General features: G+C 39.9%; 3 protein-coding genes and 1 pseudogene across 3 annotated transcripts; 2 read left to right on the top strand and 2 right to left on the bottom strand.

Annotated features, from left to right (window-relative positions):
- Positions 1 to 28,265: 28,265 nt before the first annotated feature.
- Positions 28,266 to 29,423, bottom strand: LOC115951787. Its single transcript, XM_031068934.1, has one exon. The coding sequence runs from the start codon at positions 29,421 to 29,423 to the stop codon at positions 28,266 to 28,268; it is 1,158 nt and encodes a 385-aa protein (XP_030924794.1).
- Positions 29,424 to 31,144: 1,721 nt separating this feature from the next.
- LOC115954287 lies at positions 31,145 to 31,836 on the top strand (annotated as a pseudogene).
- A 5,856-nt stretch (positions 31,837 to 37,692) lies between these two features.
- Positions 37,693 to 38,385, top strand: LOC115954282 (dirigent protein 22-like). The gene has a single exon (XM_031072196.1). The coding sequence runs from the start codon at positions 37,746 to 37,748 to the stop codon at positions 38,319 to 38,321; it is 576 nt and encodes a 191-aa protein (XP_030928056.1). The 5' UTR covers positions 37,693 to 37,745; the 3' UTR covers positions 38,322 to 38,385.
- Positions 38,386 to 49,027: 10,642 nt separating this feature from the next.
- LOC115951786 lies at positions 49,028 to 49,519 on the bottom strand. The gene has a single exon (XM_031068933.1). It carries the CDS (start codon positions 49,517 to 49,519, stop codon positions 49,028 to 49,030), a length of 492 nt encoding a protein of 163 aa, XP_030924793.1.
- Positions 49,520 to 72,089: the final 22,570 nt, after the last annotated feature.

Here is a 72,089-nt window from a genome sequence, read left to right as displayed (position 1 = left end):
ATGGGTGTCCTTCCAGGACTGCCCACTAGTCTGTCGGCTACCTAGCCACCACCACTACACCATGTTGGCCATGCCATGCCTTATTCCCAGACAAAAGTAGTTTTTATTTTTTTTTTCTACTTCCTTTTGCACTCACATCCAGATAAGGGCTAGGTTTCTCTCTTGCCAATCCCTATAGCATGCACCTAGTGATTCCAGCTCATGTTTGCCTCTTTTGGGTGGTATGTCATCCCAATAGGACATTTCCCCCAAAAGAACTTGAGCAGGAACCCCAAAATAGGCTCCCCCCTTCTCCCTACCACCATACCACACCCTCTCTTACCTCAGACCCGTGGCCCACCTCCCCTGTATTGGCTAGGTACAAGTAGGTGGTGCCTGAGCCTTGTGTGCGTGCTCCACTTCCATGTGAGTCCATTGCTTTTTTGGCGTTCTTGTGTTTGCCATTGCCTATAGGTTTGTCTGACTCTGCTGCACGCTCTACTACTCGTTTAACTCTTGTGGCATGGATGAGTTCTTGGGTCTTCATTCTTTGCATCTCATTTCTTCTTTGAGTTGAGCACTGCTTGGGTGTGGGCCTTCTCTTCTTTGATTTGGCCCATGTCTCCTTTCATCCCTTGTCCATGGGCTAGCTAGTGCTCCTGCCATGCCACTGCATTATTCCTGTTATGATATCCTTTACCCTCGTTTGCTTTACTACTTCTGGGCTTGCAAGCTGAAGTGTCTACCATGCCAGTTTCACACGTTATTCCTTCCTAACATTCCTACTGGGTCAGTTCATATAACATCTCAAGCTTCCCCGGCCCATTTCATTCTTTGCGAATCCTTGGCTCATTTCATTATTTCCTACTTCTTACATTCCTATGGACTCTTGCTAAATCTTTGGGGCTTCCCTTGCCCAATTATCACATCCTTTACCTTTGGGTTTAATAGCCTTTAAACCAATCTCATTTACCAATTTCTTTCTTTGGGCTACTCTAACACCTTTTTGCTTTCTTTCTATTTCTTATGATTCCAATGGGCTTACTACTTCATTTTTTGGGGCTTCTTTGGCTCGTTTGTTTTCTTTGGGGCCATTTTACTATTTTGTAGGTCTGTGGACCATTATTCCTACCATTCTAGCCCAATGGTCTTTACTTTGTTGTTTTCTTTCTCTATATTTTTCATATTGTTGGGCTTCTTCTACCATTGCGCCCTTTTGCCAAAAAATGGGCATCAACATTCAGCCCCCTAAGCGTATGAACTGCTCCTACGGTTCATATGCGAATAAAACCAAAAGTCTCTCTTTCTTTTTTTCTATTCTTTTTTTGGAATAGTGAGCCCTGCCTTATTTTCTTTCTTGTTATGAACAGTGTTGTCTCTTCGAATTCCCCAGTTTAGCAGTTATTCTTGGTGATGTAGTCAAAGGAATTACATCCTGCCTTATTCCCCAGTTTAGCACTATTGTTGCCCATTCTTGGTGATGTAGACCCAAGCAATATTGAACTTTCTACCAAGGAGGAGGCCGTGGAGGCCGAGTTGAAGAAAGGGATGAGTGGCAACGCGAAGTTGTCGCATTGGATTAGGGCTTTCTCCAAAGCTTCTAATGTAGTTCGCGTGTGGCCTTCGTTATATTTTGGCTCTGTAAGTTCATTTTTGGCTCTCACCCTCATTATGCTGTAAAACCTCTCTACTTCCGATTGGCCATAAAGATTTCTACTAGGGTGAGTTTGCCATTGGTCCCTGTGTTTCTAGGTCACCTGTATGTGCAGTTAGATATTATGAAGAGTGATGAAAGGCAAGCAAGCTCTTGCCACATAGTTACTATTTCTGCCTACAGTACGATTTTGCAGCATTTGTTGTGGGAGTGTTGTGCTAGGCACTTGGCTAAGTGCAAGTTTGTCCTTTTTGCCAAAGAGAAGTACTGTTCATGTTTGAAGGTTATTACTAATTTTTGTGGTCGTTTTGTATCTGATTTTTTGTTGGCTTACCGTTGGGTTGAGTTGAAGCTATTTGGGCATTCTGTTTTTGAGCTTTCTTATAAAGGAGTCAGCTTTTGTTGGAGGGCATACAGGAATTTGGGCACTGGCTTCACATGTGCTAATTCAGTTATGGGACCCTTTACTAACACTACTGGGACCACCACCCCGTTGACTACCTTTGATGAGAGGGGGATTACATATTTGGCAACCACTAATGCTGGGTGGCTGCCTTATTGATGAGGGTGTTCGCTTTGTTCACTATTCTGTCAATAGAATGAGGAGGTAGTTTCGGTTGGGTTAGGACATATCTGATGATTTCTCTACTATTCCAGAGTCCACTGCTTCCATCCAGCCATTTCTACGGCCTAATGATTTTGAGTTTTAGAGTAAGCATTTCACAGCAGTCACCATTCTGGGTTCACAAAGAAAGGGTCTTTGCATAGTTGCAATGCATGGGTATTGGCAGACTGTGATGACCTCATTTGGGCAGGAGTTATTGGGTAGCTGTGAGTTTTCTCTCATTCCTCCTGATGGTTTTTATGCCATCATTTCTACCAACCTGTGGTTGTTGCTTCCCACCAAATCCGTGGTGGCATATGTTAGGAAACAAAGTAGGTTTGCCATATTTGAGTGGCAAACAAAGGAGAAGGGGTGGTATTTATATGCTGGTGAGTATCCTACGGGTTGGGAGAAGAAAGTAAAGGTGGTGAACCGTTCTACTCCTGCGAAGAAGGGTTCGGTGTCTCAGTCCGCTAAGCCCAAGTCTACCAAGAAAGGGGATGATTCTTCTGAGACTAGTTCTGACATCATTCCTTATGAGGGTGGCCTTCCTCCCATTGGTAACATAGTCCTCAAGGGTTCTCCTCCCTTTGCTCATACCCATTATAGCAAGCACTCTACTACAAGCAAGCCCAAGCCATGGATGCTCCTTCTAGCAGGACCCACAGCAGTAAGAGAAAGATATCTCCACCAACTCCATATGCCACTACCAAGAGGAGAGTATGTTATCTGTAAACTTTGCCTTTTCTTTCTTTTACTTATTCATAGGGCTTTCCTGCGGCTAACTCCACATGCATACTTATTCATCTCTCTCCTCCTTTTTTTTTTTTTTTTTGGTAGTCTAAGTTTTAGGAGGACACTTCTATCATTCGCCTCATATTACCTAATAAGCTCAAGTTGGAGGTACATTCCTTCTCTTTGCATTCATTTTCTTTGCCACGTGTTGCTATGTGTTTTCACTCTCTCTCTTCTTTTTTTTTTTTTGCATGTTTATTTATTTCTTCTTCCTGCCTTAACATCCACCATCCTTCTTTCTCTTCCCCTTTTTTTCTTTTAGGCTAATCCTGAGCCTCTTTCTGTTTATCACCCCACGAGTGGGGAAGTTCCTACCGTTATGGGCATGCCCATGGAGGGCTTCTTTGATGGGGCAGATATTGTGGCTGAGGTCATGGCCTCCGCTTTTGCTGCTACACAGGGAGCTCCTATCGGGGCTCCAATTCCTCCACCCAAGCCTGTTTCTGTTGAAGAGAGTACCCAGACAGAGAGGGTTGGTGAGTCTGTTCTTATTCCTGTTGAGGTTCCTACTCCCCAAAAAGAAGTCACTCCTACAGTTGCATCTCAAATTGGGAGCGCTTCTCCTGTTACTTCTCCTGTCATCTCCGCCAATGATCCCTTTCGTTGCCCTCTCCTAAGCTGTGAAAGATGGCTCCTCGTTGGTGGTCACTCCTTCATCCATTCCTAGTTTTGCCACCCGAAGGCCTAATGTAGATTTATCTTCTGATGAGGGATCTAAAGACGTCCTTGAGGATTTTGAGGATAAACCTATTATAAGGATGAGGGTTTCTAATTTTGATGAGGACGGTGGTGGCGGTGAGCGTGAGACCGAGGCTATGGGTATGTGTCTCTTGTCCTTAACAAATCTTCTCCTTCTTTTCTTCATGTAATTTCCTAGTACAATCCTCTAAATATTCCTTACTTCAATTTTCTTAGCCACAGACATTCCTGCGAAGCCTAAGACTGCAGTAGACATGGCAATGCCTACAGCCCCTACTTCTGCCACACTTGTCGCCCCTATTCCTACAGGTCCTCTTGGTAATTTTCTTTCTCTTGCATCTTCTTTACTCTTCACTATTGGATTCATCCCTTCACTTTGCCTTTCCCTTGTGAACTCATTCCCTACCTTATATTTCTTCCTAGGTCCAACTCCTGTTAAGGTGGCTTTGTCCTCTCGGTTTAAGGCTAGTAGCAGTTCTGCCATTATTCCTGATCTAGCAAGTGAAGCTGCTACCTTCTTCATCTGATTCGACCAACTTAAGAGCAATGATCTTGATCCCTCGGACTTCTAGGGTGTTGGAGCTCCTTATGTTGACTTTCATGGTTTTCGAGTTCATGGGGAGTGCATCTCCCCCTTAGAGGCAATCTATAACAGTCGTGGGGACTTCATGCAGGGGTTTCTTTTTGGCCGATCCACAAGGGAGCACTTCCTTAAGCTATTGGGGAGCATGGTGAACAACATTGAGCATAACTTTGTCGATACTATATCTGTTGAGAGGATTTTGTAGTGGAGGGCCGCGGTTCTGGAGTTGATCAAAGTTGGATTTGCAGTGGAGTTTATGTTGGATCACCTGCGAGAGATTGCTCGAGCCTTCTTTAAGAAGAAGGTTCAGCCTGTTGTAGACGCCATAAATGCTCGCATTGAGGCTTTGAAGAAGGAGGTGGCAGACCTAGAAGCACGTTGTGAGCATCTCCTTTATGGTGTTGTTGGCCCTAGCCGCTTTGGAAATCAGACCCTTTTTTTTTTCTTTTTCTTTTTTTGTTTCCTTCCCCTATGTTTATTTTCTTTTTCTTTTCGCCCTACCCAGTACACTTCCTTATTTCTCTAGCATTTATTTGATAAGTCTAACATAACTTATATATTTTGTGTTTGTAATCTATTATGCTACATCTACTATAGCTATTACTATGATTATGATATAGTGTGTTTTACTAATACTCCAAAGTCTTCATTACTTTTTACAAACGAGAACATACTACAATACTTTCTTGTCACATTATCCCTTGCAAGGGTGGTCACTTGGAGGAAAGAAAACTAAACAAGAGAAAGGAATAACTACATAATGTTTCCTAAGCATAATAACGCTTTAACCATTTGCCGTTACTGGGGTCCATTAGATCTTTTCTGTTCATTTGGGCCAAACGGTAATACCCACTTGCATGCGCTTCCCTTACTATGAAGGGTCCCTCCCATTTTGGTGAAAATTTAGATGGTCCTGCCATACCTCACCTAACATGGTCTACCGTCTTCAATACAAGTTGTCCTTTTGCGAACACCCTCTCTTTAGTCGTCCTGTCATAAGCTTCGGTGATCTTTTGTCTGTATTTGTGGCTGCGCTCTTGGGCCTTCTCCATTTTCTCATCTAATCCTTCCAGGTCCACGCATCTTTCTACCGCGAAGACTTCTTTCTTTTTTTTCTTTCTTTTGTGCTTGCATGACCTTTAAGGAAGGAATCATTACTTTTGCTGGGCTCATTACCTCCATTCTGTAGACTAAAGAGAAAGGAGAAAATCCCGTGACAGACTTGGGTGAACTTCGGTAGGCCCAAAAGGCATCTGGCAAATGCGTTACCCATCCTCTAGTGTATTCCTGACTCATTTTGCTGATAATCTTGATAAGGGTTTTTTTTTTTTTTTTTTTTTTTTTTTTTGTTGCTTTTGCTTGCCTATTCCCTTGGGGGTAATAAGGCGATGACCGGTGGTATTTAATCTAATAAAATTTCAGCATCTTTCTTACCTCACTATTGATAAATGGAGTGCTAGTACCACCTATGATCCTATGAGGTACCCCAAATCTGAAAATTATGTTCTCCTTGCTAAAATTTGTTATGGCTCTTCGTGTGGCCTTACGAAGTGGTATGACTTTTGCCCATTTGGTAAAGTATTTCATAGCTACAAGGATCCATATGTACCCATGAGAGGGTGGGTTAACTGGTCCCACTAAGTCAAGCCCCTAGGTATGGAAGGGCCATGAGGTGACCATGCTATGTAAACTTTGTGGGTGGGTGTGAATTAGGTTAGCCTGCACTTGGCAGCTATGGCATTTCTTCACAAATTCTGCCAATAATAAGCCATCTACAGCATACACTAGTATAGCTTTTTCTTCCTTTGGTACTATTCGCATTCCCCTGTGTGCACTTCCTTTATCATTTCCTTGACTTCTTCAAGACCCAAACATCGTAATGGTTCCCCATCATATCCTCTCTTAAAAAGGATTTCCTCGTGTAAAAAGTAGCGAACTGCCAGCTTCTTGAGCTTATATCTTTCACTATGCTTTTGCAACAGGACACCTTTTGCAAGGTATTGCATGAATGGGCTTCTCCAATCCTTACTGACAAACACAACATGACTTTCTTCTCTATCCGTAGCCAAATGGCAGGCCTAACACTGGTTTTGGACTAGATCTGCATCCTTACCCATGCTGGGCCAATAAAAACTCGCTCCTTGGAGCCGCGATAAAGCTAATCTCACCACAGAACCTGCAAGTTCTGCCATGCACCTCCGTTAGTTTTCTTTGGGTCTCTTCATGCCCTGCACATCTTGACAAAATCCCTCCTAGCATTTTGCAATACAATTCCCCTTTCATCAGGACATAGTCTTTTAATGTTTTTAAGTTAGCGAGGTCTCTTTCTTTTAACAATGCTTCCTTAATGGGAACCCTTCAGTCCTCTTCACACTCTTGCTTTTCATGAAACCTTTCCTGCAGTATTTCAACAATAGACTCCCTTCATTTGTTGACTTCGACTCTAGTACTACTTCCTTTGAAGGCTATTTGTGAGCCCAAAGCGGCCAACACGTCTATGTACCGATTTTCACTTCTTTTGAGTGTACTCTATCTCAAACATAGAAAACCCTTCTTCCATTTTCTGAGCTAGCGTCCTGTATAAAGCCAAACTTGGTTCCTTTAAAGAGAAACTCCCCTTGGCCTGGCAAACCACTAGATTGGAATTGCCTATCACTTTCAAATGTTTGATCCCCATCTTAAGGGTTGTGGCTAACCCAGGAAGATAGGCCTCGTATTCCACGATATTGTTTGAACAAGGAAACTCCAACTTGAATGAGAGTGCCACGGTCTCTTCTCCTTCATGATAGAGGACCACTCCTGTGCCCTCTGAGTTTGCTGTAGAAGAGCCGTTGAATTTCATGACCCATTGCTCTTTGATTATTTCTGCCATGGCCACTTCCTGTGGAACTTTATCGTCTAGTGGGAATTCCTCTTCTCTTGGAAATTACGCTAGCAAGTTTGCTATGGCCTGACTCTTTACTGCCTTGGGTGTTCTTACCTTTAAGTCATATTGCGACAATTGTAACAACCATTGAGATGTCCTTCTAGAGAGGAGAGGTTGCAAGACAAGGGCTTTGATTGTGTGGGACTTTGTCATCAGGTGTATCTCGTAGGCCAAGAAGTAATGACGCGACCTTTGTGATGCATAGACTATTGCTAGGCATGCCCTTTCTGCTCTAGGGTAGCGGGTCTCTACATCCCTTAGAGCGTGACTTACATAACAAACTGGTTATTCAATATCGCCCCCATCTTCTTGAGCTATCAAAGCACCTATGGCCGATGAGCTTAAGGCCAAATAAAGCAGTAGTGGCTCTTTGTGGACTAGGGCTTGCACCATATGGAGATTTGCCATGATTTACTGTAGCCTTCGAAAGGCTGCATGTTGCACTTCTCCCCACTTGAAGCCTTGTCCTTTCTTGAGCAATTTGGTAAAAGCTGAGGTGATCGATGTCAAACTAGGGATAAACCTTCGGATGTAGGAAACTTTTCCTAGGAAACTCTTTAACTCCTTCACTGTTGCTAGTGGCTTCATGGTTGCTATGGCCATGGCTTTGGCTGGGTCCACGTTTATTCCCTTGCTATGGGCCAAGAATCCCAAAAATTTCCTGGTTGACACTCCGAAAGCACATTTTAGTGGATTCATTCTCAACCTGAAAAGTCTGCATCTTTCAAAAACCTTTCTTAACAACTTATCGTGGTCTTCTTGCCTTCTTGACTTCATGACTATGTCATCCACATAGTCTTCTACCTTGTGGTGCATCATGTCATGGAATATGGCAGTCATCGTGCACTAGGTGTTCTGAAAGCAATTTTCTCCCTGTCTTTTGGCGCCATTCGAATCTGGTTGTACCCGCTGAACCCATTCATGAAGGAAAACATGGCATTCCTGCTACGGAATCTATCAACAGATCCATGTTGGGTAGCGGGAATTCATCTTTGAGGCATACCCAATTCAAGTTCCTGAAGTCCACACAACATCTTATCTACCCGTTTTTCTTCTTCACTAGTACAATGTTGGACAACCATCGCGGGTGCTGAATGGGTTTGATGAAGCCAGCCGCTAATAACTTTTGCACTTCCTTCACTATCTGTTCTTCAATTTCGATGTGAAATACTCTGGCAAGCTGAGCCATCAGTTTAGCCTAGGGATCTACATTAAGCATGTGTCCCAGTGTCCTAGGTCTAACTTAGGCATTTCATTGTAGTCCCATGAAAAAACATCTCTGAACTCTTTTAGCAGTAGGATTAACTCTGCCTTTTCACCTTATGACAATTTTGAACTTATTGAAATAGGTCTGGGCTTCTACGAGTTTGTACCTAAATCAACTTCTTTTAACTTCTCTTCTGTCGTTACTTGTGTCCTTTTCTATTGTAACCTCTTCTTCGCTTTTCGTGTTGCTTTCTTCTTCTGCATTTTCTTGGGCTACACAGGACACTAAACTTTTATGTTGTGACCCTTGTCCAGGACCCCCTCACATACTGCAGGTGGGCGTCACACCTTCATAACTTGTAGACTATCCTGCCGTCAGGTGTTCGTACCCTAACGCATCATGGCATGTCACTTGACTCCGAAGTGGGCGCTTCTTTCCTCTTCTTTCTCCACATTAGAAGCTCTCTTAGGTTAGGCTCTGGGTTATCTTGAATATTATCCCATCTGGGGACAAAGGTGCCTTGTGGTTTGGACACCAAAATTTCACCGAATGGTGTCCATTCGTCATAGAACATGGTTTCTGAAAGTTCAATTAGTGTGTAAAACACCTATGAACGTTTAGACTCCCAATTTACAAATTACGAACACAAGCTTATAATCAAACAACGTATGTGCGGAATATGAGAATAAGCTAAAACGAAATTGGTAAAACAATCTAAACCGAAATTAATCACAACCACAGTAGTAATTAAAAGGCAAAGATTAAGGGAAGAGAGATACAAACACAAAGACAACAAAGTGATGTGTTATCGAAGAGGAAACCGAAGTCCTTGGCAAAAAACCTCTCTGCCGCCCTTCAAACGCTCAATAATCCACTAGAGAATAAAGCTGAGATACACAAATAGCAGAAGATCCTCAAAGCCTAATCTACCCAGTGCACCTAAGCCTTCCAAACTTCTTGCTACAACAGGGTTACATCGAACCTTGTCTTCTCTAGCTTACCGAATCCTGCAATCGCCCATTGCATCAACCAAAATGAATTGGTCCCTTCCGAACTACTTCCAAAGTACCAAAATACCTTCTTATAAATATGGGTATGGTGAGATAAGGATTTGACTAATGTACCTCTCAAGGATATATCAATGGAGAGGGTGAGAGTAGAGGAATTTGGAGAATCAAAGGATGAAGGTTGTGGATGAGTCAATCTTGTTTTTCTTTAGGGTTTCTCTCTCAAAATCATCTCTGAAAGCTCTCTACATTTTGTGGGTATAAGAGTATTTATAGTAGGGTGAGTGAGGAATGCGAACAATCAGTTTTCATCAAACAGGGCATTCTGGCGACAACAGCTCACGACTGGAACGAGTCGCGAGTTTAAGCTGTGAGCTAACTGCCTGGCCAGTCTAGAAGTTTTGTCCTGTAGTGCTCCAACTGGCGTGACCCTTCAACTCCCCTGCATGCTTTACACATATGCCACCTTTAGTGACTTACCAGTCGCGAGATCCAGTTGCGAGGCTCTTCTTGAGTGCACACTCTTGAGCTTTTCATCACACTCTCTCACACACTACACTTACATGATTCTCACCTAAATACAAGGTTTCTAAATGCTGAATTACAAGCAAATTTTGCACAGAATAAAGCCAAAAAAATGATTGAATAAATTCAACCTTACAGTTTCTACTTAATAGGCTTCTACTTGTTCAAAGGGTGACAGGTTTACCACTATCCGTATCATCCTGCCATTCAATCTTCCTTTCACGCATTGATGATAGGTAGACGGGACTAACCGATATTTGTGCAACCACGGTCTTTCCAATAATATGTGGTATGAAACTTTTGTTTTGACTACATAGAAGCATGTCAAGGAGGCTATTGGCCCCACTTTCAACCATAGCTGAATGTGTCCCACAGTGTACTCACCTCTTCCTCCGAATCCCATCACTTCCATTAGACATCCCTAGATTTTTCCTTCTCAAATTCTTGCTACTTGCAGTGTGCTAAGTGGGATGAGATTTATTAAGGTGCTTGTATCTACTAAGGCTCTCTTAATGGGGATTTGGTTTATGGAGGCCGCCAAGTAGAGAGGTCTCCTGTGGTCTAAATAGCCTACCTCCGTGTCTTCATCGCTAAAAGTAATCTCGTTAGTGTCTTGTAGGAAGGCTTTATCAGCTTTGATTTCTGCCGCCAAACATTCCATTCTTGCCTCTGAGGCAATGCTTACTAAAGCCTCTATGGCAATTCTTCGTTCGCTGGCTATGTGTTCCAACTGATTAAACTAGTTCTTAAACCTAGAAATTCTCTTTAGGGTGGTAATGGTTGTGGCAAGCAGGGCTGGCCTCTCTTTTTCATCTTCTCCTGAATCTGAGCAAATAACAACTACTACTACCCCTTTTCCCTTATGGTTCAGAAGTGGGTTTCTTTGAACTTCTAGCTGAGACAATTCGAGAGTTCCCTCTCTGATTCTATGGTGCACTAATCTACAAAGTGCCCAACATTCTACGGTATGAAGTTGCACATAATTGTGCAAATGGCAAAAGTGTGGGTCCCTTCGCTCTTCTTCAGTGGGTTCTCTAGAAACTTGATTGGGCTTGAAGACCCTATCTGAAATCCATTTATCCAAGAGCACATCTAGCTCCTTTGGTGTACACGATAATGGTGGGGGAGTCTCATACTCCCTCCCATTTGATTTTCTCTTCTTTTTACCGGTAGATACTGCCATAGCCTGTAGTGTGGATTTTCGGTCTTTGGGCCTGTCAGAATTTGGCCTTACTGATTGGGCGGTCTTCCTAGATTTTTGCAATAGCAGCGCGAACTGGGAGATCTCCAGGTTCTCCAAGACAACTCTATACTTCATGATCATGTTACCCACACACATTTCCACCAATGTCTTTTCTTCATAGTGATCATAGTAGTCGAAGGCTATGTCCCTAAACCTCTTAATGTATTCCATCAGGTCTTCACAGCTCCTTTGCTTGGTTGCTTGCAAAGTTGCAAGTGTTACAGTTTCTTCTCCATGAAAATACTTGGTGCAAAATACATCCACCATATCATCCCACATCGGGATTGATCCTGGTTTCAAACTAATGTACTAGGTGTAGCTCGGTCACATAGGGATTTGGAAAACTCTCGAAGACACAAATCCTTGTCTGCTGCGTAGGGATCGAGAGTGTCAATAAAGTTACTCACGTGCTCGACAGCAATTCCCCTTCTGTTATCGTATTGTGCAAAAGTTTGTGGCTCATATCTATCAGGATACGTCTTGCTGAGTATTTTTAGTGAATAAGGAGACCTTCATGCATAGAATCTTTCCTTGGGCACCTTGGCCCTCTCCTATTCTAAAAGCGCTCCAACTTCAACCATGGTAATAAAATGCTATTCTATGTTCTGTGGGCCACCCACAACAGAGGTTTCTTCCTTGTCTGCCGCATACTCTAGGTCATGCTAGCTTCCTTTCTCTTTCGTCTTGTCTGCCTTCATCTGACGAATCTCTTCCATCAGCTATTGTTAGGAATGCTACACAGATTACAGCACTTCAATAAAAAATATGGTATTGTTAGCAGGAGTTCTTTGTTGTTGCTGTGGCCCAGCCCCGCTCCTTTAATACCTTCTGCTTGATTGAGCTGGTGCTAGTGGGGCGTGGCTGGCTTTGACTCCGCTTGTGAGAGCACGACACTCATGTTTCACGTCATTTTTTACCTAGGGGGCATAACTTGTGAGGGTTTTATTTTTTTTTCCCTGTCTTTTTCCCAACTCCCCAGTTGAGTTACCAATTTAAATGTGGTGGGCCTTTTTTGCATCTTGGGCTGGATTGCTCCTGCTGTACTATAGCCCTATGATTCTGGGAAGGAGAGTCAAGATTAGCCTAATTGAAACACTCCCTGGGCTAGCTTGTGCTCAAGTTAAAGCCCTAGTAGCAATCTTGGGTGCGTCACATGCCTATGGCAGGAAATATTATTACAAAACATTATAGCAGGAAAAACATACTATAATAGGATAACTAAAATACTTTAACTAAAATGTTTTTCTACTGAAAACAATAATACTTGAACAATTCCACAAAGAAAGTTATTTTAGTCCCTAATCAACCATGACAAAAGAAAGGAAGAGTAATATGCTAAAGGAACAGATTTGGCCCCTTGGCAGGTTCAAGTCCAAAAAGGGAACCAATCTCCAATGTAGGTAACCTCAGAGGAGAATCCTGTCATAGAAGTTACTCACTTTGGAAAAATGGACCTAAGTGACTTGATCTCAGATCCTTAACTTGCTAGAGAGTGGGCTATTAAGGGAGAGAGACGTGGGTAGTCTATTGGTGCATGTTTTTACCCCTATCACTCATATTTTCTACCTCACTCTCGATTTCCTTGCTTTCTCTGTTTCCTTACTTCTTCTTCATTTTTTTTTCTGTGTTCCGTAGTTGTTGTTTACTACGCATGTCCATGGCCTTTGATACTGCCTGCTGTGACAAGATTTACCATTTTTACCCCTTAATCACTTTTGGCTTGTTGTGGGTGTCCTTCCAGGACTGCTTACTGGTCTGCTGACTACCCAGCCACCACCACTACATTGTGTTAGCAGTGCCATGCCTCATTCCCAAACTAAGAGTAGTTTTTATTTTGTTTTCTACTTCCTTTTGCACTCCCATCTAGATAAGGGATGGGTTTCTCTCTTGCCAATCCCTATAGTATGCATCTAGTGATTCTGGCTCATGTTTGCATTTTTTGGGTGGTATGTCATCCCAGCAGGACATTTCCTCCAAAAAAGCTTTAGCAGGAACCCCAAAATATTCTCCCCCCTTTTCCCCACCGTCAAACCACACCCTCTCTTACCTCAGACCCGTGGCCTACCTCCCCTGTATTGGCTAGGTACAAGTAGGTGGTGCCTGAGCCTTGTGTGCAAGCTCCACTTCCATGTGAGTCCATTACTTTTATGGCATTCATGTGTTTGCCATTGCCTATAGGTTTGTCTAAATCTGCTGCATGCTTTGGTACTTGTTTAACTTTTGTGGGGTGGATGAGTTCTTGGGTCTTCATTCTTTGCATCTCATTTCTTCTTTGGGCTGAGCACGGCTTGGGTGTGGGCCTTCTCTTCTTTGATTTGGCCCATGTCTCCTTTCATTCCTTGTTTGTGGGCTGGCTAGTGCTCCTGCCATGCCACTATATTGTTCCTACTATGATATCCCTTATCCTTATTTGCTTTACTGCTTCTAGGCTTGTGGGCTAAAGTGCCCACCATTACAGTTTCACACATTATTCCTTTCCAGCATTCCTGCTGGGTTAGTTCATATAACATCTTAGGCTTCCTCGGCCCATTTCATTTTTTCCTACTTCTTACATTCCCATAGGCTCTTGCTAAATCTTTTGGGCTTCCCTAGCCCAATTACCACATCCTTTACCTTTGAGTTTATTGACCTTCGAACCAAATTCCATTTACCAATTTCTTTCTTTGGGCTACTCCGGCCTGTTTTTACTTTCTTTCTATTTCTTACGACTCTCATGGGCTTACTACTTCATTCTTTGGGGCTTCCTTGGCCCGTTTGCTTTCTTTGGGGCCACTTTACTATTTGTATGCCTATGGACGGCAAAAATGGCCCATTACCATCAATTTTGGAAATAATTTGCTCAGAAACACTGTTTCCGAACTATATAGCAATCTACCACTTTTTCGGGCCTATAGCGGTGTTTTCCTGAAAAAATTTTTTATAAGTCCCATAACAGGTTCAAGGGGCCCTATAGTGGCGTTTTTAAGCCCTATAGTGACGTTTTTGGGCCCTATAGTGACGTTTTTGGGCCCTATAGCGGTGTTTTCCTGCAAAATTTTTTTGTAAGTCCCATAACAGTTTCAAGGGGCCCTATAGTGGCCTTTTTTAAGCCCTATAGTGACGTTTTCGGGCCCTATAGCGGCGTTTTCGGAAAAAGTGGTATTTCTCTAATTATTTCCGAAACAGTGCTCTGTTGCTAAATATTTCAAAAATTAATGCTAATGGGCCATTTTTGCCCCTATGGACCATTATTCCTGCCATTCCAACCCAATGGTATTTACTTTGCTGTTTTATTTCTCTACCTTTTTCATATTATTGGGCTTCTTTTGCCATTGGGCCCTTTTGCCAAAAAATGGGCATCAACATTGATAAATATTTTACATATTAATGAACTTTATTTGAGGCCGAATGATGGATTCTAATTCAAGTGGGCTGAACCCAAATTAAACTTAAAGCCTAATCAGAAGTGGAAGGCAAAGAAAAGAAAGAAGAAGCTATTCACGTGACCTTGTGGAACTCCGATTGTTAAAGGCTAAGTGCCAAACTTGAAGAAATCCAGGATGAAGGTGTGAATTGTGAAGTAAAAGCAAGAAGCAAAGAAAAAATATAATTGAAAGGTGGTGGAGACATCTATTTGTGGGCTTAAGACCTTGAATATCTTTTAGTGGGCTTCTTTCTTACTAAACGGCAATACAAATTAGAGAAGAAGAGAGACTTTTGGGCCATTTGGGTTTTGCTTGTGAAACTCTTGAAGTCCGCATGTGGGACTACAAGTATTAAAATCCTAGTTTCACTTGTATTGGGACTATGTCATAGCGTCAGGTAGTGCGCAGATATATATAAATAGAGAGCAAACAAAAAATAAGGGGGGATTGGAGGGCAGAAGTTTAGAGAGGCTGAGGAGCCACCGATGGCCGCTACATCTGTGGCTTTCCTCCACGACAGTTTTATTTGTTTAATTTAATGTTTACTATTTTATTTTTATTTTTTCTTTCAATTACTATGAGTAGCTAAATTTTCAATTAAGTTTGAGGATGAAACCTTATTAAGGATTATCAGTTTTATTTATGTGATTTGATTTTTCTCACAACGGTTGCTCTTTAATATGATTTAAATTGTTCTTACTTCATCTCAATTGACTAAAGTAGGATTCTTAATATGAGTTCAATCATGTGTTTCTCATATTTTGGATTTATCTTAATTGATTGAATGCTTGGTTTATTATTTCTTGATTTTAAAATTGGATATCTCTTGAGATTTGTTTGTCAACTTATACAATTGAAGATTTGATTTTTAAAATTGGATATCTCTTGTAATTTGTTTTTCAACAAATACAATTGATGATTTGATTTTATACATAGGAAGCAAAGAAGAGCATACTTCAGATTTTTGAACATAGGGCTTTCAATGATAATATTTTCCATGATAGTAAGATTGAATTATAGATTATCATGTAGTAGGTTGAGAAAAATTAATGATCATGAATATATGTTAATATGAATTAACAAGGCGGATTCCAAAGCCTTAATTCCTTTCTCTTAATTGTTTACATCTTTTTACTACTTTAATAATATCTTTGCTTAGCTTTATTTAATTTCAAACAACCAATTTTTATTAAACTAGATTAGAATTAATTTGGTTAAGTTTTGATTAATTTTCCTTCAAGTCTCTATGGGTTCAACCTTGTTCTTGTCAAACTATACTTTAGTATAGTTCGTGCACTTGCAAGTACTTTTTAAAATTTCACAACCTAATGATAAATAATGAAGACCAGCTATGATTGGGTGATCTACGGTGCCTAACCTCTTCTCGAGATCGTACCCTAACTCACCTTCATCATGGAGTTAATAAATTGTTCATGAACCTATAACCAAATGGAGACTTCATTGTGTATCTATTTTAGAGACATGTGTGTATTCTAAAGCCCGTGCTAACTTTGATTCCAAACCACATCAAGAAAGATTAAGTAGCACGAGAGATGCATGATAAGTACATGTCCACTATATGCATATGGGACAGTATCGGCTCCAGGATATATTTTTAAGGGGGTCAGCAAGAAGATGCATTTTGGGTATTAAAAAAAAAAAAAAGTGGTAATCTTGCGGTCTACCTGATTTCTTTATTACAAAATTTTTCATAGTATGTACTAGCAAGAGAATACAAGATGAAAAGTGTTACATTTACAACATTTTCACAACACTTTTCCAACAAATTTTAGGTTATAGGTTTTTATTAGTTCTAATTTAAACTCACTACTGAAATTACTTTTTTCCTCATCAATAATAGCTAATAACAATCTACCACTTAGGCTTTATTATGAGCATATTATGAATATATCTAGACATTGCATTTTGTACCCCTTACAACTCGAGCTCCCGTTCCCTAATAATACTCAAACTCTAAGGCCCAAGGCTAGTTTAGAGCCCAATTAGATATCAAATTGACTTGAGGAGTGTTAAAATGGAAAATATAACCTTTTAAATGAGCAAAAACTTATTTTTGGAAATAAAAGACCAAAGTGGCCCTCGACCCACGTATGTGGGCCATAGTATGCATACGCAAGCATAAACCTAGATCACATAGTGAGGGTTTCAAAACCATAAAAGAGGCAAGTTTTCTGTAATAATGGCTGAGGTTTGGAATGAATCCCATATCGTCTGGGAGTTATTCCAAACCCCTTTTTTCCACTATATAAATCCTTACATGGTACATTTTCAAAACACACAAAAATCCCAAGGGAAAAAACCTAAGATTCACTAGAAAATAGTGAATCAAAATGGAGTTTTCACAAAACACCCTCAAGTCATATTTTATTTGATTGGGACCTCTTTTGGCCCTAATACTTTGAGTTTAAGATTACTAATCACTTGTTTAATGACTTGTGATAGGTTTGACTGAGGGAAACGGTCAAAATCAAGCTTGTAAAGCTTCTCATTTGAGGTATTGAGTCCAACCCTTTCTTTTTATTTTTTTTTCTTTTTTGCTTTTCTTTTTGCGTTTTAATCTTGTTTTTTTGCTTAGTTTATGTTTGTGTATGTCTATTTAGGTTAGTTTAAGGGTTCTTTTCATGTTAAATGCATGTATGTTGTTAGAATTTTCATTACAAAGTTCTACTCTATTTTCTGTGTTTTTAGCATAATCTTGCCTGTGCACACAGGCTTGTTCTTGCGTGCGCAAGCCGCAGCCTAGAAACCCTAATTTTATTTGTTTGTTGCTTCTGTTTTCACATGTTTGTTCTATTTAGCTTCTTTTCATATGTTATATGCTCCATAAGTTTCTGTTTGCTTTGTTCACATGCTTGTTTTTCTTTAACATGCCTAGATTAGGGTTTTATGCTTGTTACTTGCCTTGATGCCATTCCATTCATTCACATGTCCATGCATTAATGTCATAGGTGCTATGTTGGTGAAAGGTAAGTAAAGGTAAGTCATGCATTGGTATGAACATGCATTTGATGATGTATGTCATTTTAATGTTTGTTTTATATCCCAATTGTATGCTTTATGTAGTGTTTGTGATTGCCATGATACCTTGCTGCCATTATTAAGTTGCTGCTTTGTTTGATATGTATAATAGGGTTTCACATGCTACATGTATGCTATGGATTTTTATTTGGGTATGGGTTTGGCTCTTTATTGCTTTATGGATAGATATGTATGCGTTTTGGGATGATGATGCCATGTTGTATGTTTAGATGTATGCTAATGTGTGTGTGAGTATGGATACAAGTGTTGAACATTTTTTTTAATGAGGTTAAGACGTAAAACACAATGATGGGAGGCCAACCTTAGGGTTGGGCGATCTTAGGTGCCTAACACCTACCCAAAAGCGTACCTAAACCCCGAACCCATATCTCTGGTAGTAAGATCAAAAGGTCCTTCCTCAAGAGGATGCTATATATATGGTTCCTAAACTATTGCAAAAATTAGGTGGTGACTCCAAAAACCCCTTGTGCCCACAACATAGCGTTTCCCATATAAGATAAACTATAAGTTCATTGCATATTGTTTATTAATATGATGAAGATACTAATTATTTTTGCTAAGATTAAATCTTGGAAATCATCTTTTAAAAAAAAAATATACAATCAATATATGAATTATTGATAAGAATCAACAAGCACCATTAAAGGATCCATTGCATGTTTCAGTTGGGCCTATTACTAGAGCAAGATCCAAGAAGATCAAAGAAGCACTTAATGGGCTGATTCAAGAGATTTGGGCTTAGTCTAAAACTGGGCATTCCAAACTTAGCCTAAAAGAAGATGAAGGCATAATGAATTTAATCCAAGCTATTGATAGGGCTGATTTTGCTTAATTGGGCTTAATTTCCAACAATGGTGTGCATTAATAGCTGATTGACTTTTCTTCCTTAGGTGTGATTTCCTTGCCCATTTCAGTCTATTTTTTGGCATGGATGAGCTACTAATTTCAAACCAAATCAACCTAAATTTTAGGCTTCTATTATTTAGTCCTTTTTTATCTACTTCCTTTTTTTTTTTACTTTCAGACCAAATCATCCTTAATTTTAGGCTTCTATTATTTTGTCCTTTTTAGCTATGTTTTATAAATAGCATGCACTCATTGTAATCAAGGGAGGAATTATTGAATAAAAATCATAGAAAAACGTGAGGGTTGCTTCTTCTCTTGGTTCTTCACTGAACTTGTGAACTTATCAAGGATTCTTCCTTTTGGCGTTCAAATTTTATATCTTCGGTTCGTGATTCAATTATAATCACTGGGTCAAGGTTTGTTACTTTATACCTTTGGTTCACATTTCATTTATAGACATTGGGTCGGGTTTTCTATCAAAAATATGAATTTTAGCATTTTGTGGCAAGTATTCCAATATTGTTTGTTAGGTCTCAAAGCGTGTCAATTGACGTTCACATCAATTATTGTTGTTAAGTGAACTCCAAGTGAGATCTAAATACAATAAAATTTTATGTATTAGTTTATTTCAAATTTGTTAAGATCTATATAAATGATTTTTCTTTTAGATTTAAGATGAACAAATTTATACTTTTGTTGTTAGGCTTACTATTTTCCCCCCATATTTTAAATCAAATTGGTTTGGTATTGGGGTTTTTTTTTTTGTGTTTGAAAAGACTAAGATATTATCAAGATGATCATATTCAAATTCATTTAAATTGGGTTTAAAAAAATTTAGGTCTAGGGGGTTCAAAATTTATTTTAGGAGGGTCAAATAAAAAAACAAAAAAAATTATATATATATATATATATATATATAGGCTCGGCTCAATGGGTTCATTTGAACCCCTGAACTATACCTAGAGCCACCCATGATATGGAGAAATTATAAGGTCCACATGATGGATAAGTGATGTGGTCCACCATTTTACTAAAAGACTCTTATCTGTTTAAAATTGTTGAGTTAGAAAATTTTTTTAAACAAAAACTAGAGGATTGTATAATTTCTCTATGATATGGGAGATGTGATAAACCCATCTTGGCCCAATTAGGTTTCCCATTTGTGAGCCCGACACAACTACCCACATTGATCATTTAATTAATTTGTAACATTAAGAAAAATTAAAGTGATTAATTACAGGAACAACTCCTTACATGCCCCACATGCACTTCTTCCTCTCTTACTTTCTACCAATTCTCTTTTTGTGAGTGAGTGAAAAAATAACAGCTAATATTGCACTATCTTTCTCAATTTCCATCTTCTCTAATGATATCTAGGCTACCGATTAAGTATGACTTGATCTTGTACTATGCATGTAGCCAACAATTTTTGCTTAGGGACGAAAAATTTTAATATAAATATATATATATATATATATATATATATGATGATGCCGTAATATCACCAGTGAGCAACACAATCCACGCTCGCTCTCGCTAACAACCTGCAAGAAGAAAAAGTGATCTCGCCGTGGGCACCGGTGTGGTGTCGACCAAATACCCTCCGACGGTCAAATTAGAACTGTTCTCAACTCTAGAGTGTTAGAGAGGGTAAATTATGCGTACCTTGATTTGCGAGGGTATTGAAGCTTTTATAGTAGAAGAAAATCGGCTTCCCTTCCTTGGACTAGAAGTCTTTTCCTTATGGGACTCTTCCTTTAACAATCCCAAGCGTGATGGACAAGTATTTCCTTGTAGAGTGGGTTTTTTCATTAAAGCGGATGTTCTAGAATTATCTTTGTGCGAACATCCTGATTTTCCTAGGGTTCCCTCGGATTCCAAACGTGTACACCAAGTATTTTAAGTGACGCTAAGTCCTCGGCCCACGCTTAATATTGGCCCATGAGTCCGAATCCGTCAAGCCCAATGTTCCGCAATTTCTGACCCCTTCAGTTGCCCCCTTCACCCTATGGTCCGTCATGTTTTTAAGTGGTCGGATCATTAAGATGACGGTTAAATGTAACTGGGCATGACGATCAAGGATTGCTAATGGTGACGGTTAAAAACTTTGACGTTCCCAGATGGAACATATTGACGGATGAAGATTCATGAAGTTGATGGCTCCTTCAAGGGTACGATCCGTGGACGCGTGTTGCCAGGTTGTCACATTAATGAGGCTTGCCACGTGTCCTTCTTGGATTGGATGGTGTATCGGATCGAAGCGTCGCTTCGTCTTCCGTGCATTTCTCATATATATAGCGCACCTCTCTTCCCTCATTTCTAACATTTTCAGCAAGAAATCGTTGTCAGAGCGAAGTCGTCAGCCTTGTCAGAGCATTCCGTTGAGAATCTATACCCGTCAGCTATTTCATCTGTCAACTACTCTTTACACAGTGTTGTAAGTACTTCATTCTCATTTTTCATCATCATTTTTTTTTTAATGTTACATTTTGTGTCTACATTTTTGTTAGACCTACACACCCGTCAACAATTTTAGACCCGTCAGTCTTAGGTTTTATCGTCAATTTGTAGGAAATGTCTAGTGCATCAAGTAACCAGTCAGTGGTCCGTGATGGGACGGAATACGAGGAGGTATACCCGTCCGGTCATAAAGACCAAGAGAGTCCCGGCGAAGATAGGAGTCCGTCTGCTTCTTCTTCATCCTCAGCAGATGAGGATATGGAGATGGTTGAAGAAGAAGGTTCATCTAATGACGACGGGGATCAAGCACTGGGACCCGTCGATGGTGTTGGTGGACTTAGGGAGTTCATCATGCTACCAGAGTGGACGGTGCATAGAGTCACATCCATCATCAAGGAGAGACACTTCAGCACTTTTAGGACAAACTTCCAAATTCCAGATAACATTTCCATCCGTCTACCATACGTGTTGGAGAAGTGTTACTACGAAGGCGTAGAAGGTGTCGGAGTGTACGAGCAGATGCTGAAGGCAGGACTTCGGTTTCCGCTAAGTACACTTCATAGAGAACTCTTATATTATCTGGGACTGTCCGTCACCCAGATATCTCCAAACGCCTAGAGGGTCTTCATAGCGATGGAAATCCTCTATGGAGCAATGTCAGACGGACGTAGGAAGTTGACGGTTCGTGAATTCCTTCATTACTACCATCCAGATGAGATCGATAGATCAAGGGGGATGTACAGTTTTGCTAGTAGAAGCCCTTTGTTGAAGGTCATCTTTGAGACTCCCGACTCAAATAGAGACTGGAAGAGTCGTTACTTTTTTCTAGAGGGTAACACGTGGATGAACCGTTCTGGGGAGACGGAGTACATGCCTGTTGACACAACTTGGGGAGTAATACACCCTTCACGTATGCACCCGTCCGAATTTTATAATCCTTTTCATACCATCCATTATAATTTTTATAACTGTCTATTTCTCTACAGGTAGACGGCGCCCACAAGTTAGTCTTGAGGAATTTGGTTTTCTTGAAAGATTTTCCAGAAGACTAAGCCGGAAGAAAGGACTTGGGCCAAGTTAGTGAACCCAAAAACAAAACATTGGTATTGTGACGGTCCCGAACCTACCCGTGAAGCCATTATATACAACGAAAGAGTCCACAGACGTAAGTCCGTCAACTTTTACTTTTCGAAAGTAGTTTTTAATTTATGTAGATAGCTTTATCCATCCTGTATTACAGAAATGGACGACGCAAAGAGAGGGGCACTGATAAAATCGCTGGCCGTCAAACAAAAGGAGACGAGCGAAGTTGTGGTTCCCAAGGGGTTGGGGTCATCGGCGAAGAGGAAGCAGCCGCCCAAGTCTGACCGTCCACATAAGCAGCAGAAGGTTCCTCTGGAACCCATTGTGGGCTTGATGGCTGAGGGAGCGAAGACCGTCACCCCAACAAAACATGGGTCCGGCAAGGGCTTAATGAAGGCCCCGTCCACCAGCCAGGAGAAACCTCCACCTCTTCTCCGTGATGACTCAAAATTCTCCTTGGAGAAACTTTCGTCCATAATTTCCACGGAGGATTACGAGGACCTGGGTAATCATTCGACGGAGGCAATGGGGGAGACGGGTCTGTTTGCTGTTGCACAGGTAACTTTTATCCGTCCCTTTATGTCCGTCCACATTTTTTAGCCTTCTGTTTAACACTTTTAACTTGTTTATTCCAGTCCTTGGTTATGATGAAGGGCCTAATGGACCGGTGCCTAAACCGTGAGGTGACTCTGGACCGTGTACGAGCAAAAGCAGAGCAGACGAAGGACGAACTCGGTTAACTTCATAAGTGGAAGTCTACTATGGAGAAGAAGTTCGACCTGTCAGAGAAGACTAGGAAGGAGCTTGAGAAGAGGACGGAGGAAGCTGGGAAGGCCTTGGAGGCAAAAGACGAGGAGATAAAGGACTTGAAGGAAAAGCTCCGTCAAGCCAAAAAGGATGCTGCCAGTGAATACCGAGACTCCGAGGCTTTGTTGAAAGAGCTGGGGGTTCGTTCCTTCAAGGCTTCGACGATGCACTCCGTCAGCTTAAAAAAGCCTACCCTGACCTGGATTTGTCAACGATAAACGTCAATGATCAAGATCAGACGTCTGTTCTGCCCGCCGCTTCAGAGAATACGGACGACCTTTTTGGCGATGATGCGGTTCAGGGTGACGGAGAATCAGTCCCGTCGAAGGATGCCCAAGTTGCCGACCCAAATAAAGTAGCCTGATATTACTTGTCTTTTTGTAATTTATTTTAAGAACAATCCGTCCTCTTTTTTTGTATTAAACTCTTGCCCCCTGGGCTTTTTATTCGCTTATTAATGTTATACTTTATTTTTATGCTTTCTATTTTTGTTTGGAACTTGATTAAAAATCCGTCCTCCTCATGAAGGAGAGATTCTGAGAAAATACTCGTCTATCCTAGTGTACTTCTAGCCAACGTTCACTTCGTCCACAGTGAGGAGTTTATTATTTTAGTGTTGATTGATCCGTCCATTTGGATGATCTGTCTACCTTGAAGACAGGTATGATCCGTCAACTTTCCAAAATCTTGGTAGTCCGTCCACTTTTGGACTTTGTAATTTTGTTCACCGTTTTGGTGATCCGTCCACTTTGTGGACAGTTTTTCCATCACGTTAGTGATCCGTCCACTTTAAGGATAGTTTTTCATCACCTTAGTGATCCGTCCACTTTGTGGACTTGTAATTATGTTCACCGTTTTGGTGATCCGTCCACTTTGAGGACAGTTATTCGTCACCTTAGTGACCCGTCCACTTTGTGGACTTGTAATTATGTTCACCATTTTGGTGATCCGTTCACTTTGAGGACAGTTATTCGTCACCTTAGTGACCCGTCCACTTTGTGGACTTGTAATTTCACCGTTTTGGTGATCCGTCCACTTTGAGGACAGTTTTTCATCACCTTAGTGATCCGTCCATTTTGTGGACTTGTAATTATGTTCACTGTTTTGGTGATCCGTCCACTTTGAGGACAGTTTTTCATCACCTTAGTGATCCGTCCATTTTGTGGATTTTGTTGCCTGTATTATACATTCGTAATAAACATCCATGTGAAAAATCAAAGTCGTGTCTGAATATTCTTCTTTAAAGAAAATGCGTTTGTAGAAAAAGTACCTGCCTCCTTGGGCTTAAAAAGGCACAAAAAGATTGTAGCAAAAGTAAAAAGGAAAAACTAATAAATTGTAGCTAATAGAATAGAATAAAATAAATTTTGGAAATCGCCGGATCCCCATATTTTCCTCTACTGGTAGTATTTTCGAAGATGCTCCGTGTTTCAAGGGTGCTGTAGCTTTCGTCCGTCCATCGTTTCGAGGTGATAGGTTCCCTTCCTTCGCCATGATGCGATCCTGTAGGGTCCTTCCCAGTTGGGGCCGAGTTTTCCTTGCGAAGGATCTCTTGCGGTACCCATTACTTTCCGTAATACGAGGTCCCCGACTTGGAAATCCCTGTGCCTCACTTTGTTGTTGTAGTATTTCGCCATGAGATCCTGATAGCGCGCCAACCTCTGTTCTGCTGTTGCCCTAACTTCGTCCAGCAGATCAAGCTGGAGGCGCATACCCATTTTGTTCGTATCCTCGTCGTAGCTCTCCACCCGGTAACTCGTGAGCCCCACTTCTGCGGGAATGACAGCTTCGGTTCCATATGCGAGTCGGAATGGGGTTTCTCCAGTAAGTGTTCTTACTGTGGTCCGGTATGCCCATAGGACGCTTGGTAGTTCTTCTGGCCAGATACCCTTTGCCCCCTCGAGACAGGTCTTGATTATTTTGAGCAGGGACCTGTTCGTGACCTCAACTTGCCCGTTTGCCTGTGGGTGTGCGGGTGATGAGTAGTGGTTCTTGATCCCTAACTCCGCGCAGAAGTCTCTGAACATGCTGTTGTCGAACTGCTTTCCGTTATCAGAGACCAGTACCTTGGGTATCTTGTACCTGCGTATGATATTTCTCCAGACAAAGCTTCGGATGTTTTTCTCCATGATGGTGGCTAAAGCTTCTGCCTCGACCCACTTAGTGAAGTAGTCTATGCCAACGACCAAGAATTTCAGCTGCCGGATAGCCGTCAGAAACGGACCCATAATATCAAGTCCCCATTGTGCGAACGGTCACGGAGCCGTCATAGGTGTCAGCTCTTCGGACGGCTGCCGTATGAGATTGCTGAACCTTTGGCATTTGTCGCAAGACTGGACATAAACTTGCGCATCCTTCATCATTGTAGGCCAGTAGTATCTTGCTCAGATCAGCTTGTGTACCAGTGATCGTGCGCCTGAGTGGTTTCCACAGATACCCTCGTGTACTTCTTTCATCACATAGTCTACTTCTTCTTGGCACAAACACCTTAGGTACGGTCGAGAGAAACCCCTTTTGTATAGGACATCCTTCATCAGCACAAACTGTGACGCTTGGACCTTCAGCTTCCTTGCGGCGCCCTTTTCCTCTGGTAACACCCCGTCCCTTAGGTAGGAGATCAATGGCGTGGTCCAGTTATGTTCAGAGTTCACCACCTGCATATTTGTCCCGTCATCGATAAGTGAAGATATTTGGACGAATGATAATACCTGTTCGGGAACCAACATGAATTCGGCTGATACAGCTTTTGCTAGTTGGTCAGCCCATTCGTTTTCTTCTCTTGGGACCTGAATGAATTCGACTTCGAGGCTGTTGATTTGGTACCTCACTTCTTCCAGATATCTCTTCATTCTATCGTTCTTGCACTCGTAGTTGCCATTGATCTGACTTGTGACCACTTGTGAATCGCAGTGGACAATTATGCTTTTTGCACCCGCGGCCCTCGCAAGGTCTAGCCCCGCGACCAGGGCTTCATACTCTGCCTCGTTGTTGGTTGTTGGGAAATCCAGTCAGATCATGCACTGTATCGTGTCCCCCTGCGGAGTTTTTATCACTACTCCGGCTCCTCCGGCTCGTCTGTTTGAGGATCCGTCTGTGTGGATACTCCACTGTTCCTTCTCTTTTACCAACTGGTCCTCCCCGAGTGTGAACTCAGCGATGAAGTCAGCTACTGCCTGTCCTTTTATGGCCGTCCGCGTGCGGTACTGGATGTCGAATTCGCTTAGCTCTATCGCCCACAAGGCCATCCTTCCTACTACTTCTAGGCTATGCATGGCTTTTCTTAGCGGCTTGTCCGTTAAGACAATGATTGTATGCGCCTGGAAGTATGGCTTAAGTCTCCGCGTAACAATTACTAACACGAAAGCCAACTTCTCCAACTGAGGGTACCTCTCTTCTGCTCCTCGGAGCGCACGGCTGGTAAAGTAGACGGGTTTTTGTATACCGTCATCTTCCCTCACCAAGGCTGCGCTTACAGCGGCACTCGAGACTGCCAAATAAAGGTAGAGTTCCTCTCCGTGTATGGACGGACTGAGCAGTGGTGGAGACGATAAATACGTCTTCAAGTCGTTGAAAGCCGTTTGGCATTCATCCGTCCACTCAAATGACTTTCTCAGAGTTCGGAAGAATGGCAAACACCTATCCGTCGCCCTTGAGACGAACCTGTTTAGTGTTGCGATCTTCCCATTTAAACTTTGGACCTCCTTGACCGTCCTTGGTGGTTCCAACTCCATTATCGCCCGTACTTTCTCCGAGTTGACCTCTATTCCTCTTTGGGATACCATGTAACCCAAGAATTTTCCCGCAGTTACTCCGAACGCACACTTGTTCGGATTCAGCTTCATATTGAACGATCGAAGCGTATCGAATGTTTCTCTGAGGTCGTCTAGGTGATCTTCTTCGTGCACGCTTTTAACCAACATGTCGTTAACATAAACCTGAACGTTCCTGCCAATCTGATGTGCAAACATCTTGTTCATTAGCCTTTGGTATGTTGCTCCAGCATTTTTGAGTCCAAACGGCATCACCTTGTAGCAGAATAATCCCTGGCTTGTGATGAAAGAGGTCTTCTCCTGATCAGATTCGTCCATCCTGATCTGGTTGTAGCCAGAGAAAGCGTCCATGAAGCTGAGAGCTGGTGTCTTGCAGTCGAATCCACAAGGGTATCTATCCGTGGGAGTGGGTAGTTGTCTTTGGGACAAGCCTTGTTGAGGTCTGTGAAATCTACGCACATCCTCCAGCTTCCGTTGGCTTTCTTAACCATAACTACATTCCCCAGCTAGTCGGGATAATATACTTCCCGGATGAAACCTGCCTCCAGTAACTTCTGAACTTCCTCGGCTATGGCCCTATCCCGTTCCCGGGCGAAGACTCGTTTCTTTTGCCGGACTGGAGGGAAGGAGGGCGACACATTCAACTTGTGGACCATGACCGATGGGTCAATTCCCGGCATGTCTTCATGATTCCAGGCGAATACGTCTTGGTTATTTCTTAGGAAAGTTGTGATCGTCTGGCGTACGAGCCAACTGGCTAGTGTGCCAATCTTAGTCATTCGTTCAGGCCGTGTGTCGTCAAGTCTTACTTCTTCTAACTCTTCAACCGGCTCTGCTAATGCTCGCTGTTTCCCGATGCACATTGTCTGCTACTGATCCTCCATCTCTAACATGGCGATGTAGAATTCTCGTGCTGCTACTTGATTCCCCCGCAGTTCTCTTACCCCATATTCCGTCGGGAATTTGATCATTAGGTGGTATGTAGAGGTTACCGCCTTCCAGGAATTGAGAGTGGGTCGCCCGAGGATGGCGTTGTAAGCGGACGAGCAGTCGACTACGAGGAACGTTATCTCCTTAGTGATCTGCTAAGGATAGTCACATGCCGTCACAGCTAGCGTTATCGCACCCAAAGGGAAGACCTTCGTACCCCCAAATCCTACGAGTGGGGCGTTCGTTGGGGACAATCGTTCCTTGTCAATCCTCATCTACTGGAATGCTGGATAGTACAAGATGTCTGCTGAGCTGCCGTTGTCGACGAGGACCCGGTGCATATTATAATCTCCAATCTGCAAGCTGACTACTAGCGCGTCGTCATGAGGATGGTGAAGTCTCCGAGCGTCATCCTCTGAAAAGTTTATGACGGGGTTATCTATCCGCGGCATCTTTGGTACTGATCCTGTGAGTTGGACGTTATGGACCATCCTGAGGTAGGTCTTGCGGGCTTTCTTGGAAGATCCGGCTGCAGTTGTGCCCCCTACGATCATTCGTATGTCTCCTATGGGTGGTCTAGGGCGGTCGTTCTCCCTTCGTGGAGCCTGTTCTTCTGGCGTATCGGTTCTTTCCCTGCTGACGAACCTCTGTAGTTTCCCCTGCCTAATTAGGGCCTCAATCTGCTACTTCAGGTCGTAGCAGTTAGCTGTGTCGTGACCGTGGTCCCGGTGAAAGCGGCAATACTTGTCTCTTGGTCTTTTGTTGGGGTCTCCCTTCAACTTTCCAGGGAAAGTCAATGCTCCTTCATCTTTGATTTGCATCAATACTTGGTCGATTGGGGCGGTTAACGGAGTGAAATTGGTGAACCTTCCAGTGGGTGGTCTGGAGCGCTTTTCATCACGTTGATCCCCGGTTTTAGCGACCTTTCGCCCCCTGTCTTGTCTCGTGTCTTCCTGCCTTTCCCTCTTCTTAGGCCTTTCCTCGCGGGCCACCAGCGCAACTTCTGCATTCATGTACTTGGTAGCCCTGTAGAGGACGTCCGTCATGGTTTTCGGGTCATTCTTGTATAGGGAAAACAAGAACTTACCCTTCCGTAGCCCGCTAGTGAACGCGGCTACGAGTATTTTATCGTCAGCTTCATCAATCGAAAGGGCTTCTTTGTTGAAACGAGTTATATAGGCTCGCAGCGTCTCGTCTTCTCGCTGCTTGATGTTCATTAAGCAAGCGGTGGACTTTTTGTATCGATGTCCGCCTATAAAGTGTGAGGTGAACAGGGTGCTCAACTCCTTGAAAGTATTGATGGAGTTTGGTGTCAACCTACTGAACCAAACCCTCGCAGGCCCCTTCAGTGTGGTCGGGAACGCCCTGCACATGATCTCGTCTGGTACGCCCTGAAGGTGCATCAAGGTCTTGAAGGTCTCTAGATGATCGAGTGGATCCTTGACCCCGTCATAACTTTCAATCTGCGGCATCCGGAACTTTTGTGGCAGAGGGAATGAGTTGACGGACGTGGTGAATGGTGAGTCGGTCCTGTTCACCAAATTGTCGAGATCAGAAGATACTCGCCCCTTGAGGGCGTTCATCATGACCTCCATCTGCTCCTTCATCGCTTGCATCTCTGCGACGATAGGCGAGGGGGCAAAATCCATGAAAGATGGAAGGCTCACGTTTTGCCACTCTGGTCGGCTTAGGGCATTGCTGCCTTCAGGCTTCTCCTGCTCCCTTCGCTCGGCACTGTTACCTTCCTGGTTTTGCTCCTGAAGGTTGGGTCCTACATCCCTTTGTCGTAGCTGCTCCTCCAGATCGTGGTTCTGCTTTGTGAGTCGTTCTACTGCTGTCATGAGTGTCTGGACCTGCCTTTCTAATGCAGTAGATCTCGGTGGTTCATCTTCTTAAGCGTTGTTGGTGGTAGCCATCGAGCGAGTGAGTACCATGCGACTCTTATGTCCGAGAGGCGATGATCTGGCTTAAACTTTTCGCTTTCCCACAGACGGTGCCAGCTGATGATGCTGTAATATCACCAATGAGCAATACAATCCACGCTCACTCCCGCTGACAACCTGCAAGAAGAAAAAGTGATCTCGCCGTGGGCACCGGTGTGGTGTCGACCAAATACCCTCCGACGGTCAAATTAGAACTGTTCTCAACTCTAGAGTGCTAGAGAGGGTAAATTATGCGTACCTTGATTTGCGAGGGTATTGAAGCTTTTATAGTAGAAGAAAATCGGCTTCCCTTCCTTGGACTAGAAGTCTTTTCCTTATGGGACTCTTCCTTTAACAATCCCAAGCGTGATGGACAAGTATTTCCTTGTAGAGTGGGTTTTTTCATTAAAGCGGATGTTCTAGAATTATCTTTGTGCGAACATCCTGATTTTCCTAGGGTTCCCTCGGATTCCAAACGTGTACACCAAGTATTTTAAGTGACGCTAAGTCCTCGGCCCACGCTTAATATTGGCCCATGAGTCTGAATCCGTCAAGCCCAATGTTCCGCAATTTCTTACCCCTTCAATATATATATAGACACACGTGTGTACGCATTTTCTTAAAAAAGTGTTTTAATGAAAAATACTATGCTTTCTGAGAAAGGACAAAACTAACATCATATAAAAGTTATTGATTATGGACTTCTTAATATTATACTCCTATTTTCTATTTGATAAGTAAATCTTTAACATTTAAGACTTTTAACTAGATATTATTTTCCTTTTTCTTTTTTTGAGGAGATACTAGATATCATTCTTTCATATAAGATTGTATGAAACCAAAAATAAAATTCTCATACAAGATTGAGAATTTAAAAGTCTTAAATTCTATAACAAAAAAATGAATGAAAATTTAAAATTTGTATCATCACTATAATATGCTTATATCTTTATTCTGATTTATGAGATAATATTTGTTTTATTAAAATTTTGAAATTAAAATTTTTTTTTCTTTTGAGATGAAGAAAGAAAGGGTTAATTATTTTCCTTTAAGGTATAAGTATAATTGCATTTTTCAAAATTTTGGGGTGATGGCCCCTCGCACGTCAATAAGATAGCTATGCCCTAGTAAGCATCACCCTCGGGCAATGCTAAGTTCAGCTTGTTGGAGGCTTGCTTGTAATCTTTAATGTGGACTCTTTGACGATGGAGGCAAAGGCTACCAAATACATAAAATATTTCTCTGTTATTAGTTCAACTTGCTCGCGCTTACAATATGATCGTATCAATAATTCAATACTAATTTCTTACTGCTACTTAAGTACTAGTTTTTAATTCTTGAATAGTGTACGCCTATTCAGCAAAAAAAAAAAAAAAAAAGAATAGTGTACGCCTGAGGCCATTGAATTCTATCATTAAATTGGTTCCCTGGTTGGTAGTTCATCTTGACTTGGAAATTATTACTGTTATTATTGGTAATGGCCAATGGGAAACCAAGCATATCAATCATTGTGTATTACATATTTTATTTTGCCAAAAAATACATATTTCTCGGTCAGTTGTGTATGTTATTAGTTGTTGGAACTGCAACATTAATCTTTTCACGCTTCTCTGTTATATAAACAAACGATTTAAACCCATAATAACATTGACATGATTATGTGTAAAGGTTCAGACACAAAACTTGACACAGATTAAACTTTTGATTCTTCTACAAAACTCTACGCAAGTTAATTACTCACCACCATGGCCAAAACCTTCTCAAAACGCACATCCATTTTATTCATGCTCTTCACCATTTTCTTCTTCTCAACCTACGTCATCGCAGATGAAGCACCCGTTTTCTCTAAAAATTTACCTCCTTCATCACTTGACTTAAGCAACAGAAGTTAAGCCACCTCCACTTCTACTTCCATGACATTGTCAGTGGCCCCAAACCTACTGCTATACGAGTTGCACAAGCTGCCACGACAAACACATCCCCAACGGGGTTTGGAGCCATGGCGGTGATTGATGACCCACTGACTCTCCTCCCAGAAAATACCTCCAAAGTTGTTGGACAAGCACAAGGAATTTATACCTTGGCGTCGCAGAGTGAAGCAGCGTTGTTAATGGTGATGAACTTTGCTTTCACAGAGGGACAGTATAATGGTAGCACTCTTAGTGTGTTAGGGAGAAACACTGTATTCTCGACTGTCAGGGAGATGCCGATCGTTGGTGGGAGTGATGTTTTCCGGTTTGCTCGTGGGTATGCTCAGGCCAAGACTTACACGTTTGATACCAAATCTGGGGATGCAGTTGTGGAGTACAATGTCTATGTCTTACATCATTGATTGGGAAAAATATATTGCACACAATGTGTTCTATACACTGCAAAAATGTTGAAAATGTGACTTTAAGTCACAATTTTTGTGTATTTGTACACTATGTGCAATAAACACCACCCTTATTGATTTGAGCGAGAACATGTTTATTGAGCCTTCCACATGTTATATGGCTACTCATGGTTTTCTTCCTTTTTTTGTGAAAAATAAAATACCGTTGACTGAATGTATTGTCAGATAATTGGGAATGTTTGATTTTGTGAAAGATATGTCATATGTATATGAAAAGCATGTTTGTCTCATTTGAAAATCCAATATGAACATTACAGAACCAAATTTTGGAAGATGCTTTAATTTATAACATATTTTGGATGCCACAATGGTTTTAATTTTTGATTTGTCTGTTGAATTTTGTGTTACTCACGTTTAAATTATCATATAGAAAACATAATAATGATCTATAGAAAATTTTGAGATATATACTTTTATTTTCTTTCAATCAGGTTCAACGTTTCTGATTATAAATTTAGGTTCATTCAACATGGTTGACCATTGGGCGCCCATTGCTTTGTTCTTCTCACGTACTATCAATATCTATTGCAACAGTTTAAATTCCTCCACTTTCCCTCACTTAGTTAGATTGAAATATAGAATTTCTAGCTTTAATGAATTTAAATGAGATGAATAGTGAAAACATTATTGATGGGTAATTAAAACTATACATGTCCATAAGACTCGTTCAAGAGCACCACGTCCAGGATAGTCGTTCAGACAGAAAAGAGGAAAACAGTAACACCAATGAGCAAGTTCGTCTAAGGGCAAGATAGATCTTCTAAAGAAAAGAGATTGTAGATGACCAATGGACATTTAGTAAATTCTAATATGTTCTCTGCAAACCAAGAACAGTTGCAACACTATCCATTATTCTGAGATATGGGGTGAATTTCCCGAAATTCACTCCATTTTCTCCCACTAAGTCCATTTATCTCCCATGATGATAATGACACCTAACAAGTAGACTCACTCCAAACTCTTTATAAAAAGGACTAAACCTCACCAATCCAAGGAATGTACAACTATTCATCAACTATTCACCCTGGTTACCTTCGGTAGTCCTGTTTTCTTTTTTAGGTTGTTGATCCACCATTGAGTTTGGAGCATACGACCTACTAATTTCATACTTCATCAATTATTATTATTTTCTTTTGATGGGATGAAAACATAATTTAAGTTGACCATCTAATTTGTTATTCCATGAGAATTATACTTATTCCAAATTTTAAGGAAAGCTTAATTCGGTAAAGATTTTTACATGTTATATCTTAAGTTTCTCAGTTAAATTCAATCATGTGTTATATGAGATAATAGAGTTTTTTAAATATTGTACCCCTAGCCCCTAGGACATAGATATGAGTGCGTGTTAACATAGACCCATTAGGTAGGCCCCATTTGACCACAACTAATGATAAATAATGAAGACCATCTCCGACAAGGTGATTCGGGGTGCCTAACATCTTCTCGAGATCTTACCCTAACTTTGAAGTTAGCTTGGTTGTATAGACCTTCATCATGGAGTTAATAAATTGTTCCTAACCTCCTTTATGTATCTATTTTAGAGACACGTGTGTATTCTCAAGCTTGTGTTGACTTTGATTCCAAACCACATAAAGAGAGATTGAGTAGCACGAGAGATGCATGTCAAGTACATGTCCACTATATGCAAATGGGAGATGTGACAAATTAGACCCATTTGGCCCAATTAGGTTTCCCATTTGTGAGCACAACCCAACTATCCACATTGATCATTTAATTGTTTTGTAACATTAAGAAAAATTGAAGTGATTACAGGAACAACTCTTTACATGCCCCACATGCACTTCTTCCTCTTATTTCCTCCCCGCCCTCTTTGTGAGTGAGTGGAGAAATAGCAGCCAGAATTGCATTGTCTTTCTCAATTGCCATCTTCTCTAATGATATCTAGGTTGTTGATTATGTATGACTTAATCTTGTACTATGCATGTAGCCAACAAATTTTTCTTAATTAGGTTTCCCAAATTTATATATATAGAGAGAGAGAGAGTACTTTGATGTTGTTTTTTTGGTTTCTCTTTTAAAATTCATCCATGTGGTTGTGCTTAACTAAAAATACACTTCTATTCATGAGAAAAAAAAAGCCGTATAACTGAATTTTAAGATTGAAAACCTAAGAAATAATACTTAAAGTATTGTATTTAAGTTTTGTCTTATATATACATACACACATGTGTACGCATTTTCTTAAAAAGTGTTTTAGTGAAAAATATTATGATTTTTGAGAAAGGACAAAACTATAATCATATAAAATTTATTGATTATGGACTTCTTAATATTATATTTTCATCTTGATAAGTAATTCTTTAACATTTAAGCCTTTTTAACTAGATATTATTCTCCTTTTTCTTTTTTTAGGAAATAATAGATATCATTCTTTCATATAAGATTGTATGAAACCAAATACAAAATTCTAATACAAAATTGAGAATTTTAAAGTCTTAAATTTAAACAAAAAAAAATGAATGAAAATTTAAAATTTGTATCGTCAATATATATAATATGCTTATATCTTTATTCTCATTTATGAGATATTTTTTGTTTTATTAAAATTTTGAAATTTAAAACTTTTTTTTATTTCTTTTGAGATGAAGAAAAAAAGGATTTTTTTTTTTTTTTTTTCCTTCAAGGTATAAGTATAATTGCATTTTTCAAAATTTTGGGGCGATGGCCCCTCGCCTCGCACCCCCAATAAGATAGCCATGCCCTAGTAATCTTTCATGTGGACTCTTTGACGGTGGAGGCAACAAAATACATAAAGTATATCTCTGTTATTGGTTCAACTTGTGCTTACAATATGTTCGTATCAATAATTAAACACTAGGGTCTGTTTGGATAGAACTTATTTTCCTGAAACTGAAAACTGAAAACTGAAAACACTGTAGCAAAATAATTTTTAAATATGTAAATAGTATCGTGGGACCCATTTTTAATGAAAAAGTTGATAAAAAGTGGAGTTTGTGGGACCCGTAAACAGTACATAAGTCACTGTTCATGGCTGAAAAGTCAACAATATGCGGCTGAAGAAAAAAAAAAAAAAGAAAATAAAAAGAAAAAAAGAAGAAAAACGCGGACGCAGACGTAAAATGCACTATCCAAACATACACTAATTTCTTACAGGTTACAGCTACGTAAGTACTATTGTTTTTAATTCTTGAATAGTGTACGCCTGAGGCCATTGATCAATTCTATCATTAAATTGGTTGCCTGGTGCTGGTTGGTAGTTCACCTTTGACTTGGAAATTTCATATCATTTGCTCTGTTATCTAATCCTGTATTAAGTTATTAATTGCCTTTTTTTTTTATTAAACCGCTTTTTTTAGGTGGTTTGGTTAGTGATTCCTTTTGTGTTCTAAGATGGTTTCTTTTGGTGCAGGCGTCATTGGAAAACAAGTACATTATTACTACTATTATTTTCAATAATTAGAGCATTCATATCAGTCTCAAATATTTAGTTAAATTAATCTAAAGAACTTTACTTTTGCTAGTTTAGCTATCTATTATTTTCATGCACATACATCAGCCTCAATACTTTATCAACATTGAAATTTGTTGGAGCATTTTAATATAAAATAATTAAAATGAATAAATGTTACAACATAAATATAAAGATGTGGGGGTGAATATGGAAAATGACAAGTTAATGAATATGTTTAATCCCACATTAAAACGGAGAAAGATTATTTTATTTTTTTTAATTGTGGTGATTAATGGGCTAACATGAATTGTCTCAAATATTGGGCTAGATATGTGCGCAAGAGGGAGGTGAACGATGGAGGTTCTTGGTAAGGAAGGATGTTCTTTTTGGTAGAGTTTTGGGCTTGAACACTTTGTGCAGAGGTTATTCTAACCATACGACACTTGTTAGGCTATTGTATCCTGGGGAAGACCTCAGTCCAAATAGTGTTGTATAATTTCTCTCTTTAAATTAATAAAATTTAGAAGTATTATTCAATTTCTCTTTGTGTTATTTCCATTATTATTGTGTTTGCACCAACAAAATTTAATGTAGTGAGGATAAGTGCTCACTACATGTAGCGATAAGACTATCATTTTTAAAAACTTTAATTAATTTAGTAAGGCTGATGCACACTTGATTCGGTTGAGTTTAAATAAATTTTTGCTGAAATATTAAATTGGTAAGATTGATGTGAATGCTCTTACAAATTTATAATGGAAGAAAGGAGGATTATATCTTTTAGAAAGACTAAGGGTGTCGATCAATTCAATTACAAATCTTTTGGCATCAAATCCATTATTTTAAAAATAAGAGACTTTAGCAACTGATTAATTTAAAGAAAATTATTCTCTTTCATTATAAATAGACATGGCAAAACAAGTCAAAATTTTCTAACCTAACCCGACCTGACCTGAAAAAAACCTGACCCAACTCAATTTTTTGACCAAAGCAAAAACGGGTTGACCCGTGACCTAACCTGTGTTTTTTACGAGTTAACCCGACCTGACCCGCGACCCGACCCGAACCCGAACCATTTTTTAAAACTTTTTTTTTTTTTTTTGTAAAAAATAAAATAAAATAAAGACAATATTGCTTTAATTGTTTGTTGTGAGTTTTAAGGAAATAATTAAGACATTTACATAACTGTATGCAAATTAATTAAAAGATGAATGATTGAACATTCTGTAATGAGTAAAGATTTTTAGATATCAAATAGTAAAGTGCATGTCAAGATAATCTGGTTACAATACAGTTAAAAACATAGATTTAAAATTGTATACATGTGTGAAAAATATTCACAAGTGTGAAAATAGTGAACTCAAAGTATCAAATTAACATAAATTATGAATGCATAGACCTATTTTTTAACAATTTATGTCCAAAATAAACAGCTTTTCAAAATAAATTTTGATATTTCCTAGAATGTGTGTTGCTTAACAATGATATAATATTCATAATAAAGACCACGTATAAATAAGTAAACAATCAAATTTTAATATATATCTCAAATTGAAATAGAGTGTCAACTACAATTGACAATGGATTATAAAATTAATTTTCAAGATTGTAAATTTCTTATATGTTTTTATTCTTTATCAAATGAATTATCCAATAAGTTATTTGTAATTTTATTTTATATTTTGAGATGTTGATATTGTGTAGAAATAAAACTTATGTATTTGTTTTATTTATCTTTGTGTTATTTTGTTTTAGATAGTAATGTTAGGATTTGTATAATTTTAAAATTATTGAATAAGTATTGATAAGTGTAATTCATTCTTGATATAAGTGGATAATTTAAAGTAATGCATTTTACATCAATAATTTGTTGCATGACTTTTTAAATGGAAAATACATGTTTTTTTTTTTTTTAATTCATGTGAAAAATATGGGTCAACCCGATTGACCTAAACTTATTTTTAACCCGCTTAAAATGACCCAATTTTACCCCACAATCCGTTTGACCCATAACCCAATTGAACCAACCCGAACCACCCATTTTGCAATGTCTAATTATAGACACAAAAAGTAACAGATGTACAAATTTGCAACGATAAATTTACATTAAAAGTACAACCCATTTCAACGATTGAGCATTATATATTTTATTGCATGGTAAGTACACCTATTACTATTTGATTACAATATCTTTTTAGGTGTGATTGTTGGAAATGCTATATAAATTTTGTCAACGCTTCTCTATTTTATATATATATAATTTATTTTTATTTTTTTGAGGAAAAACTTCTATATTATATAAAGAAACGATTTAAACCATAATAATGATAAGAAGATTATGTTTGAGTCACAAAACTCTACAATTTAACCCTTGTTTCTTCTCCAAAACACTAATCTCTTTCTTCCCACCATGGCCAAAATTTTCCCTTCCACTTTACTCATATCCTTTGCTATTTTCTTCTTCTCAACCTACATCAAAGCAGAAACACCCGTTTTCTCTCGAAATTTATCTCCTTCATCACTAGGACTTAAGAGAGAAAAGCTAAGCCACCTCCACTTCTACTTCCATGACATTCTTAGTGGCCCCAAACCTAATGCAGTACGAGTTGCCCAGGCTGCCATGACAAACACATCCTCAACGTCCTTTGGAGCCGTGTCGGTGATCGATGACGCGTTGACTATGCTGCCGGATAATAGCTCGAAAGTGGTAGGAAGAGCACAAGGTATTTATGCCTCAGCATCGCAGAGTGAATTCGGGTTGTTAATGGTGTTGAACTTTGCTTTCATAGAAGGAGAGTATAACGGTAGCACTCTTAGCGTGTTAGGTAGAAACACTATCTTGTCCACCGTCAGGGAGTTGCCAATCGTTGGTGGGAGTGGTGTTTTCCGGTTTGCACGTGGGTATGCTCACGCCAAAACTTACACCTTTGATACAAAAACTGGGGATGCTGTTGTGGAGTATAATGTCTATGCCTTACATTATTGAGCCACACACGTATATTGAGCCAATTACTTGGCTATTCATGTTTTGTTTTGTTTTGTGTTTATTTTAACGAAAAATAAAATACTGTTGGCTCTCGTATGGGTTTGACATCAGTATGCTAGTTGTACTTTTAAAAAATAAGGGAAAAAAAAAGTTTTAACAAAACCGTAAGCAAACGGACATGGTGTCCGTATTATACTTATTTGAAATTTGGGATTTTGATTTTGTGACAACTGACAAGTATGTATTATTATTATATCGTGCTTGTCTAATTTAACAATCCAATCAGAACAGTACAGAACAAAAAGAAAGATGCTTCATTAGATATACCGGAGGCCACAATGGTTTTAATTTGAAAACTTTCCATGCAACTTTGTGTTACTCTTACGTACTCTAGTCTAAATTATAATTAGATTTAAAACAAAATAATTCTATAGAAAATGTTTAGATATGTATTTTTATTTTATTTCAATCAGGTTCAACCTTTTTGATTCTAAATTTAGGTTCATTCAACATGGTAGACCATTGTGCTGTTCTTCTCACACATTATCAATATTTATTGCAAAAATTCGAATTCCTCCATTTTCCCTAAATAAGAAGATCTCTTCTTGTTTCAATAGAAAGCCTTATGTGAAAATATTTTTTCCCATTTTTTGGTGTTTACTTGCATAAAAAAAATGGATCAATAGAAAACTCAAGACTTAATTTTAAGAAGTAAATATTCATGTTATTAAGAGATGATAGACATTTAAGATTTAATGACTCACTCCTAAGAATGATAGAAACAAGTTTACATAATAGACCAGTATACTTTAATTGTTATCCTAATTTTGCTTTAAGTCTATCTGACAGAAATATTATGGATGCTTTAACTTTGAATATAAAGATAGATGGTTATTATATCAAAGAAGACTTAGAACCTTTAGCTATTATTTATAGGATTTATTATAAACTTATGAAAACCACCCTAGACCCTCAATCCATGGTTGAACCTTCCCCCAAAGGACATACTCTCCTTCTTCAAGCCTCAACCCCAAATAGTAGACTTCGTGTACCCCAACAAATACAATGGAAAGACATAACCTTCCTGAACGATGGCAACTAGAGGCCATTGCTCCCACACCAAAGACAGAAAACATAGAACCAGATTTCATAGCCCAAAAGGCAAACGGTACAATTATTATTTCTTTCAATAATAATGACAGACAAACTGATAGCCTTATTAGACCTAGTAGTTCCTCATACAGAAAGACCCCCCTATGATGTTTACCCCTAGAAGCTCCTTCTCCTCTAGGACATCTTTCTTTGATTCCAAACCTTTACCTCAGAATCTTCCTCCAGTTGTACACATTCCTCCTATAAACACCAAAAGAACCCTAGTCTAGACAAAGACAACCTATTATCCGGCAGAAACCACACAACCGACCCCTAATGTTCACCAAACCCTTTATGAGCCCCAACCTTAACCTGATTCTCCTACTCAAACAGATATATTAGGATTTATAGATCATGGTAGACAAATTAATGTTTTATCTAAGGAATTTGTTTTAGATAAAGAATTACTAAAACATGACTACTTAAAACCTAAAAACACTAATAGATAAAACCAATTTTTTGAAGGATATATTGAATAAGAAAGGAATAATTTAAGAACCAAATATTATGAAATTGTGACAAACTTGCAGACGCACTTTAGTTTCATTGACTTTTTGAACTATCATAATAAAAAGATAAGTGTAATAGAAAAAACATTATCTTGGACGAAGACAGAAAAGCATGAGAAGGTGTACCAAACTTATCCACCCTTTGAGTGAGTCAATTATATTGAATCAAAGTAGTGGAGTCCAGGTGTTGGATACTCCTATCAAAAGACCTAGTCTAAGTGATGATAATAAGAACCTAGATAGCATAATTCAACAGAATAACTACACTAACATCTATCTAAAAACAATTGGTCAAAAGCTACAAGACATAGAAGATAGAATGACAACCCCTTCCACCTCTATAAAAAAGGAAAATGAGTCTAATACCCCTTTGTTTATCCCTCATGAAATACCTCCTTACCTTAGATCACCTTTAAAGAGACCCATGACAGAAAAAACAAATAATCTACCTGATGAAATAAATAAGAAGTTAGATTTAATGAAATTGGAATCACAAAAAGACATGGACTCATTAAAAAAAAAAAAGATATACAGTTAAATACAATAGGAAGAACTAAGTCTTCAGAGGATCAAGAATAAGAAGATAATCAAGTGACAGATTTGACAGACTCTTCAAACATAGATAATTTGGAATCATAATTTACAAATAAATTACAAATTAATAAATTAACTTTAGGATCTTCTTAAGATCGCAAAAAAGGAAGAATTGATGAAATTTACCGCAAAAAGAATTGGCATCCTAAACCTGCTCCCCCTGCAGTTTACAATTTGAAGAAAGACATACTTCTATTAATTCATCCTATTCGCCAAATTTGATACATGAGTGGAATATTGATGGAATGTCAGAATATGAAATAATAAACCTTTTATATGAAATGACATTGCTCACTAATGTTTATAAGAATCATGGAAAATCTGACCACCAGATAGCCCATCTAATTGTCATCAGTTTTACTGGCCAATTGAAAGGCTAGTGGGATCACTACTTAAATAATGATGACAGAAATAAAATATTGACAGTTGTTAAAAGAGAAATGGATGGAAGTGTTATAATGACAGAAAAACAGCCTTCACAAGATGCAGTTAATACTTTAATTTTTACCATTACTAAACATTTTGTTGGAGATCCTAATCAATATAAAGAAAGAGTTTTAGATGTTTTAATTAATTTAAGATGTCCACAACTTTCAGACTTTAGATGGTGTAAGCTCCAAGGACGAACTTGATGGGCCAAACCACTATTTGGGCTCATAATCTATTTATTTGGTGGGTCTAAGTATCCTACCTTGGGTTGTCCTAGGCTAAGGGACCCAATGCAAAAACTTTTCTCCCTTTTTCTCAACGTTAACTCCTCTCTCTCTCTCTCTCTCTCTCTTTCTTTCTTACTCTCTTCTTTCCCTCAGAATTGCATCCCCCAACTATCCACTCATTTCTCCTATTTATAGCCTTCGTTAATGGGGTGATCATCATTATCTTCTCCCTTAGTGCAAAGAAGGGTCCAATGTCAATGGGATTAAGTGGGTTTTTAGGTACGAGTGGCCTTAGAAATGGTTCCCACTTCAGTTAATGTGTTCGGCAGCGGAGTTTCCTAAGGTTCTGTCGGGCACGTAAACGGTGATGTGTCCGGGCGATGTGACCGAGCATGTGCATAGTTACCGAGAATAGTTTCCCGAGCATCCTATGAGCAGGGCGTATGCGATCTGCTTTCTAAGTGTCCTGACAATACTTAGTCCACGTTGATGGCTATTTGTGGGTCTGGGCCGGGGCCTTTGTCGATGTGAAGATTAGATCCTTGGCCCATATCATTGATTCATGGTCCAAGGCCCAATATGAACTTGGGCGTTTAGGTGCCATACAATAGCCCCCCCCCTTGATTCGTCCTCGGGCCTCGGGGACAAATCAAGGAGTCAGAGAGGCAGTGTTTTGCCCGAGAAGCCTAACGGACATGCTTGGGGGTTACAGCGGTCCATAAATGCGCTTCTCAAAAGACACGTCACTTCAGATCCTGCGGCTTTGCAGTCGTTATTACCTGACGGTTCACAAACCGAGGCGCGCGTGTGGACTACTCTGGGCATTTCTAAGGTCACCCCCTTTCTACTTCATCATTGCTAATTAATGTTACTCATTGCACACCAACTGATGCTTTCCTTGGCTCTTATATATAACCCATCTTAATTCATTTTCCCACTTTTCACTCTCTGTCACTTCGAAACTTTTCTCTACCGAGCATTCCCCTGCGCTCTAGTTCACAAACCCAGAATCCTCCTTTCCCTTAAAGCTAAAAGTAAGTTTTCTTCCCCTTTCCTTTATTTTCATTTCCTTCCCCAGAGCCCCTTTTTAATTTCTAGTCATAGAATGGGTTTTGCTCACCTTTTGAACGCCGGAGCTCCCTTAGCCGCTTTTAGGCAAACCTTTAGCATCCCTGATGATGTGGAGTTGGCTTATTGTCACAAAAGTGAAATAGCTCTCCATAGAGGGGCAAGCACTGCCTTTTTCCCACTAATATCCGTCTTAGAAGGCAAGGTCAGGTTTCCCATAGACCCCCTCCTACTTAACACCCTTAGATACTACGGGTTGAGTGCCAACCAACTTCCCCCTAACTTTTACCGGGTAGTGAGTTGTGTGGCCAAGCTAAACCAAACGTTCGGCTTGCAGTTAGACCACCACGACATAAACCACATGTACAGCCTCTGTGGAAAGAAGAAATCAAACTATTACTTAAGGACTAGAGATAACAGGGTACGGCTGATTTCTTGTTTGCCGGACTCTAATAGGAACTCCGCCAAGGAATTTGTCCGAGTGAGCGGCAATTGGTTTGCTGGTGACATCCCTCCCCCTTTGTCACGACGTGAAGTTGGTTCGTCCTAACCTTTAATTTCTCATGTTTCCCAAAATTGTAAATACATTATTTACTCTAACTTTGATTCGTTTTCTTTTTACTGCAGACGGTTCAGTGTTCACTCTAGAAGTCAGAACAGCCCACATCCGAGACCTAAATTTTGTGTTAAGGTCTGAAATCTTCGTTCATCGGGATGGGCAACTTCATGCTTCCCACCTCATTCTCGGCGTAGACCCGGTATACTCCACCTGGCAACCTTTCAGCCAAGCCCTCCTTGTAGATAGCCCACTCCTCTCTTACATAGATGTTCGACATGCAAACTTCCTCCCCCCCAGCATCATTGTAGGGGAAGCTCGTGACCACGGCCCACGGTATACCTGTTCTAATGAACTTGCGCCCATAAGGGACGAATCGGCCGAAGTAGCATCCAGGCATCTCCGGGAACGCGCTCCCGAGGCCGTTCAGCGTGAAGCCACACAAGCTGAACCTGTGAATCCGGTTCAAGTAGCCGCGCAAGAAGCCGCGGAGTCCAGTGACTCTTCCAGGACCCACTTCGCTCCTAAAGACATGGTGACCAGAAGGACTTTGACCGTCAGCCATTTCATCCCTGGGGCAAGCCAGGCCATTCAACAGCAACAGCCTCCACCTTAAGGGCGCGTCCCGGCTCCTCCCACTCATCCTCCACCTCCCTCTGCTCCTGGGCAGTAACGCAAAAGGCAAAGGCTTGCCGATCAATCCTCCACCAGCCCGGGAGAGGGCCAAGTCCAATCTCCACTTCAACCTTCCCGGGGTATCACCATCCGGGAGCTGCCGGCCCAGGTCGAAACAAATGTGGCCTCATTCTCCAGACTGGTGCCTCTGTGGCATCCAATGTACGAGCTGGACGGCACGCCCCTTCCGTTTAACACAAGTGTTCGGGGCTGGGAGAAGGGTGAAGGGGGCCGAGTTGCCCAAAGCTTAGCTCATGGCCTCCTCCTGCCCGCGGACGTAAGCGCATTTGCAGATGTGACCGATGAGTCCATAAGGAGAAGGCTCCAATGGCACACCATCGCAGTTAGTCCTCTTCCTTCGCACTCTCATTATTATCATTTCCCTTCCGTGCACGTCCTTATATTTATATATTTTTTTTTTTTTGTGTTCGGTGTAACTTTGAATTGTCGTGCGTTAATAACATTGTCTTTAACAGGCCGCCCAGCTAGCCCATATACTAAATGAAAGGGTGAAGGATCTTTCCGAGGAGGTGGGTCCGCAGAAAGCCAGTAAGGAAAAGGTTGTGGAAGTGGCAAAGGAGAAAATGAAAATTGCCGAATCTGCCGAGAAGAGGGCTGCTGTTGCGGAGAAATCCCGGGATTCGGCAGAGAAGAAATCGACGGAACTGGTGGTGCAGCAGAATGAGACAAAGATGAAGTTGGCCGAAACAACAAGTTTGAACTCCACTCTATCTGAAGAGGTTGTTGATCTGCGGGCTACCCTTGAAGCATGTGAGAATAAGTGGTACGATGAGGGGTTTGCCGACGCCGAGAAGAGCATGGAGCTGGTGGTTATGCAAGCTCGGCAACTATCTTTCCGAGAGGGCTGGATGGCTGCTCTACAGGCCCTAGGGGTGCCCGAGGACTCCTTTCTTAGGGACCCTGATCAGATCCTCGTTCCAGTCTCTGTCCTTGCTGCTCAAAACCCAGTCGGTCCAAACGAAGAGGAGGAGACAGATAGCCTGAGGGAGCTGGTGGAGCAAATTGATGCCCACGTAGAGATGATCGGGGCAGAAGTAACCAACAACCCTCCCACTGAAGGCCCTCAAGGTGAAGATGCCCATTCCCAACCCCCCGTGCCTGAGCGCCACACCGTCGAAATCGCCTCTGAGACACAACCCGTGGAGCTTTCTTCCTAATTGCCGAACCTGCTTTACATTTCTTTTACTTGCTTTTATTATTTTATTTCGAGTTGGTTTGCCCAAGTCGCCGGGTTGTGGCGACTAGACAATTATTTCCCGTTTTAAACAGTTTGCTTGGTCTTTGAATCTTGATATCACCGGGTTTTGGTGATTACAAAATTTATTTATCATGCTTGATTTCAAATTTGTGTTATTTGCCGATCAATTGTGATGATGCATGTATATTTTCTATCTCTTGTGTTTGTTTTAAAGTTCCCGCAAATGTTTGCGCGGCTTTCCCTTGCTGGTTGGTTGGGTTTGAACCGGGAAGTCAGGTTATGCTTTCCGGAGTTCTGAGTAAAGTTTCCACCTGCTCGGTGATAGGACTTGAACCGAGAAGCAGGCTTCTATCCTTAGACACATTTTAGCAAGGTTTCACCTGCTCGGTGATAGGAATCGAACCGAGAAGCAGGGTTCTGTCCTTGGAAATATTTTAGCAAGGTTTCCACCTGCTCGGTGATAGGAATCGAACCGAGAATCAGGCTTCTGTCCTTAGAAATATTTTAGCAAGGTTTCCACCTGCTCGGTGATAGGAATCGAACCGAGAAGCAGGGTTCTATCCTTTGGAATATTTTAGCAAGGTTTCCACCTGCTCGGTGATAGGAATCGAACCGAGAATCAGGCTTCTGTCCTTAGAAATATTTTTGTAAAGTTTCCACTTGCTCAATGATAGGAATCGAACCGAGAAGCAGGCTTCTGTCCTTAGAAATATTTTGGGGCTACTTGAATCTCCTTAGCTTCCTACTTATCCATCAACCAGACACAGTTAACAAAGATAATTTGCCCGGCAAGAACGAGTTAGTTGCATTTTTACCATGAGTCAGTACAATACATACATATATATATATATATATCTATATATATATTATTTTTTCTAAGCATGACCGGTCAATGATAAAAATTCTTTAGCTTATAAGCATTCCAAGGTCGAGGCAATGGTACTTCGTTCAAGTCTTCAAGATAATACGCTCCCACGCCTGCAATAGCTGTAACCCTGTATGGTCCTTCCCAAGTTTTGGCAAGCTTCCCGGGATTTGTATCTCGCATGCTTCCTACTGCCTTTCTTAGTACCAGGTCTCCAGCGCTAAATTCTCTCACCCTTACTCCTTGATCGTAGCGTCGGGCAAGTTTTTGTTGATACTCTGCTAGCCTTATGGTTGCTGCTCCTCGGTGTTCTTCAAGTAAATCTAGGCACCCTGTCAGCTGACCTTCGTTCTGTTTCGTATTGAATTCTGAGACCCGTGCGCTGCATAGGTTGATCTCGGCCGGTATCACGGCTTCAGCTCCATAAGTGAGAGAGAATGGGGTTTCGCCCGTGGATCTTTAAGGAGTTGTCTGGTATGCCCACAAAGCACTTGGTAGTTCTTCAGCCCAGTTGCCCTTCGCTCCTTCCAGCCTTTGCTTCAAGCCGTTCACGATCACCTTGTTCACGGCCTCAGCCTGGCCATTGCCCTGAGGATACGCCGGGGTAGAGTACCTGTTCCTGATCCCGAGATTGCTGCAAAATTCGTGAAAACTTCAACTGTCAAACTGCGGCCCGTTATCTGATATAAGGGAGTCCGGGACTCCGAACCTGGTGATTATGTTCTTCCATATGAACTTCTTCACATCTATATCCCGGATATTGGCCAAAGTTTCTGCCTCCGCCCATTTGGTGAAGTAATCAATGGCCACCAACACGAATCTTCGATTGCCTGTTGCTCGAGGAAATGGCCCGAGTATGTCCAGCCCCCATTGCGCAAAGGGCCAAGGACTGCTAATCGGGTTCAAATGCCCGGCTAGTTGGTGTATCTAAGGGGCGTTCTTCTGACACTATTCACACTTCCGAACGTATTCTGTGGTGTCCTTTTGCATCCAGGGCCACCAGAATCCTTAAGTCATTGCCCGATGTGCCAGTGATCGTCCCCCTACATGGCTGCCGCATATCCCTTCATGCAACTTAGCCAGGAGCTGGCCTACTTTCTCCGGGTGCAAGCATGACAAATATGGCCCTCCAAATGACCTACGATAGAGTTTCTGGTCTTCGGACAACCAATACCGGGCTGCCACCCTGCAAACTTTGTTAGCCTCTTTCTCATCATCCGGAATCTGGTCATTGGCCAAGAAATCCACGATGGGGTCCATCCAGCTTGGACCAAGTGTTACGACTGCCGTGACTTTGACTCTTGTAGCCCCCTCACTTCCTGCCACCTTAATGCTGGGTTCGGGGATGAGTTCCACTCTGATAAGCTGGGGAATATCCTTGGCAATGAGCGATGCCAGAGTGGCGAGAGAGTCAGCATGTCTATTCTGCACTTGGGCCACTTGAATCACCTTCACCGTACAAAAGCCATCCACGACCTGCCTTACCAAGTCCAAGTAGGCTTTCATCCGAGGATCTCGACCTCAAAATTCCCCTGTACCTGGTTGACAATGAGTCTTGAATCCGAATAGATCTCCATATCTCGGGCCTCTAACCGTGAAACAGCCCTCAGTCCGGCAAGCAATGCTTCATACTCTGCCTCATTGTTGAAGGCATTAAACCCCAACCTGAATGAATGTTCCAAGAGAATTCCTTCCGGGGTGATTATGACTACCCCGGTTCCAGCCCCTTTGGCGTTGGAAGCCCCATCCACATGTACCTTCCACGGGCGATGCTCCACCTGACAAACCATTTCCCCCTTGGGAGAGAATTCTGCTACAAAATCTGCTAACACCTGTCCCTTTACTGCACTTCTCGGCTTATACCTCACCTCAAATGCCCCGATCCGTGTCCTCCATTTAGCTATTCGCCCCGTAAGATCGAATCATTTCAATAATGACTATAAGGGATGTTCGGTCAGCACATATACGGTATGAGCCTAGAAGTACTGAGGCAATTTCTTGGTAGCATGTATTAGGGCCAACACCAACTTCTCCAAGGGCAAGTACCTAGTCTCGGCGTCAACTAGAGTCTTGCTGATATAATACATTGGCTGTTGTACTCCTTGGTCTCTTAAAAGCACAGCACTTACAGCATGTTCGGATACCGAGAGGTACATGAATAATTCCTCTCCGAGCTCTGGTGCACTCAACATCGGTGCTTGCACTAAGTACTCCTTAAGGTCTTGGAAAGCTTTTTCACATTCATCATCCCACCGAAACCCCTTCCACTTCTTTAAAAGCTGATAAAAAGGTCGGCAGCGATCCGAAAATTTTGAGATGAACCAGTTAAGAGCGGCCAGCATCCCGATCAATACCTGTACTTCTTTCGGGTTGCTCGGCAACCGGAGTCGCTTCACGGCTTCAATCTAGTCGGGATTTACTTCTATCCCTCTGTTGGTGATCAAGTACCCCAAAAATTTGCCAGCCCCTACTCCAAAGGTGCATTTTTCTGCGTTAAGACGCAATCTGTGCTTTCGCAGCACCTCGAACACTCCCCGGAGATACTCTACATGCCAGGCCTCTTGCTTGCTTTTTACCACCATATCGTCGATATACACTTCAACCGTATACCCAATTTTATCCCGAAACATCCTCGTCATCATCCGTTGGTATGTCGCCCCGGCATTCTTTAGCCCAAAAGGCATCACGGTATAATGATAATTGGCATCAGAGGATATGAACGCCTTTTTCTCCTGGTCTTCATTGGCCAGGGCAATCTGATGGTACCCTTGAAAGGCATCCAGGAAGCTCATCCTCGGGTGCCCACAAATGGCGTCCACTAATTGGTCAATCTTTGGCATGGGGAACGGGTCCTTTAGGCATGCCCGGTTCAAATTCGTGAAATCCACACAAACCCTCCACTTGCTATTCTTCTTTCGGACAACAACGGTATTTGCCAGCCATTCCGAAAAAAAGGTTTCCCTTATGGCCCCTGCCTCCTTCAGCTTCTCCACCTCCTGTCTTACCGCCTCAACGTGGTCTTTGGCCGACCTTCTCGGCTTCTGCTTCTTGGGGGGATATGAGGGGTCTACATTGAGTTTTGGACGATAAACCCGAGATCAGCCCCGGGAACTTCATAGGGATCGCAAGCGAAAACATCTAAGTTTTGAACCAGAAATAGTAATACTTGGACTCTTTCCTCACGATTCATGCTTACTCCGACCTGAAAATGTTTATTGGTGTCCGGCAATATTTTTACCTTTACTAACTCCTCAGAACACCCAGCCCCCATTCCTTCTCAGGGATCCTTTAATTGCTATAACGGGTTTTTCCGGGACACATCTTCCTGTTCAACGCGCCCCTATTCGGGTCGCCCAGCCTTCATGTCTCCATCCCGTTGCCCGGTGATTTCTCCCTGATTTATTTGATTCCCCTACTTCCAGTTTACTACAGCAGTAAGGCACTGTCTGGCCACTTGTTGGTCTCCTTTTATTACAATAACACCCCGCTCGGTTGGGAATTTAATCTTTACATGCAATGTTGATGGGACGACCCTCATTGAGTGGATCCATGGTCTTCCCAGGATGGCAGTATAAAGGAAAAATGAGCTTACTATTGTGAACGTTACAGATACCTCCTTCCCTCCCATAATCACGGGGAGAGAGATTTGCCCTCTAGGAATCACTACTTTGCCATCAAATCCAACCAAAGGTGAAGTGTGCTTCATGAGGTCCTCCTTCTTCAGACCGAGTCCCTTGAACAGATCGGGGTACATCACGTCGGTCCCGCTTCCCTGGTCTATCATCACCCTTTTTACTAAGAAGCCGTTTATCCGGGCCGTGACCACTAACACGTCATCATGTGGTTGAATTGTCCCCTCTAGATCACCATCGTCAAACGAGACAGGCTCTCGTGCAAACTTCATCTTCTTACTCGGCGACTATAGACCCGGGTTACCTTCTACCGACACTACTATTAACACTTCTTTCCTTCTTCCTACAATGAGCTTCTCCGGCGCAACATAGATTACTTTAATTATCCCCACAGGGGGTGGGAGAGGGTTTCCCCTTTGCTGGATATCTTGCCCTACGACTCTGTCCCCCGAGTCTAGCACGAAATCCTTTAAATGCTCGACCTTAACTAGCTGCCCAAGGTGGTCTTTTAATACCCGGCATTGTTCGGTGGCGTGACCCCTATCTCGGTGATAAGTGCAGTATAGACTTTGATTCCTTCTGGATGGATCCTCGCCCATCTTGTTCAGCCATCGAAAATACGACTCATGTTTGATCCAGTCAAGAATCCTGTGTACCGATTCCTTAAACGTAACGTTCACTTCTCCCATTTATGTGGCCGGTTCTTGAATCACCGGACCCCCACGAGGCCTGAACAGGAAACCTGCCTGCCGGGGACGAGTCATCATCGGCGCTTTACCTTTGCTCTGTAGCTGGTCATCTTCTAATTGTTTGTATTCCTCGTTGCGTCTTATAAGCTGCCGCATGCCTTCGGGCGGCTTTTTGGTCAATGACTCTCGTAGCCCTGAATCCTCGGGCAACCCCATTCTAAATGTGCTTGCCGCCACCCTTTCGTTATCCCCGCTGATCTCGTTGTATAGCTTCCAATACCGGCTAGCGTAACTACGGAGGGTCTCTCCCGCCCTCATTTTCATTGACAGGAGCGCGTCTACTGGCTGTGGTACTCAGCTGCACGTCACAAACCAGACTCTGAACTCTTGAATCAGCTCGGAGAAACTTTGGATGGATCCTTTCCGTAACCCATTAAACCATCTCAATGCAGTCGGTCCCAAACTTGAGGGAAATACCTTACACATGAATGCATCATTATGAGTATGCAAAGACATCATCTGAATATAATGGCTAACGTGTTCTACCGGATCAGTCTTCCCGTCATAGCAGTTGAATGGTAGGCAGGCAAACCTGTCCGGCATTTCGGCTCACTCAATTTCGCTCGAAAACGGGGACCGAGCTGCTTTTCGCAGAGCGCGGCTCATGGCATCCATGGCAGCATTCTGGGGTCGCCCCTCTTCCAAGGAGAGCGAATCCCTTACTTGATTTTCCTGAGAATGTGAACGGTCTCAGCGTTGCCCTGTTTCCCGGGAGGGAGACCGGTTCCTATTTCGTCGAAACCCTATCGAGTGCGAATGGTTTCGGTACCGATATGATTCTTGGGAATGTGAATGACTCCGTTGTATTCGAGGTCCAGACTGATTGGATCCCTCTTTATATCTATTTCCCCCAATCCCGTCCTCTTGCTGCCGGTCATTTCTGTCTCCTCCCCGGCGCCTACCTTTCACCTCCAACTCCAAACCCCTGACTAGTCTGCGGAGCCGTTCGACTTGTTCATCCCGTTCCTCCTTCCGCCTACATCCCGTGGCACCAGAAACCGTCTGTTGGGTTTGGTACGACCCCTCTCCTGTGCCAGACATCACTTCTAGTTGGTTATGCCTCCTATCTTCTCATTCTTTCTGTCTGCGCTCTCGCCAACTTGACCCCCGAGAAAACCCTTCGGATCCGATTCCAGCGCGGTCCCCCAAACACCTTTCAAACATTGTCTCCGAGTTTGAGTCCTTCTAGAACTACAGCGTCGTAGGAGAGTCCCACGGTGGGCGCCAATTGTAAGCTCCAAGGACAAACTTGATGGGCCAAACCACTATTTGGGCTCACAATCTATTTATTTGGTGGGTCTGAGTATCCTACCTTGGGTTGTCCTAGGCTAAAGGACCCAATGCAAACACTTTTCTCCATTTTTCTCAACGTTAACTCCTCTCTCTCTCTCTCTCTCTTTCTTTCTTACTCTCTTCTTTCCCTCAGAATTGCATCCCCCAACTATCCATTCATTTCTCCTATTTATAGCATTCGTTAATGGGGTGATCATCATTATCTTCTCCCTTAGTGCAAAGAAGGGTCCAATGTCAATGGGCTTAAGTGGGTTTTTAGGTACGAGTGGCCTTGGAAATGGTTCCCACTTCAGTTAATGTGTTCGGCAGCGGAGTTTCCTAAGGTTCTGCTGGGCATATAAACAGTGATGTGTCCGGGCGATGTGACCGAGCATGTGCATAGTTACCTGGAATGGTTTCCCGAGCATCTTATGAGTAGGGCGTATGCGATCCACTTTCTAAGTGTCCTGACAATACTCAGTCCACGTTGGTGGCTATTCGTGGGTTTGGGCCGGGGCCTTTGTCGATGTGAAGATTAGATCCTTGGCCCATATCATTGATTCATGGTCCAAGGCCCAATATGAACTTGGGCGTTTAGGTGCCGTACAGATGGTATAAAGATGTTTTTATTTCAAAAGTTTTAAGTAGAAATGACTGTCAACAATCCTACTGGAGAGAAAAATTTATTGCTGGTTTACCTTATTTCTTTGCTCAAAAAGTTAGACTTGATATAACTAATAATGACGGAACTATAGACTATCCTAGCTTAACATATGGTGACATAATGTCCTAAACCAATAAAACAGGTCTATGGCTGTGTAATGATTTAAGGCTAAAAAATCAGATAGAGAAAGAAAAAAGATATGCTAAAAAGGAGCTAGGAACTTTTTATGAACAATATGGCTTTGATCCGTTAATTGCTCCCTCTAGGAAAAGAAGGAAATAAAAGAAAGATGATAGATACAACAATAATAGAAGATATAATAAAAGTAGGTCTAAAGAAAAGAAAGAAGAGTCCAAAAGAAAGAAACATGATAGACATAAAGATGACATTATTTGCTTCAAATGTGGTAAAAAGGGACACACTAGTAAATACTGTAACTTTCAAAAAAGAATAAATAAACTTAACATATCAGGAAAGTTAAAGGATAAATTGAAGAATATACTGACAAATAGTGATGAATCAGATAATGAAATTCACCAGATAGATAATTTTGATATCGCTTCATCATCATCAACAGAAATTTCATCAAATAGTGAAAAGGTTAAATTATGTAATTGTAATAATCTTGATAATTGTTATTGTAAAAGAAAACTAAAAATAAGTGTTTAAACAAAACAAGAAGATATAATAATGGACTTAATAGACAAACTTTCGGATTTACAATCCAAGAAAGATTATTTATCTAAACTAAAAGAATCTTTAACTCAAACTAGCAGATTTGAAATAGACTTGAAAGATTATAAGTCAACCTATAATTTTTCAGAAATTACTGACAGATTTAAACTCAGTAAACTTGTAATAGTGACAATTTACAGGTAGATATTAATGATCTAAGAAAAATCTGAAAGAATTTAAATCAAAAAATTTCATTTTAAAAGACATGGTTGAGCAGATAGCTACACAAGTAATTAGTATATAGGATAGAATTAAATATTGTAATGAACCTTTGACAAACTCCCCTATCTCCGACAGATATGATTATACTGATAAAAGTTCTTATAAAGATGAATTTTTAAATATCATTGATAGAATGATATTTCAAAAATGGTATATTGAAATAACTCTGGTTGTTCATAAAGAATTTTCGTTAACAGTTGTTGCACTTGTTGATTCAGGTGCTGTCAGGTGCTGACATGAATTGTATACAGGAAGGATTAATACCTTCCAAATATTATGAATCAACAGCAGACAAATTAACTCAGGCTAATGGTGATAGACTTAAAATAAGTAATAAATTGACAAAGACATACATATATAATAATGGAATCAATTTCAGAACACCCTTCTTTTTAGCAGACAAGTTGTCCTTTAAAGTTATTTTAGGGAATCCTTTTTTGGCTTTACTTTATCCTTTCTTCACGACAGACAATGGAATATGTACTAATATTCTGGAAATAGAAGTATTTTTTTAAGTTCGTCCTACCTCCAATCCCAAAGGATATACATTTGCTGAAAGAAATCTCCATATTTAATGACATGAGTATTGATGAGCCAATAATAGACAATGATGAGATTACTACAAATCCAAAGGTAGATGATACTATAAACTCTAACCAGTAGCACCTAAGTATATACATACTATTTCCAAAAAGAATTATATATCTCTTTTCAAAAAAGTTTATTTAAAGTTTGTTTTCAGAAAGATTTTATGCTAAGATTTTACTTAATTTATGTCCATCTCAAATCTTCTCTAAAATATTTGTGTCCCTCCTAGAGACAGATAGCCTTTTGAAAGAACCATTTGTATAAACTCCCTTAGTAGCATTTAAAGCTACACTGCCCAAATTTTATTGTCAGTTGCATGAAGGCCTTCAGCTAAGGCGTACTTGCACTATATTAATTTGTTAATTTTAAAATTAACAGTCAATTTCCTAGCAAGCAAGATAGCCATCCTAAGGCTAAAATCTCAGACCGAATTTTTCCAGAACATAAATCTTCAATGAAGATTTCAAATAGAGCACGAAGGCGTCTCAATAGAGGCAGCATCCCTTCAGAATACAAGGTCAGCAATGACCGTGTATGCACGTGGTGATTATCAAAAAGGCCGGACTAACAAACGTAATGATACAATAGCTACTATAACTACCATTAGATAGAATTAAGAAAGAAAATTATAAAATAGCTACTATCAGACAGATCCAGAAAGAAAATGACAACTGCGATAGATTACTATTCACCTGTGACAGATTACTATTCACCAGCACGCGTGAATAGCTTCCAGACAGATCCAATACAATCCAGACAGATTTTTCATAAGTCACTACTATTCACTAGCATGCGTACCCTAACAGATTCCCAGACAAACTGTTGTTCATGAATAGTAAAACTTTTACTATTCATTTCCATAGAATTCTACAAGGTTCTACCGACAGATTAACTTAAGTTAACTTTACTTACTCAAGTTACTTTTGAAGACTTACTATGGTTTATTTCATCTATAAAAAGACAGACTCCGAAGACAGAAGCAAGTCCAATTTTTAAGGTCTAGAATAGAGGTTCAGATTTTAGGTTCAAGTTTTAGGCTAAAATTTCAAGTCCAATTTTGAGGTCCGAATTCCAGATTCAAGTTTAAGGTCCAAGATAGCCCTCTCTCCCTTTAGAAAGACTCTTGTAATCCTTCCTCTCTTGTAATCCTGTAACCCTTCCCTTCAAACAGATTTAATCTTGTAACCTTTCAGTTTCAAAGATAGATTTACTTTGTAATCTTGTAACTCTTCAGACAGTGCTTTATTTTCAAAGCTTGTATCAGAGACAAAAGTTTTTATTCAAGTAAGATTTTACTAGTTTCTGTTTTCATATTTCATATTCCGTTTTAACTTATTTTGAATATATCTATTTTGCTATTTTCTTCTCTATCATCTATTTTATCATTGTTTATGCTTCCATATTATTGATGTGCTCTCTCCTGGGTAGTTAATGGATAGTAAAAGTTATTTCTACAAGGTTCCACAAGTTTCAATTGTTTATATAGATGATGTCTTAATCTTTTCCAAATCAATTGATTACCATTGGAAACATTTAGATATATTTGTCAAAGTGATCAAACAAAATGGATTAGTTGTCTTAGCCACTAAAATAAACTTGTTTCAAGACAAAATCCGATTTTTAGGTCATAATATTTATAAGAGAACATTAAGCCCCATTGACAGAGCCATTCAATTTGAAGATAAATTCCCAGATGAAATAAAAGATAAAAAGCAGTTACAAAGATTTCTTCGCAGTCTAAACTATGTTTTAGATTACTTTCAAGGATTACGAAAGATATGCAGACCCCTATATAAAAGGCTAGAAAATAATCCTCCTCCATGGACAAACAGACATACTATGATAATCAGACAGATTAAAAAATATGTTAAGCAACTCCCTTATATTGTCATTCCTTCTCCTGATACTTTTAAAGTTGTCAAAACAGATGCTTCTGACATAGGTTATGGTGGAATTCTAAAACAAATAGCAAAAAATGATTCCAAAGAACAGATTGTTAGATTCCATTCTGGCTCTTGGTCAACTACTCAGCAGAATTACAGTACTATTAAGAAAGAAATTTTATCTATTTATTATGTGTTTCAAAATTTCAAAACGATCTCTTTATTCAAAAGTTTTTAATCCGAGTTGATTGTAAAAGTGCTAAAGAAGTTTTATAGAAAGATGTTCAAAATCTTTTTCCAAACAGAATTTTACTAGATGGCAGGCTATTTTAAGTGTTTTTTACTTTGATATTGAATATATTAAAGAAGAAACTAATTCAATTCCTGATTTCCTAATCCATGAATTTGTCCAGGGAAGATGAGTTCCCCTGCAAATAAAAGCAAATCCCCAAAACCCAGAACCAGACAGTCTTATGCTGCCCCTTCGATTCCTCCCCCTAGCAGATTTCTCCCTTGTCCCTCTTTCACCTCACCTACTTTCTCTTCAAATAGACCCCAAGAAAAACCCCCATTAACTTGTAGCCCAAACCCCTTTGAACCACTCTCCCCTAGCCCCACTCCAACAACCAAACAGACTTATGACTTGCCCTTAACTTCCTCAACTCCTCCTCTAAAAAAACCATTTAACATAGTCGCATCCTCTTTTCCCCCTTTAGCCTCTCCCTCTAACCAACCAAAGTACAAATCCTCCATCTCTCAGGAAGCCCAAGCCCTAAAAGAAGACCATAGTATTGAACTCCCAAAGATTCCTGGAATTTTATTCTATGGATTGAACCAGAATTCCAGCACATAACAGATACCCTCACCCTAGTCAGACAGCTCATGCCCCCACGATGGGAACACCCTAAGACAAAAACTTTAAAGACCCATAAATTTTATGAGTTTATTTTTGTAAATACAGACTCAATTCTAGTAACACATATGCCATGCTCCCAAGACCCAAAGAGAGTTAGCTACTCTAAGGTAGTCATAAAACAAATCCTCACCCCCTCCCAATGGAACGCAGCACCTTGGATTACTAGGAACTTCTCTCAACCCTTTGACCCTCAATTTTATAATTATTATGACTATGTAGAAGTCTGGGATAGATTCCTTCTATTCCAAAATAGCATTTACAAACATACTTGGTTTTTCTGTTTTGATATGTATAGAAAGAAAGACATGATGGTCCCAAGATGGTTCATTGGCTAGTGGAATTCCCATAGTCCTGAAACTATGATTCTCCATCCTGATCTCTTAAAAGCATATGAGACTTTCAAGAAAGAACTAGATATATTGCATCTTAAGAATTTTTCACATCTTTTGCAGTTTTATTACAGGTTTCCAGATCTCCCATGGATTATTAGATGGGAATACAAGATAGAAAGACATCCCCAATATCCTTTTCCCATGCTCACCAGAAAGTTTAAATTAAAATGGTGGAATAAATTTAATTTTGATCATATTTGCCAAGAATTACAGAAAAAATCTTCTCCCTCCCAGATAGAGAGTTCTAATTTCCTTCTAGAAAAGAGTCAAGTCCAATGCCAGCTTTCCTCCATCTCAGACAGAAGACAGCTTAAGAAGCAACTGCTTAAAGCTGCATCACAAATTTCAAACGATGAAGATGACAAAATAATGGAATCTTCCGCCCTAAATTACAAGACTCACCTAGAAGCATTCCAAGATTTTCAAGATCCCTATGACATATGACAGATCACTATGATACTACAGCTCCCAGACAGATCAAACACAGATTAGTATTCAGATAGATCTAGACAAATCCAGATAGATCCACACAGACCAGATAGAGACAGATAGATTAAAGGTCACTTTATGACAGATTATTGTTCACTAGCATGCGTACCTTGACAAATTCCCAGATAAACTACTGGTCATGAATAGTAAAAGTTATTTCTACAAGGTTCCACAAGTTTCCACTGACAGACTAACTTGAGTTCACTTTACTTAACTCAAGTTACTTTTGAGAATTTACCATGGTTTATTTCATCTATAAAAAGACAGACTCCGAAGACAAAAGATAGGTTCAAAATAGAGGTTCAAATTCCAAGTCCAGTTTTAAGGTTTAAGGTTTAAAGTTCAGATCTAAGATAGCTCTCTCACCTTTAGAAAGACTCTTGTAATCCTTCCTTTCTTGTAACCCTGTAACCCTTCCTTTCAAACAAACATAATCTTGTAACCTTTCAGTTTCAAAGACAGATTTTACTTTGTAATCTTGTAACTCTTCAGACAATGTTTTATTTTTAAGCTTGTAACAAAGACAAAAGTTTTCAGTTTTAATCAAAGACAGAAGTTTTTATTCAAGTAAGATTTTACTAGTTTCTGTTTTCATTTCTATATTCCGTTTTAACTTATTTTGAATATATCTATTTTGTTGTTTTTTTCTTTATCATCTATTTTATCATTGTTTATGCTTCCATATTACTGTTGTGCTCTCTCCTAGGTAGTTAATGGATAGTAAAAGTTATTTCTACAAGGTTCCACAAGTTTCCACCAACAAACTAACTTGAGTTCACTTTACTTAACTTAGGTTACTTTTGAGAATTTACCATGGTTTATTTCATCTATAAAAAGACAGACTCTGAAGATAGAAGAGATGTTCAAAATAGAGGTTCAAATTCCAGGTCTAGTTTTAAGGTTTAAGTTTTAAAGTTCAGATCTAAGATAGCCCTCTCCCCCTTAGAAAGACTCTTGTAATCCTTACTCTCTTGTAACCTTGTAACCCTTCCCTTCAGACAGATATAATCTTGTAACCTTTCAGTTTCAAACACAAATTGTCAAATTGAACTATTTTAAACTTATATATATATATATATATATATGTGTGTGTGTGTGTGTGTGTGTGTGTGTGTGTGTGAGAGAGAGAGATTTAGAAGATCAATAAAATTCTTTGATATTCACAGAAAAGTATTAAGAGAATTTCCAATGATCTCAACAAATCTCATTTTTCTAAATTTTGGTTAGTCTAACTCCCTTTTTAGTCTCCAACAAGCTCACCAACCTCTCAACAAAATAGTACAAAGCAACAACACCTTAACAATTGTTTTTTGCTAAATAATTTGTGAGACTGTACCTTAAGGGTTTAAAAACCTTCAAATAATGAAAAACATAGAGAGGATGAGAAAGACGACAATGATTTTTCAATGAGAGTGACAAGAGTGAGAAAGTGTTATGTATCTAGCAAAAGTGAGAGAGAAGGATGTTAAATTTTGGACAAAGTTTTTCCTAAGGCTACAACCTTACTTAATAAAATATACATTACCATATATTTTGAAAATCGAACTGTTGAATTGCATGTTCTTTATACTCTTAATACACATGTCAAATTTTGTGTCAATTAGATATTATTTACTATATAATCTATAAGCTAAAATTTTATGCAAAGTTTTAAACTACAAAAACTTGAAATTTAAACAATTTATTGATGATTTAGCTATTGATCTTTAATTTTCTAGAAATTTTGCGAGGATAGAGGGTATAAAAAGAAGATGTAATCCAATGGTGGATTTGTCAAAATTCACCTCCAATAAAAAGATATTGAGTAATGTTGTAGTATAAGGCAACAACCAATTTTGTAGCTAAATTTTGTCCTTAAATTTTTGGTAGAGATGGAAATAAACGTTGAGATGAAAGTGTGAGATTCTAAACCTATAAACCAGTCTCAAAATGTACTCAACTTTTTAAAAGTCAAGTTCCAACTGGGCACAAAATTTAAAAAAAGCAACATCATTTGCAATCATTTCCGCAAATGTGACATAAAACACAACTCTTTAAGAGTTGAGTTCTTGAAAATCAAGTTTATGATGAGGGCTATTTTCCCAAATAACTTTGGATGGGAGCAACTTGACACAATACTTTTGAAAATCGTGTTATAGTGCAAGATTTGTCCATAATTAATTCTACAGGTAAAGTCTTTTATCATTGAATAATAGATTTGAAGATCAAAACCTGTTTACATAAAAAATCGATTGATGTCTTGGCCTGATGATAATGAGCAATCATCATGAAGCAAACACCATAAGTTGAAATTCTATCAAATCTATCACAAAAAAATAGTCACTGTTAGAGCGATAATTAAGAGGGTTTTTTGTGGTAATGTTCTATCTATAAGGAAAGTTATTGTAAAAAATCTTGTAGCCATTATATTTTCAGATATCATTGATCTCTTTAACGAGGAGAACTTGATTCAAATCCAATCAAAAGAAGGGGAAAAAAGGTTGTGTAAGGTGTAAAGGGTAAAAAATTTCATATATCTTTTATCTATTGCTTCTAGAAAAGATTTTGAGAAAATTTATAGATACAAAACATTTGACATGATGTGGCAGATTGTTACTGGTAGGTAAAAAATATGATGTTAGTGGTAAGCCTAGATGAGAACCAATACAAGCTTTTGCCAACTCAACTATTATAAATTTTTTTGTATATATAACATTGTTCAAAGATTTTATGTTGATGAAGATTTTCAATGACACAAAATACTAGAAAATGTAGAAAATATTACTTTGAGACAAATAGAGTTTATATTCTAGGATGTATAGAATTTTTGTTGCACACAATGAAGTGCACACACTTTACACACATCACTTGGAAATCTTGTGTTCAAAAACGATTTCAATTATAAATTTGAAATAGTAAAATCGTGTCTTGAAAAAAATGAGTGCAAAATTTAACTAAAACCATGTCTTGAAAACAACGAGTTCAAAATTTAACAAAAATCATGTCTTGAAAACAACAATTTTAAAATTTAACTAAAATTGTGTTATAAATTTAATGATTTCAAAATTCTATTAACTTTAAACACTTGTTTATGTATCTAACAGAACATTGACATGACATTTATTTTTTTCCCCTGTAGCAACTTATTTTTTATTAAAAAATCACACGTGGAAAATATTACTTTGAGACAATAGAACATATATTCTAGGATATATAGAATTTTTTTTGCACACAGTGAAGTGCACACACTTTACACACATCACTTGGAAATCTTGTGTTCAAAAACAATTTCAATTATAAATTTGAAATAGTAAAATCGTGTCTTGAAAACAATGAGTTTAAAACTTAACTAAAATCATGTCTTGAAAACAACAAGTTCAAAATTTAACTAAAATCATGTCTTGAAAACAACGATTTCAAAATTTAACTGAAATTGTGTTATAAATTTAATGATTTCAAAATTATTTTTTATTCTCTTGAAGCATTGGATAATAGACAAGCTTTTGCTGCAAAGTGTTTGTGCTAACAGAAAACCCCAATATATCAATAATAGAAAGTTGGTAAAATGCATAAAAACTTCCACTTTGAACAACTGTGTTAGGATTTAGATTGTTGACTAAATTCTTGTGTCAAAAAAAATTGTAAGGATTGCAATTTTCTAGGTTTGGTGTATATAAAGTTACAAGAGATTTTGTTTTAAGTGAAAATACAATGTTGGTCCCTGAAGTTTGTCTATTGTGCGCTTTTGATCCCTTAAATTTTGAGTGAATGTTATTAGTCCTTGAAGTTTAAAAAATGAGCATTATTGGTCCTTCCATTAACTTCCGTTAAATTCTTGCTTATGTATAAAACATTGACATGACACTTATTTTTTTCCTCTGTGGCAACTTATTTTTTATTAAAAAATCACACATGTGATTAAAATCTAAACTCGCTTCTTTTTCCCAATTTAAACCCAAATCCGAAAGACCTTGGTAGTTGACTACTTTCTCAAAATTAAATCACACTGATTGAGATGGAATGCACACCAGAGCGGAAACGCGCTGTCACATCCACAAAGGTCTCAGTGGATGTGCTTTCTTTGAATTTATCTGGTATTTGCCTTACTGTTTTCCATTTCCAAGTCGTAAAATTCCATTTGGTATTCAATTGGTATTTGTTTTTCAACAAGGGGCTATAAGATTGCCATATGGTTTTTATCTCTTAGAGTGATTTCAAAACCCTTTTTTTTTTTTTAATTGTTACTGTTTACAAGTATTGGGCATTAATCATAATATAATTATTAATTAAGAGTTTCCATGTATGCTACCAGATCAGACCAAGGGATTGTGAATTGTTTGAATAATATGTGGTTTAAAATTGATGAACAGTAAAACCATTATGAAATTGACGGCATGGATAAATTTTATAAGGAACACAAGAGAGATTTAGATAAAACAATGTGCCAAGACATTGCCAAGCTTCTTGAGACCAATGAATAATTAGGATGCAAATTGGAACGGGTTAGATTTATGAGTGTAATTTGTTTTTTCTTTAAACAAAATAAGTTTCCACATGGAAAAAAATAAGTGTCATGTCATTATTCCTTTAGACACATAAGTAAGAATTTAACAAAAGTTAAATTCTTTTTTTCTTTTTCTTTTTTCTCTTCCCGTTTTAGACTCGCCGCCGACCCAAGCCCCAAGTCCCAAGCCTTCATCGCTGACCCATTTTCGGTGTTTGTGTTTCTATTGCGATATGGGTTTAGACATTTGTGTTTGTGTTTCAGAGTGGATTTTGGGCTGGGTTTTGGGCTGTGTTTCTATTTTGGTATAGGTTTCGGCGTTTGTGTTTGTGTTTCAGCATGATTTTGGGCTGGGTTTCAAGTTTTGTTTATGTTTCGGGTTTGTGTTTCAGGCGTGGGTTTCGGCCTCTCTCTACGTTTCGGTCTGGGTTTCAGGCTGGTTGTTCTTGATCTGTTGATTTCAATCTAAATTGCTCACATTTCTGCTCTTTTTTTTTTTGGGTTTTTGCTCATATTTCTACTCTTTTTCTTTTGTTCTTCTTCGTTGGTTCTTGATGGGTTTTGGTCACAATGGTGGCGTTGCAACTATTCAGTGGTTTCAATATCTTTAACGATGGTTGTGGTTGTGTTTTGGTTGTTGAATGATATATTATTTTATTGTGTTGTTTATGTTATTTTATTGTGTTGAAAGCTATAATAAAACCACTGATGTTGGGTATTTTGTAAAGTGAGAAAGTATAATAGATAAAGTAGCTTTTGGTGGAGCCAAATAGCTAAAATTATGGTTCGACCAATGTGGATACTCTAACTCTCACTCAAAACTTAAGAAACCAAAGACGCACAATAGACAAATTAACTTCAGGTACCAACATTAATTGTATATTCACCTTTTTTTTTTTTTTTTTATACACATATATAAAAAAGAATCATCAAAAAGAAAATTGAGCATAGGTGCATTGACATGCACCTCAACATAGAAACATGAGTGTTGATTTATCACTCATGTTCTAAACCTTGAAAGACTTTTTAACGACAAAAATATCAATGTAATTTAGTAGAATATTTCAAAAAAAAAAAATGGTGATTCTAAACCAAACGTGACATTTTCAATGAATAACTAGATTAAAAAATAAAAATAAAAAATTCAAAACTTAAAAAAGGTTTTTGCGAAATAGTTCTCAAACTGGAAAGGATGTTAATAAAAATTTATACAAGATGCCATAATATTTCTAAAAGAATTTAAGATAGTCAAAAATTTTAATCTTCATCCATGTTGTCTTGAGTCTTCTTTAGCTTGAACTTTGCAGAATTTAGCACTCGTAGCATGATTCACTCTTTACCTCTAAGTTTCACTTGTCCAACCTCAACTTCCAAATTCCAATCACTAGACTCCTCTGACTCCAACACCTTAGGTTGTCCTGATGAACCGCTTAGGCCAACACGCAACCTCCTGGCTCCTAATTGAATAAAAGGGAGAAGTTACACAAATGAATTGATAACAAGGAATTCAAAATGTGAAAAATGAATTTTAAAAACTTTTACCTCTCTCCTTTTGGTGGAGCAGCTAAACGACCTTAAAGTTTAGCCCTTTTAAACTCTTCATAATCCCCAGACTTGCACTGAACAGTAATACTAATACCCCTAGACTGATATTGGTCGTTTAGTTGTTCCACCACTTACCCGATTCCCTACCTGTTCACCCAGGGCCGGCTCTATGCTATAGATGAATGAGGCGGTCACCTAAGGCCCCCAAGTAGAAAAATGCTTCTAAATTTTAATCAATATGGTTATTTATTTTATTGTAATAGTATTAATTATACCCAAATATTAGCCAATAAATAAAATAATATTTTTGTATCAAGAAAAACTAGTAACAACTTAACATGTTGTTATTGGCTGGCACAAAAGTAATTTCAGTTGTGAATTCAAATTAGAACTAGTAACAACTTAACACCTAAAATTTGTTATGAAAATGTTGTAAATGTAGCACTTACAAAAAAAGCAATACAAAAAAAAAAAAAAATTCACAAAAGTTGAGTTGACAAGTTTTTACTAGTTTTTATCTAAGTCTACCACTGACATCACATTTTTACTTACACTATCAATCTATCATATCAATAAGTGTGAAAAATTTTGTCAAATTTTTTGTGTCTATAGGCTTTCTATAAAAAATTTACGTGGTTAATTAGTAATCTTATATCTAAAACAAGATAATATATAGAGTTTAAAAAATATTAATTTTTATAAATAAATAAAAAATCATTTCTAAATATATAAAAGGTTTCAATTCAGTTTTTGGCTAAGACCCCAAATTCATCAAGCGCCCCAATTCACCTAGATACCAACATCACCTTAGGGACTTTCGAACATCATCTGGTTCCAAACAAAGAGGAGCATGCTCTATCAGCCAGTATCATCATATCCTTCCAAGGATTTGTCTTCATCTGACACGTGACATGAAAGATTAATCCAAACTCCAAAGAATTAGCAAAAATGACGAGTAAATTTAGATAAAGGATAAAGAAATGACTCACATCGCAAATTCATCAATAAATCACCACCATTCTAGGACGGTACAACGACACTTGCTCCTCAAGACTTGATTTTTAATGGCCCACCCTGCTAGTTGTAGGTACTCGATCTTTTTACCTTGCTTAAGTTGAGGATGACCGAGTAATGTTAGAACTACAACTTTTATCATTTATTTTGTCAAGATTTGCTCATGTGATAAGTCTTGAATAGTGTAGTAAAAGTAATGGATCCATATGGGTCAACAACTCCACCACTTACGACTTGTCACATGAGCAAGTTGTGGCAAAAATTGTGACAAAAGTTGTAATCCTAGTTGATAGGAGAGCAGAAAATTAGTCCAACTCCAATTCGTCCAAAGGTGTCGTCCAGAGCCAATTGAGCAAGTTCGACCAAGAATCACCCCAAAAGAAGTAAAAGTGTTCATGGATAATAATATTACTCTTGATCAGTGAAGTCTCCCATGGACGATAAAGTCGTCCATGAAGGTCGTCCATGGATGACCTTCAGATGTCCATGGATGACCAAACAGTCCTCCACCAGACAGACGAATACACAACACTTGGAAGACTTTCGACTCTCTGTAGCGGTTGTTAAACCCATAAATATCGCCATGAATCCATCAAATAAGTTAACTTCCGTTAGCGGTTACAATTTTAATAGCCATTGAGGAAGTTAACTCCGGACTCGTTGGCTTCCACAAATCTTGGTGAGGTTATTTGGACAAATAACCGTCCCTAGGATCCCTATATAAAGGACCGGTCTGAACCCGAGAGAGGTAAGAACTTTTCTGAGACTTGACTCCCGAATACTTGGAATTACATTCCTGTAAAACTAACTTCTACATCGGAGGGGGTTTGGCCGGTCTTCTCCGGTCTCCTCTTTGACTGTGCTTGCTTTTTGTAGGCCTTCAACCGCTTCAGTAGCCTACCGAAGATAGATCATCCACCTTACTGATTCGGAACGATATCAGTTGGCGCCGTCTGTGGGAACAGATTGTTTTGCAACTTTCTTTTCTGCAACAAAGGGTTAGGATGGTCAGGACCAGATCGAGGGCTACTAGCCCGGGCCGTCAGGGAAGTAGAGACGCTTCAAGTGATCCCCAGCGTGATCGCCAATCTGCACCAGTCATGCAGACATCGTCTGTTCAACATGTGCAATCTATAGCGGCTGCAATGGCGGAGTTGACTCACCAAAACCAAGAGTTAAGAATGGAGATCAATCAGAGAAGACAGACACGTGAGGAACGTGAAGAAGGAGGACAAACACAAGGTCATGGCGATAGAGAAAATCCTAAGATTGGAAGTCAGTTAAGAGGCACTTCGTTGGAAGGGATCATAGAGATGAGAAGTTGAAAGGAAAAATGGAGGAATCGTCCTGGCCCCCACTAGGAGAGATAAGGATTATCGTTGGAGGAAACTCGATGGGGCAATCTTCCAAGTCGAAGAAGACGTATCTCAAAGTGGTGCAACACGTCCAGCTCTCTGGACAATCACCAAGGACGAGATCAATGGACGAGCCGGCCATTTCCTTCACCGACAAAGATGCTGAGAGGATCCATCACCCGCATGACGATGCGATTGTCATTACTCTACTTATTGCAGATTATACAACCAGGAGAGTGTTAGTTGACAATGGAAGCTCAGCAGACATATTGTACTACCCTGTCTTCCAACAGATGAGGCTTGGGCGGGATTAACTTCGTCCAGTTTGCTCACCATTGATAGGGTTCGGAGGAATGAAGGTGCAGCTCGTAGGCACCATTACATTACCAGTAGTGGTAGGGTCATACCCACAGCAGATAACTAGGGAAGTCAATTTCCTCGTGGTGGACTGTTCGTCTTTATACAATGCTATTATTGGAAAACCAACTCTGAACAGTTGGAAGGCGATAACATCTACCTACCACCTATCAGTCAAATTTCCTACAGAGTACGGGATAGGACAAGCACAAGGAGATCAGTTGGCAGCTAGAGAATGCTATTTAGCCATGATGGCTTTGGACGAACAAGTGCAGACAATGAGCATTGAGGAAAGAAGGGTTGTTGCAGAGCCCACAGAAGTATTGGAAAATGTTCTTTTGCAAGAAGATGATCCCAAGAAATTCACCAGAATTGGAACAGGTATGAAGGAGAAGGCAAGAAAAGACCTCATCCAATTCCTGAGAAAGAGTATCGATGTTTTCGCATGGAGCCATGACGACATGCCGGGAATCGACCCAAGTGTAATCACTCATCGATTGAATGTGTACCCCTTTTTCAAGCCTATTCGTCAGAAGAAGTGGGTGTTTGGCCCTGAGCGAGATAAGGCAATCAAGGAAGAGGTTCAGAAACTGACCACAGCACAGTTCATTAAGGAAGTCTATTACCTAGATTGGTTAGCCAATGTTGTGATGGTGAAGAAAGCAAATGGCAAGTGGAGAATGTGCGTAGATTTCACTGACTTGAACAAGGCTTATCCCAATGATAGTTATCATTTGCCATGCATTGATCAATTGGTGGACTCTACGGCTGGCCATCAGTTGCTGAGCTTCATGGACGCCTTTTCAGGATATAATCGGATCAAGATGGACGAAGCCGATCAGGAAAAGACTTCCTTCATTACCAGCCAAGGCTTGTTTTGCTACAAAGTAATGTCCTTCGGTTTGAAGAACGCAAGGGCAACTTATCAAAGGTTGGTAAATCACATGTTTCATCAACAGATAGGACGGAATGTAGAGGTTTATGTTGACAACATGCTTGTGAAGAGCATGGACGAGGGAAGCCATTTGGACGACCTACAGGAAACCTTTGAAACACTTAGGCGATATAAGATGAAATTGAACCCAAGTAAGTGTGCATTCGGAGTATCGTCGGGAAAGTTTCTGGGGTTCATGGTTTCGCAAAGAGGAATCGAGGCGAATCCAGACAAGATTCAAGCCATATTGGACATGGAGCCACCGAAGAATATCAAGGAAGTCCAATCCCTCACTGGACGAGTTGCCGCTTTGAATAGGTTTGTTTCGAAAGCCACAGACAAATATTTACCTTTCTTCAAAGTCCTCAAGAAGGCATTCGAATGGACGGACGAATGTCAAAAGGCCTTCCAAGATCTGAAGGACTATCTCGCTACAGCTCCATTATTAAGTCCGTCCGTGCAAGGAGAAGAATTGTACCTATACTTAGCGGTGTCCCCACACGCCGTAAGTTCAGCTTTAATCAGAAAGGAAGGGAAAATACAAAAACCCGTGTACTACACTAGCCGAGCACTCAGAGGAGCAGAGGGAAGGTATCCGCTTATAGAGAAATTGGCTTTTGCACTGATAACAACTTCTAGGAAGTTAAGACATTACTTCCAAGTTCATGTCATTAACGTCATGACGGACCATCCGCTCAAGAAGGCAATGAACAAGCTGGAAGCCGCAGGACGGCTGATTCAATGGGCGGTAGAACTTAGTGAATTCGACATTCGGTACCAACCGAGAAATGCAATAAAGGCTCAAGCCCTAGCAGATTTCATTGCAGAGTTCACTCCGAGTTACGAGGAGCTTGGGGAAGGAGAGTACAATAAAAAATGGGTCGTCCATGTAGATGGATCGTCTACATTGTATGTTGGAGGAATTGGAGTTGTTTTGCAGTTGCCAGAAGGAGACAAGTTAAAGTACAAGGCTCGTTTGCAATACCAGACTACTAATAATGAAGTGGAGTATGAAGCCCTTTTAAAGGGGTTGGAGTTGGCTAAGTCTGTAGAAGCAGACTCAATACTTGTCTTGGGAGACTCTCAATTGGTCATAGGCCAAGTAAATGGGACATGTGAAGCCAAGGAAGACAAAATGAAGAAATATCTAAAGAAGGTAGTGTGCCTTGTAAAGAAATTTAAAAAAGCTAATTTCATTCAAATCCCAAGGGAAGAGAATGTGGAAGCAGATAATCTGGCAAAGGAAGCATCTGCGAATGAAGCTGTGGACGAGTTGGATGCAGTACAGTACATGCCAAGTATAGACCTTCCAGAGATGCTGCAGATAGAGGGTGACAAAAATTGGATGACCCCAATAGTGTCATACCTGAAGGACGGAAAGCTTCCAGAAGAGAAGGACGAAGCTAGGAAGCTCAGGGTCAGATCAGCAGGTACATACTTATGGACGAAGTGTTATACAAAAGAGGTTTTTCCCAGCCTCTTTTAAGATGTTTGGCTCCGGACGAGGCAAACTACATGTTGAGGGAGGTTCATGAAGGAGCATGTGGTAACCATTCGGGAGCCAGATCACTCGTCCATAAAGTCATCCGTAGCGGATTCTATTGGCCAACCATCCAAGCTGATGCTAAGGCATATGTTAAAGTATGTGATCAATGTCAGCGCTTCAGCAACATTCCTAAACAGCCAGCAGAGTATCTCAAGCCAATGATGGCCCCTTGGCCTTTCGCGCAATGGGGACTGGACATTTTGGGGACCTTTCCAAATGAAACTCGGCAAATGAAATTTCTGGTGGTAGGAATAGATTACACAACAGAATGTCAAGAACTTCGTTTGGAACAACATTGTATGCAGATTCGGGGTACCTAGGGTACTAGTGTCTGATAATGGACGACAGTTTGACAACACACCTTTCAGGGAATTTTGTGAACAGCTTGGAATGAAGAACCATTACTCCTCACCCTCCCACCCACAGGCCAATGGCCAGGCAGAAGTAGCAAATCGATCCTTGTTGAAGATCATCAAGACTCGGCTCGAAGGGGCAAAGGGAGTATGGTCGGATGAGTTACCAGGTGTTTTATGGGCTTACAGAACGACAGTAAGAACTCCACCAGGGAAAACTCCTTTTAAACTAGTCTATGGAAGTGAGGCAGTTATACCAGCAGAAGTACACATGACGAGCCACAGGGTGAGGAAGTATCAAGCTGAAGAAAACGAAGAACAGCTCCGTCTTAACCTTGACCTTATGGACGAAGTCAGGATGGATGCAAAACAGAGAACAGTGAGGTACAAAAATCTTATGGCAAGACAATATGATGCCATGGTGAAGCCTAGACGCTTCAACATTGGAGATCTCGTCCTGAAAAAGGTTACCTTGGCAACAAGAAACCCGACCTACGGGAAACTTGGGTCAAATTAGGAAGGACCTTATAGGGTTATCAACTGCAAGAGGCAAGGATCCTACTATTTGGAAGCTTTGGATGGGCGGAGGCTAGAACACCCTTGAAATGTTGAGCACCTAAGGAAATACCATCAATAAGTGTCGACTCTTGACAAAAGTGGCCTTGGACGAGATAGCTAGACGATCAAAAGAATAATGTTTATTTACTACTATTATGTGTTTTTAAGTATTTTAATAATCCCCTAGAAAGTACATTAGTGTTTTCACTTTTGTGCTATTCATGGACGAGTTGGTTTGTATTTTTAAGTCAATAAGGCACTAAGCTCATGAGCATGTGCCATGCCAGTGGACGAATGTTTACATAAGTTTGGATTTTCAAATATATATATGATGTATTTTCAAGTATATTATTGGAATCCTTCATCTTTGTATATTCATTCAGACTAATCCACAAAAAAGAAAAAATAAGCACGGACGAATGAAATCCTTGGACGCAAGGATATATCTTCCATAAGCTTTCCTCAAAAGGAAGAAAGGAATAAGGTACATCCGTCCAAAGCTTAAACACGAGATGAAACCTGAATTGAAAATGAAACAAGGTACATCCGTCCAAAGCTTAAGACGAGATGAAACCTGAGTTAAAAATGAAGGTACATCCGTCCAAAGCATAAGACGAGATGAAACCTGAATTAAGGATATATCCGTCTAAAGCTCAAGACGAGATGAAATTCGAGAAGTGGCCGTCCAAAATATGGACGAATAAAGACTGCAAAAACCAGCATAACAATCCATTGCATTGGACGAGAAATTGTTGGGAAGTCTCATCAAGGACGATAAAATGATCGTCCCTAAATTTGAATGATGAATAAAACCTAATCGAAAAGGAAGTCATTCATAGACGAACTATACATGAGCTAAAAGGATTCAATTTGCTCTATCTTGGTGATGTAATAAAAAATTCACCCCCGTAATCAAGACGAGACAAACTGAATTCCTGGGTGGACGAACCACATAACCACAAATGATATGATTAATGAAAATAAAAATTTCATACATAAAGCTGAAAATGTATGTATTCAAACACAATGGAAGGTGAAAATAGAAAATGTTCATTTTTTCATGAAATTTAAAGAAAGGTGGACGACCCACGTCCAAAAACCCCTTAAGTTGTGAAAATGAAACTAATTGTATAAAACTCGTCCACAATCTTGGACGAGACAATTGTACTTGTATGGACTTTAAAAAAAGAAGAAGAAGTAAAAAGCCCAAAACAACGGGCACTTCCATGAAAAGGCAAATAAAAGTAAAGTAAATTTTCTAAGGAAAATGATTTCACTTGGGTAAGCTCATCTTGGGGTCGTCCTTGGCCACCTCAGTATTAGCAACGTCCATTATGTTGACATCCTCAGAGCTCGTCTGCAACAAGGAACTTTCAGTAGCAAGGGGAAGCTTGAATGAATTGAAGTCCAAGTCAGGATATGCCTTTTTAGCATCAGCACGAAAGTCCTCATAACCAGCTGCATAATGGCTGTCTAGATGATTCTTGTACTCGTCAGATTTCTTAAAAGCTGCTATGGCTTCTTCACGTGCTTTTTCTAAGGACGAGGCAAACTCAGAGACTTGTCCTTCGAGATGGACGATACGGGTATCCTTCTCCAAGTTATCAGCCTTAAGCTCTTCCACCTCGTTCTTCAGCTTCGTCTCATTTCCTTGTAGACGATTAAAATCCTCGGTCAACCTAAGGACCTCCCCCTTCTTTAGCAGAACTTCATTATTCAGCTCCTTGGCTTTATCCTTAGCTGTCTTAGCCTCTGTAGCAAGCTCCTTAGCTTGGCAGGTTGCTGTGTAAAATTTTGACATAGCCTGCATATGGACAAAAGGGAGTTAGACATCTTGTTCAAATTGAAATTTTTAAAAAAAAAGAAATTTCACAAGGACGAGGGAAAGACTTACCTTAAAAAGGTCATGAATGCCGGAATGTTCAAACTCCTTCACTGACATGTTATAGCACTCATTCACTTCACGATCAGTGACGATTCCTTTGAACGTCCTCCAGGCATAACCCTCGTTCAGAACTAGATTGGAAGGACGATCAGAGGTTTCTGACGAGCTGGGCTTGCGAGAAGCTTTGGGTGGAGGGGGAGGATCGCTCTGGACGGGATGGACTGTTTGGACGGGCTCCACATCCACCAAAGGTTCGTCCAAGTTCATTGTTGGAGGTACAAACTTGGGGACCTTAGGAAGTGAAGTCTTAGCAAACTTTTGCTTCTTAGGGCCTCGACGACTTGGGAGGTCGTCCAAGTCCACAGCACTGGATATTGGCTTAGACTTCCTCTTCCTAGCCTAGACAGAAGCCATTTGGACAGACGGAGGCGCAGCAACATCCTCGTCCCCACTAGTCACTGTCTTCTCCTTGTTTTCCCTTATTGTAGTTATTCTTGCAACGAGGAAAGCCAATTAAAAAAAAAAAAAAAAAAAGAAAGGGAAATGAAATGAGGTGGACGATACTTACTTTGATGAGTAGTCTCCTCGTGACTAAGGTTCTCTACAGTAGGCACTGGGCCAAGTCCCCAAGCTGCTAGACGACTGAGAGTAACCAAATCGTGGAAAGTCCTCCCAGGGAAGGCACGAACCACGTCTATCTGGTCCAGGTAAAATTTGTCCAAGCGTGGACGAAGAACAGCTGCATCAACAAAGAGAAAGAGTTAGACGATTGAAAGATAGGAAAAAAGTAAGGAGAAAAGAAATAAAATGGAAAGAAAACATACCCTCAGGACGAAGACGACCTAAAGGGCTGGTAAAAGGTGGGAAGGGGGGACTACCCACATCAGCTGGGTCCCCAGCCC

This window comes from Quercus lobata, chromosome 7 (genome assembly GCF_001633185.2).
Source record: "Quercus lobata isolate SW786 chromosome 7, ValleyOak3.0 Primary Assembly, whole genome shotgun sequence".
Taxonomy (NCBI): Eukaryota; Viridiplantae; Streptophyta; class Magnoliopsida; order Fagales; family Fagaceae; genus Quercus; species Quercus lobata.
This window is presented reverse-complemented; position numbering and strand designations above follow the sequence as displayed.

Bases quoted from the DNA above. Each gene is read 5' to 3' on its own strand.
- LOC115954282 (XM_031072196.1), top strand. From the start codon at position 37,746: ATGGCCAAAATTTTCCCTTCCACTTTACTCATATCCTTTGCTATTTTC.
- LOC115951786 (XM_031068933.1), bottom strand. From the start codon at position 49,519: ATGAAGTTTGCACGAGAGCCTGTCTCGTTTGACGATGGTGATCTAGAG.
- LOC115951787 (XM_031068934.1), bottom strand. From the start codon at position 29,423: ATGACAGCAGTAGAACGACTCACAAAGCAGAACCACGATCTGGAGGAG.